General features: G+C 33.0%; 3 protein-coding genes across 7 annotated transcripts; all 3 read left to right on the forward strand.

Annotated features, from left to right (window-relative positions):
* Positions 1-14265: 14265 nt before the first annotated feature.
* On the forward strand, positions 14266-22475 carry LOC121239383 (serine/threonine-protein kinase GRIK1). 2 transcript variants are annotated; one of them, XM_041136636.1, is made up of 12 exons: positions 14266-14486; positions 14634-15024; positions 15517-15591; positions 15690-15734; positions 16291-16365; positions 16808-16895; positions 17053-17177; positions 17892-17987; positions 21343-21409; positions 21517-21632; positions 21733-21811; positions 21989-22475. In XM_041136636.1, exons 2-12 carry the CDS (start codon positions 14698-14700, stop codon positions 22150-22152), a joined length of 1257 nt encoding a protein of 418 aa, XP_040992570.1. In that variant the 5' UTR covers positions 14266-14486; positions 14634-14697; the 3' UTR covers positions 22153-22475. The 2 variants fall into 2 exon arrangements, with proteins under 2 accessions (XP_040992570.1, XP_040992571.1); XM_041136637.1 differs by having other exon boundaries at positions 14684-15024.
* A 5416-nt stretch (positions 22476-27891) lies between these two features.
* Positions 27892-37300, forward strand: LOC121239967 (proteasome subunit beta type-4). Of its 3 annotated transcripts, none has more exons than XM_041137382.1 (6): positions 27892-28089; positions 28282-28358; positions 29231-29360; positions 29542-29701; positions 29797-30015; positions 30054-30095. In XM_041137382.1, exons 1-6 carry the CDS (start codon positions 28025-28027, stop codon positions 30078-30080), a joined length of 678 nt encoding a protein of 225 aa, XP_040993316.1. In that variant the 5' UTR covers positions 27892-28024; the 3' UTR covers positions 30081-30095. The 3 variants fall into 3 exon arrangements, with proteins under 3 accessions (XP_040993316.1, XP_040993317.1, XP_040993315.1); XM_041137383.1 differs by lacking the exon at positions 30054-30095 and adding an exon at positions 36975-37150 and having other exon boundaries at positions 27894-28089; positions 29797-29982; XM_041137381.1 differs by lacking the exon at positions 30054-30095 and adding an exon at positions 36994-37300 and having other exon boundaries at positions 27898-28089; positions 29797-29982.
* A 6546-nt stretch (positions 37301-43846) lies between these two features.
* LOC121239969 (F-box/kelch-repeat protein At5g60570) lies at positions 43847-46197 on the forward strand. 2 transcript variants are annotated; one of them, XM_041137385.1, is made up of 3 exons: positions 43847-44039; positions 44314-44454; positions 44543-46197. In XM_041137385.1, exon 3 carries the CDS (start codon positions 44796-44798, stop codon positions 45888-45890), a length of 1095 nt encoding a protein of 364 aa, XP_040993319.1. In that variant the 5' UTR covers positions 43847-44039; positions 44314-44454; positions 44543-44795; the 3' UTR covers positions 45891-46197. The 2 variants fall into 2 exon arrangements, with proteins under 2 accessions (XP_040993319.1, XP_040993318.1); XM_041137384.1 differs by having other exon boundaries at positions 44314-46197.
* The last annotated feature ends 25892 nt before the right edge of the window (positions 46198-72089 follow it).

Raw genomic sequence — 72089 nt, forward strand, 5'->3', positions numbered from 1 at the left:
TACTTTTGTATCGATTATGTGATTAGATGATATTATTTGCTTATAACATTGTTTATGTATGGTACTACATTAAGGCATAAGATTATGGTTCTGTTTTGTTTACGAACCTCTGTTTTCTATTCCATTACTATATTGACATCATCTTTGCTCTATTTTTTAGTACACTCACTTTGGCGACAAAATAATTTTCTCTGTGGATTTTTCTAGAGTGCAAACTGATTAGCTTACCGAGCTTAAAATGGAAAGACTTCAATTTCTATATTTACTTGATTGTTTGTCGATATGTCTAACCCTATTAGAGGTAAACATGGCCTCTGCTTTTGTTTCTAATATTATTTCACTTATACTTATGCCAAAGGTAGGTTTGGTCTCTACTACTATTACTAAATGCCTATTTATTTATGCTTTATTGTTTTTAGACATCGTCTATTTCTACATTCTGTAAACAGCTCATATTATGCACATTATTATAGGTTCACTGTCTACTAAATTGATAAACTCACCTCTTCATCTTTTTTTTTTTTTCATATGATGTTGAGGATCTTGTTGATACCAGAAATAGATTGTATGAGGTGGGATTAAAAGAGAGTAGTGAGATAAGTGCCATGTGGTACCAATGGAATTGTCACAATTTAGAAAGAAGTTTATTAGAGATCAATTGATTTTTATTTGGAGAAACTTTTTAGGCATTGCTTACTGAGAATTTTTTATTTATATTCTTTGTATTTTATTGATCTTGGTTAAAAAGGTTCACCTTTGGGTACAATGGGTGACAAACATAGTAGCATGTTTTTCTTGGACAAGGCCCAATACAAATTTTTCTTGCATTCTTTTAATGTTTTTCTAGATGTATTTTTTTTTATTGAGTTTTGTACAAATACAAAATTTCATGTGAAAGTAAATAGGAAATTTTAAATAAAAAAATTATTTAAAATATATTTTATATTGATATTTGTGAAAGTTGATGGATAGAGTAGAAAAAATATGTTTGAATAAAAACATTTTAGGATATTTTTGTTTAGTTTTTGTATTTTCAGTTGCAGATGATTAGATGAAAAGTTAATATAGAAAACTTGTTTGAGATTGAAAGATGTTTTTCTATTGAAGTTGGAAAAATTTACTAAACCAAACGAAGCCTTATGATTTCTACTACATATTTTAGGTACTTTGCTTTTTCTATGAACTATTTTATATTCTACAAATTGTTGGCATTCCTCAATTTTAGAAATAAATCGAAATCTATAAATTTTCACTTCCTTGATTATTTGTGTTTTGCCTACCTAATTCCATTAAAGCAGTTTATATTTATAGAGTTTGATATTCTTGTATAAAGGAAATTGGATTTCTAAATATCATTCACAATTGATTATAAACACTTATCCTAAATTTGATTATGAACTATCTTATCTAGAGTATCTAAATAATCAGAGTTGGTTGAGGTATAATCGAAATAACTTAAACCTGTCCCTTTAAGCTTTAACTGCAAAGGAACAATATATATGTGGCTTCATGAGCACATGATAGGCCAATTGATTATAACTAGACTTGTATTTGAGTGTTGAGGTGATCTAAAATTATCTGAGTTGATATGTAAATAGTAATATTTTGTGGATCCTATTGATATGTGTTTGAATGTATGAAATATGTTGATATATGTGTTTGAATATATGAAGTAGGTTAAGATATGTTTAACTTTTTATGATAAGTCGAAAAAGTAAAAGATCCCATCAATAATTGGTTTAAGATAAGTTGAAATGGATTTGACATCCAAACATACCATTGGCCAAGGGATCCGAAATGAACTTTACCTTGAACAGAACCTATTTGACATGAGTGTTGTCATCCTAGAGTATTGGATGAGTAGAACCTGATATCTAGACTTCATGCATTAATAGAGATCACTCGATCCCCATTATTTTAGATGCAACATTTGCAAGTAAGCCAAAGTGAATGGTATGCTTAAGATAACACAAGGGTTGCTTAACAAATTATGCGGATAGAGATGTTTAGAATTATTGAATAAAATTTAGTGTTTAAAACAAGAGAAATAGACATATAAGTAAGGTCTCATGGCATTTATTAAACATTTAATATTATCCAACTAATTGGTTCGGATAGATAAAAATGATACAGTGTCTACTTTATGTGTCTATATCTTTCACATTTTAAACGTCAGAGTTTGAACAAAAACTCTAGAATATCCAAATAATTCATAATCTAATATAATAGCTTTATGCATAAACTAGGATAATTTGTTGCTATAAAATGCAATATATGGATACACGTTTTGCAAACAGTGTAAGTAGACATATGAGCATTTTTGTATTTGTATCTTTGCAGTTATCCAATTCTCTCCATCGCCTCTCCCAGAAAGGTTTTTCGTTCATCGGGAGGGAGGGTTGATGCTTCGGCTCCACCCACCTCCTCTCCTTGCCTTTATTTTCATTTATCTGTATTTTTTCTTTCTTTTTTTTGTTTAGTTTTCCAATATCACCATTTATCTTTGCCAATCTACTGCTTCCGGCGACCTAGGGTGGACACGCGCCCCTTCTTCAGCTTCTCCAGGTGCCGATGTTAATCTGGTGGAAGAAATCTGCCCATCTATACAGCGTGTTCGCCTCATGCGCGGCTTATAATGCCGTGATCCTCACCCGCCGCCGTACCTCAGAGAACACTCTGCCACCACGCATAGCAGTTTCGGGATCTATGGCTTCGGATCTTCCAGATCCGACTGTTCTCTTCACTCCAGTTGTGGCGCATGGCCTGCACGCGCCGCCATCGCCAGTAACTCCCCCTCGCAGGCGATTCGTCTTAGTTTTCAATTGCTACACTATGGTCCCGCTTTCCCTAACTAAGGATCGAGTGAAAGTGGATGTGACAGTTCCTTCCAGCTAATCCAGACCAACACGTTGCAGCACACTCCTTTGTACTGCGACTTCTAGCTGCAGTTTTATAGTCTGTTCATCAGACTATTTAAAAACCGTCATCAAGCGGTCTTCCCTTGTAGGAATTGGGTGGAAGTCAATCTTTTGGCTCCGATCACCCACTTTATTTTTTTATTTTGGTATTGTAATGTGTGTTGGCTTTGAGAAGGCTGTATGAGACTCCTACCCTACCAAACTTGTGTCTTGTATTCGTTAGTTTATTTATAAATGCTTACTTGTCGAGAAAAAAAAAGGACAGATGAGCGATAACAAACGTGATAAAAATTTATAAAATAAAATTATTAAATTTATTACTATTAAATGCTAAATAGAGACAAAACCAAAAATTAGTATCTCATTCAAACTTCAAAGAACCATTCTTGTATAAAAATTGTTAAAACTAAATAAATATGCTTCAAACTATAAACTGAGTATATTTTTCTATGTAGTTTAATAATTTCCTTGGTCGGCTATTCAACCCTTGTGCCAATGATTATTGACCTTCAACATGATTCTTACTTGTATCTATAAAATGAATTATAGCCTTACAAGTGGAAGCTAAGCCTCCTTAGTAAGCAAAATATTACAAGTCCGTTGAAAAAAAATAAAACAATGACATAGGCAAATTTTTTCATATGGATTCCAATTTTATTTTCCAAAAGACATGCACAATGTTTTCATATGTTAAGCCTATACATATAATTTTCTATATTAAAATAGGAAAATGATTGCGATAAAATGCATAATTCGTTTGTCCCATGCACTCACTTTGAAAAAATAATAAAAAAAAATCAATTTTTTAGCATTAGCCATTCAAATTGTTATAGTACGGAGACACAATATTTGAGTAAAAATTGCTTATCATGAGATTTTATTTCTTCCCAAAAATGATAATAAAAACCTATCATCTTCATTAAATTTTTGTCATGGAAAATAACAAGGGAGATGCAGTGTAGAATTGCCAAAAGAAGCCTGGTGCTTATTTAATGTTCAAAAAGATGATAAGAAAATTTAGATGAACCTAAACACAAGTTTGGTGTGCCACCAAAAAAATTCTAAGCAATCAAGATGGTTAAGGTAAAGGAATGGTAAATTTTCCTCCAAGAAACAAAGCAATTGAAAGACAAGAAAATCCGAAAATAAAATGCTTATTGTGAGGCCCAACCCAACACAATCCAAGGCTAAGCTAAAAACACCTATTACATTGTCAAATCAACGTTGTTTTTACACCCATCACAAAATCCTATTTTCTCTTCTCCTTTTTCCTCGCCCATTCCCCCCCCCCTCCCTCCCCCATTACTAACATATCTAACCCCATGCATACCTTGAAGCTAGGACGTTGGTTGAGCTCTAATCGCCACTGTCACCCTTGGCCACCGCCCATTTCCACCAATCAAGATTGATGCCTATTCCATCTGTGAAGAGCCTCCATGCTCCCGTTCTATAAATAGTGTGAAATTCATTCCCTCCACTACACTGCTTAAGTTGAGACGCCCTTCCCCGACTAAATCTTCCCAATCTCTCAGACTCCCTCTCGTTACTATTTGTATCACTCTCTCTGATCTCTCTCTCTCTCTCATCTCCCCCTGATTTTATGTTGTCGCGACCGTCTATCGTCTAAACGATGTTCAACCTAAGGTTGTTAGTAAGCTTTGGTAAATCCCCTCCCTCTCTCAATTTCGAAGCTCAAACTCATTTGTGTTTGAAAATTAAAGGTTTTAAAATTCGTTCTGTGTAGGCCAAAACAACATAAATTTAACAACATAAATTTTTCATGCCAAAACAGTAACCAGCATTGGTTGGTAGGTTATTATTCCATCCCGAGTCAAATTCTAGCCAGTTTCGATCCATTCCAACCATAATGGAAATTTTGATTTGAAATTTAGATGAATGATATTTTTGTATATAATTTGAAAATAAAGGGTCAAGATCGTAATTGTGTGCACCTTTCTCCCATTTTCTCCCCATTCCCTTGCAAAATCAAAGATTCTCATATCCCTAATTGAATTTTCTCTCTGCCTGTCTCCAATATCTTGTCACCAACCACACTTTGACGACCGACGCTCGCCACAATCAACACTATCGCAGCCCGAGCCTCGTGAAGCTATTGTAGATTCGCATCTCTTGTTGCTCCATCGAAGCTCTGTCCCTTGTGTTGCCCGATCCACTTCATTGCAAGTTGTGTTCCACTTCCTCCGCCATACATCAATGTCCACCTCCACACTCCACTGCCCACTCCACACCACAATTATTTAGCTCAAGCTGTTTTGTTAGAACTTTGAGGTTGTTAGAACTTAGGGTTGTTTCTGTAATCTAATTTGGACTAGAATCTAATTTGGCATGTTCTATACCTGCTCCGTTGTTAATTTTGTAATCTAATTTGGCATGTTCTGGTTTGAATATGCTTATTTGTACTATTTGAGTTGTTTGTTGGCTTTGAGATTTTACATATTTTTCCTACTTCGGATTCATATTGTTATTTGAAGTGTTATCTTGAAAATGCGTAGTTTAGTATTTATGTTGGATTTGAAAGATCTTCTATTATTCTATCTTCAAAATTTTGATTCTTTATTTACCAATACGACAATATCTTTTAAAGATATATTTAATTGTGTGATTAATTGTGGTTTACACACTGTAAAGTAAGTTCATGTGAAGGTTTAACTTGATATTTTCTCAAGTGCTGATGAATATTTTTTAATTATGAGGGCTTTGAGTGTGAACATTACCAATAAGTTGATTTAAGATTGATCAGGTTTAGACTAGTCTTGCAACCTCTTATCCTTTTTTGTCACATGCTAGGAGTCTAGAGGTTAGTTTGAACTTTAGTCTGTAAAAATTGATTAAAGTGGATAACCTTCTTTTATTGTTAACTACATGCTCCTTTTGTGAATTCTTTTCCCATACCTACTATCTTTAGAGCATGATTTATGTTATGATTAGGTGAATTTCAAGGATATCTTTCTCATGTATGTATTTTTAACTTTAAGATTTGTATTGATGTTATTTTAGAATATAGTTATATATATAATGTATCCATATAACATCTATCCCGAAACGGTACATTGAAATGTACTAGTACCAAAATATTCTGTTCCAACACCTCAATGGGAATGAAATTCAAGATTTTATTGAAAACCTTCATCTGGCCACTGTCACTGTCTATCTATTGCTCTTCGCTGGTTAGCTTCTCCCCTCTGCCCTTCTCAATTTTTGTCACTTCCGTCTGTCTCTGTCACTCCTTGTCTCTCTCTTTCCCTCTCTACCTCCATCACTCTCTCTCTCTCTCTCTCTCTCTCTCTCTAACTCTCCCTTCTCTCAAGCCGCCAACTACCATTTTCCCTTTCACTTTTTCTGTCCGAATCCCACCCCTACAATTTTTAGCCACCCACACCGAACCCATCTCCCACTCAACCACATTCCTTTTTTTCCCCTCTAAGCGCGAGACACCACCACCACCACTCAAGAGACCTTGCACCTCTAGCCAACGGGAACAATCATGGGAAGTAAACAACATGAAGCAGGATTGATGAGTATACGGAAGTGCATTCTAAATAACATATTATTGGACTAAAATGCTAAAATAGAAATAGAAATTATAGGATTTAATGTGTATTCTTGAATTGAGTTTTAATTTACTTTTAGATAATCCTAACCATATTTTTATGTTTAATTTCAGTGTTTATAAAAGAGCAACTCAAATCCTAATCAAATTCAAAGGACTTTCAAGTGGACAACACTTTGGAATAACTTAAGACCTTTCAATAAGTGTATGACTATTCAAATAAGAATAATGATGGGTTTTGAGAATAATTTGGATTAAGAGAAAAAGTCAAAGTCCAAACCGTGCTAGAAGACAGCCTGAACATATTTTAGTATTTTGATCATAACTTTTCACTCAAATATTAGCTTGATGAGATTCTTGATGCATTACAAATCTATCTTAAGGGCTTCAAATTTGAACTGCTAAAATGCATACGTGGCTGCCAAGATGAGTCCTAAAATTTAGGCAATTTTTGTATGCGGGAATCATGAAGACATTAGGGTTTCTTTTCTACCCTATATAAGCATATCATTAGCATGAAATTAGAGTTTTTAAAGATGATACGACTCAGTACGGAAGAGACAAAATTAATTTCCATGGCCGCCGTTTGCTGTATTTTTCTCTTAAGATTTTTTGTTGTCCATTATATTTATGGGTAACTAAATTCTCAAGTGAGGTTAGGGATAAACTTGCTATTAGATGATATTTTTAATTTATGTATTTGATTTTCAATTACTAAAAATATTTTATTTTATCATTCTCAATTCATTGTTAATGTTTTCTTCTCCGAATAATCATAGAATTTATTCTGTTTATGGATTCAATAATGCTTTTTCTATTGAACGGATTAGTTTTTTATTATTATATTTGAATCAATTAATTATTTATATCGATTTAATCTATGCTGCAATATCGCTCCCTGAGTATATTGTTGTCGTTGGATTTTCTCAATAGTGATAATAATTTATGTATTTTAAAAATGGTGAATGATTTTTCAAATGGTTATATTTGGTTTAATTTTGGCATATAAATCTATACATTCCAATTGAAAATTTTGGGAATTGAGTTCCCAATCGAGTTATTGAATGAATTAAGAATAATTAAAATACCGAATTTGTGCAAGGGATTCCCGACGCTTTATTGTTTATCAAATTTGAGTACTTTTTCCGTTAGTCACTTTGCTTAACTTTAATTCGTATTTAAAATTAATTTTTATTCTCCATTAATCATTTAATATTTTTCTTTCATTTCTTTTTTCCTTTTGCTATTCTTTTAATTTATCTCTTTTTGGAATCGACACTCCAAAGATGTGTTACAACTACCGCTTTATTCTTTGGGCGTAATCAAGGACACCAACGACCATCCAAAATTTTCTCACCTGCGCATGACGTAAGTGATGCTCGGTACTTAGCTCTGAAATTTCCGTTGTTTGGAACTGATAAATTATTGTTGTGTGCCTCAATGGTGGAAGTTATGGAATTGTTGTTGTATGATTCTTGTTGGTTGTATGCCTATGTGGTGGAAGTTATAGAATTATTGTTGTGCGGTAGTATTGGTTCTCTGTTGTGGTCATGTGCATATGTGATGGGAGTTGTGAATTTGTGGTATTGGGTCTCTTTTGTGGTCGTTTGCCTATGTGAAAGGGAGTTGGGAATTGTTGTGTTGGTTCTCTGTTGTTGCCATGTGATAGGAGTTGTGGACTATTGTGTTGATTCTCTATTTTGGCTTTACGCTTCTGTGGTTAGTTGCCATGGTTGGTTTTGAGATGGTTCTTGGATGTTTCATAAACCCCTTACTTGCTACCTATATGCTTATTATATTGCATAACGTTTTTTGTACATTTCTCATTTTAATTTTTGGTAATGCCGAGTTATGTGATTGAGATTTTCCCTCATTTACATTGTTTTTTAGTTGTAAAAGGTTGTTGGAATTTCTCACATTTACACTGGTTTACAACTTGTGAATGTTTGCTAGAAACTTCCTCCTTTGTACTGGTTTATAGCTTGTGAATGTTTGTTGGAAACTTCGTCCTTTGCATTATTTTTCATCATGTAATTGTTGTTGAATTTCTTATTATTGAGTTGTTCATAACATGTAAAGTAGTTGCTAAAATTTATCATTTGATTGTTTTACAAGTTTTATTGCTTGTTGAAAGTTTGCCTTCGAACTGTTGTGTAAACTGATTCTAAAATATCACTGGCCTTTTGGGTTAAATGGCTTTATGTGGGTGTGTGCGTATCACAACCCCAAGTCAAGATGAGTCATTATCTTGGTAGAGCTCCTCTGATCACTTAGAAGTGCATAACACTGCGTGACATCTCTTGAGTTAACAGGCTCTAGCGATATGGTAATGTTCTCAAGTCAAAGTCGTGACCTCTGTAATGGTGGAGGCTAGAGGACGTCGTGTCAAGGACGAGGTGCGAAGCCAGGAGTCACTTGTAATGAAGTCAAAAGCATGATCGTTACCGGTGGTATAGCTAATGGAACCTATAGATGGTCCATTTAAGGGAGACCGTTGCACACATTAATTAAAATGATGTTTTGAAAAATGAGATTTTCTTTTGGGTGAGGTTAGCTGTTACTCAATTATGTTTAATTCGGTTAAATGTCAAATGTCAATTATCATCTTTTCTTGTACCAATTACTTGCATAATTCTCACTTCCACTGGAATTCAATTTTGAGATGTAGTCTTAGTTTCCTCTTGTTGAGATTTTTCGAAATCTCACCCTAGTAGTTCCACTATTGTTTCACTCCTCGAAATCATAGATTTTGACGTAGATTGAGTTTGTGTTAGTTATGGACATGAAGATTCGGCATAGTCATATAATTGAGGATTGAGGCTTTTCCCTACTTAGTTAAGTTGCTTTGTTTGACTTTTATTGACAAACTGGATGATTGTAAATATTCTCTCTTATGGTTTGGAGACATATGGCTTATGAATATTATGATTGTGATGTATTTTAATTTTCTGGTACTGTAATTTAGACTTAATGACTACCCTTTTTAATTTATGCTCCGAATTATCTGCACACTTTTACTGAACATGTGAGCACACACTTCGTTATTATAGTATGCGAGGGGTGTATGACCCGAACGACCAACATCTCGACGTCACGACTTCTGCCAAATCACAATTGGGATGGAGTCATATAGTTATTCCTTAATACCCATCACAAAAACAACATAAGAAATACGGTAGCGGATGAAGTGCTATTACCATGACTTTTGATACACATCCAATTATTTTTACCATGACTTTACAACTTCATGCATTTTTGCAAAACAACTTATAAAAATACTCTTAATTTAAAATATGATTATATAAATAATTATAAAAAAAATTATACGTTTATCATTACATTAAAATAGATTATCTCTACTCAGCCCCAGTATCTTCTTACCTTGAAAAAAATGTGAACAATTGTCTAAGGTCTTATTTGTGTAATAAAGTATTCTTAGATATTTCATTCACAACTATCACTCAAATACAAAATATTTTTTAATTTTTAATTTTTAATTTTTTCATCTAATCATTACAATTTTTCTAAACCTAAAAAAAATACAAAAAATAATATAACTTTTTCAAAATTTAAAATAAAAATAAGATTCAAATAATTTTTTAATTTTATAATATTTTTATTCAGTCTTTTTAAACAGTCCTGCTACAGGCAACTGGGTGTGGAATCTCCGGGAAATTGGCTTGCCACGTATATTAAAAAAAAAGTGGGAAATCGACTTAAATATAAAAAATGAAGGGAAATTTCGTCTTAGTCTTCGTCTTTTTTCCCTTTTTCAAAACAGATTGGGTCATCCCCCTTACTGGAACTTGCTCCTCTACATTCATTGCAATTTTTGTTATGAGTATTCTTTTCAAAACAAATTGGGTCATCCCTCTTTTTCAAAACAAATTGCTTGTTCTTGTTCTTGTTCTTAACCTCGGTCACACACAAGAGAAAAGCCATTTCAATAATGCATAGTGCACGATAGAGAGATAATTCATTCGGCCACACACAAGCAGTTGTTTTGGAGCAAACCGAATGGGTCTTCCAACTTGCTGCAGATGGTGTACATAGCTAAATGCTATGGTGTACATGCAACCCCTCCGATTCCACAACGACGACCACGGCGACTCACGATGATGACGACGATGCTTCCCCTACCCACAATGCGACCACGACCACTCTTTGGTTTCGAAAAATACACACGAAGACATTCTTCCTCTGTTTCCAACAATGCAACTCAGAATCGCAATTTGGTACCTTAAGTCTGAAAACCATCTTTTACAATAAAACAATATCGAGCGGATCATACCGAATCCCATGATGTGCGAAGTATGGGTTTGTGAACCAAGAGATAGAGAGGAAGAGAAAATCTTGGTTTGCACAGATACGTGCAAATCCTTCACAAGTTTTGCAATAATCCGTTTAATACCTTGATTTTTTGCCCTGGGTTTCCGAGAAATGGAGGAAAAGAAAAGATAGGCTTGTGTTGCACAGATCTTGCGATGTACACGAATGCTAAACAATCAAATGCTTGCGATGTGCAGAGGAGAGAAATGTATAAGGAGAATGAGAGAAAGAAGATGGTAGAAAAAAATTGATAGAGAGAGATATAGGGAACGAAATGAAGATGAGAAAAATGTAGAAAGAAATAAATTTTTTTCATCAAAAGGAGTGTCGGGTTACGTGGGATTCCCCAACCTGGTTGCAAATAGAGTTTTTTTTTTTTTAAATCCAATAAAAATTTTTAACTCAAATTATTTTATTATTATTCACAAATAACCTAAGTACTATTTATAAATATCTTAGTACTAAAAGCATCTGCATCTAGAAGCGTATAACATCTCATTCCTTAAACTTTAGTAAAATTTTTGAACTTTTTGACAAAAATCTCTTTCCATCGCATTGCCTATTTTAGGAGAAAGTTTTGGGATTTAAACAGTGGCTCCCTAAATATGGGGAGTTACTGTTTATCCCTAAATCATTTTTTACAAATATTTTATTCTAATCAATAAAACGAATTCTTCTTCTAATAATTTACACTTTCTTTCATACTCATATTTGTTATAATTAAAATTTTAAAAAAAATGTCACCACTGAAATGATCCAATTTTGTTTTTTAAAAAAAGAATTTACCATTTGTAAAAATATGATTTTTTAAATATTAAATATTATTATTACTAAAGCATTGCTTTTAAAAATATTATCGTTTAGAGAGATAAGTAGTTTAGAAAAAATTGGTACAGATGAAAAATGAAAAATATCGGTACAAAAAATAATTAAATAATTATGAAAATGTGAAAAAGAAAAGTTAAAAAAATTTTATTCTTTTTCCCAAAAGACAAAAAAATGAGTAGTTAAAAATGTACAAATAAATGAGTAGAAAAAATAATAAAAAAAGAATAAAAAAATATTATTTTAATATAATAGAAAATGAATATTAAGTGAGATGTAAGAAATTTTGAAAAGATGGGTAAAATTTTTAAAATAATTTAAGAAAATATGATTTTTAGAGAGAAAAAATTGTTCATTCATAAATGAATGCTCTAACTTATCAAGTGCGTAACACTGCGCAGGTTATCTCTTTTCATGAGTACTCACAAGCGACAAAACTTTCATTCTAGACTCGGTTTGCTTTCCAGTAAAGAAATGTGTTAGAGATTAAAATTAAAATTTTAAATAAAATATTATTAAAAAATATTTTTTAATATTATTTTTATTTTATGATTTAAAAAAATTAAATTATTTATTTTATTTTGTGTAAAAATTTAAAAAAGTTGTAATTATAAGATGAGAGGTTTTCAAAATTTTGAATTTAGTTCATGAAAGCAAACGAGGTAAAATCTAAAACTTTAAAAATTTTAAAAATACCTTATTTCATCATTATAATTTTTTAAATTTATATACAAAATAAAATAAATAATTTAATTTTTTCAAATTTTAAAATAAAAATAATATTAAAAAATATATTCTAACAATATTTTACTTAAAATTTTAACTTTAATCTTAATTTTTTAATTTTAATCTTAATTTATCTTAACTCACTTTATTTTATTTCTGAAAACAAACCAATTATTAGTTTCCTAACCTTAAAGTTTGAAGGGTGCTGCATTTTAGGTTGTTTTGTATCATTTATACACAAATTTATTAAGTAATTTTTTCATACATTTAAAAAAAATAAATACATTGATAATAAACTCGAGGAGACAACTTAGCCTTATCTAATTTTAAGATCTCGTTTGTTTTCGAGATAAAAAGAGATAAGTTGAAATACAAATTAAAAATATTAAATAAAATATTATTAAAATATATTTTTTAAATATTATTTTTATTTTAAAATTTTAAAAAATTGAATTATTTATTTCAAATCATGAAGCCAAATAAATGGTATAAATTAAAAAACATAATAGACAATATTAGACATGTAACCTCTGGTTGTGGAATGAGTTCTCAAAAAGTTATGCTTTGTATAAGTTTAGTGTATGACACGTCACTTATTATTTATAAAAAAATCAAAACATTAATATGATTTTTAAAAGTTATATATATACAAATAAATCCTATAAAACTAAACTTAAAAATTGAGGTAAGTTTAATTTATATATTTTTATAAATAAATAATTTTTTTTTTTACATATTTGTGCTATAATAATAAAAAGATTCTATAAAAATAAATTTATAAATTTACATAAGTTTAATTTATATATATATAAAAATATATATGAACTTTTTATAAATAAATAATTTTTTTTATATATTTGTGCTATAATAATAAATAGATTTTATAAAATTAAATTTATAAACTGACATATTTTTACGTTAGATCTATTTTATAATAAAAATAATTTTATAATCTAACATCCTTCGTCAAATCATGCTATTTTGTAAATTTATTTTTATGATTAAAATATTTATTTTTTATATAAATTGATTTATCAGAATTTTATATAAACCGGCGTTTGAAAAAAATAAGGTCAGAAATAGATTTATTGGTCGTGAAATAGTTTGTAAAATTTCTATAAAAATCATACCCGTGAGCTAGCCTTTAGATGAACCTTCTTGACACAGGTGTTTTGCATCTAGTTTAATGCAAGTAGTTATATGGGACCGGACCGGCGGACCCACCGCGGTATCCTCGGACGCGACTCAAGAAGTTTTGCTATTCTTGTGCCCTACGAACTTGCCTTTGCAAATTTCCAGTTGCATTCCTAATTCTCCAATAACTCCCTTCGAAAATTTTAAATCTTCCCCCAAAACCTCCAATTCTTCCCGATCACCCGCCTCTGAATTCTAGCCGTATCTCACCTAGGATTTGGATCCCATTTTCCCTCCTAAATCTAGAGTTCCGTTGTTTACTTCCCCAAATTTTCCTTGCTCTCTGATCCAATCTAGTTTTTTTTTTTTTTTTTTAAATATCGTTCTTACTACTATCAGTTATATGGTCTATTGATTTATAGATTTGGGTTCAATCAAGGGTTTCGAATCCTGATCCCGAAAGTTGTAATTTTGGCTTAGACAAGTTTGGGGAGGATTTGCTTAACTGGAGTTTTGAATTTTGTTCCCAAAGTTCGTTCCTTTGGTAGAAAACTTGGCTTTGAAGGCTTTGCAGGTAGGATTTTGAATCTTGATAATGTTCCGTTACATTTATGTTGAATTGATTTATCATTGTGTGCAGTGCCTATTGGTTCTGAAAGTCCTATGCAAGTTTTGTCCCTTATTTTTTCGACTAGTATTTGGGTTGACGTGTTTTTATTATTATCTTTATTACTATTTTTAATTTGGTTTGGATTTCTTAATTCTATTTTCCTTTTCTAAATGGAAAAGGTCAACGTACTGTTGGTGGAGGAGGGTGTGGTTTGAGCCTGCATTTGTTGTTATAAATTGAAGATGCCGAGATGCTGGCTCTGAATCGTAACGGGTTCACCAATATGAGCCGTTTTTTTCATTTGGCTGAATGGCATCCGTTAGGATAGCAAAGCTGATTTGGGTTTGGAGCCCTCTCCTCCTCCTGTAAACAGGTTTGCAGTCTTTCTTCTAAGTGGCGCGATGTATATTTCTGCCGTGAAAACAGTTTAAAGATACTAAAAATCTAGCTGGAGGTTTTCTTGCAATTGAGTCCTGGAATATGAGATTTTGTTATTTTTTGGGTGTGCCTTTTTATACAGGTGTTGGGATAAATTCCTTCAGTTGCTGATAATTAAAATAACTACATCAGGGTTCGAGTTTCTCATGTTAAGTAAGAATAAGATTATTGCGAGAATGATAGGCTGCTGCGGTTGCTTTGGCTTTGGTTTTAGCAGAAGGCCTAAACGAGAACTGAGGCCAACTTCTGGCTTCAATAATCACCATTCCTTGGATTTGTTATTGGATGAAGATATTGAAGATGATGATGAGTGTTCATACAATGGTGATGTTACAGATACCGCTCGTGAAGATGATGCTGTGTTGCACAGTCGTGCCAATCGTTCTGAAGAGATTTTAAGGTTCAGGGAACAGAATGGAATGATTTGCAGGCAACATCCTGTCAAGGAAACTCAAAAGATTTTCCGCACAGAGGTATATATTTGAGTCTAATTTGCATGATGCAAGCCTTATCCTATTACTTCTAGCAACTATACAAGTGTTCTTTATATGGGCCCCATGCTGTCATTGAAGTGCTAGTTTCTAAAGAGCTGTATTTCATCAAGAAGGCCTCACCTATATTCTAACAGTTTCCCAGTAAGGTTTTAACAGCATACTGTCATTGAAGGGTTTTATGTTTTCATTGTCATGGCATTAATTGTGACTTTCATGTGTGCTAGAAACTCTCTCCATCACTCTTGTTTTATAATGGGGTTAAAGTGCGAGATTGAGATGCTAGTTTATTTTAATATTGGTTAGCTTATGGATATATGTTTTTTTGATAAGTTGGTTAGCTTATGGATATGTGCGTGGGCATATTCATGCTCGTGTTGTATTTGGTTTTACATGCAGAAATAGCTGTTCCTCACTTTGGCACTTTCCGCTTTTATCAAAATTTATTTTTAAAAGCTTTTAGTGCATTTTCAGGATGAAAATGGCAATAAGATGGTCAATGAGTATGTTCGTGAGTATAAAATTGGTGCTGGTAGCTATGGGAAAGTGGTGAGCATAATTTCGATTGCATTGTTTTACCTCTCTCAAGAAGTTTCTTCTTAGCATATCCTGTTGTTTCCTTAGCATTTTCCTGTCATGTGCAACAGGTTTTATATCGGAGCAGCGTGGATGGGAAGCATTATGCAATTAAGGTCTTTTTTTCTTGCTTGAATAAGTTTCTTCTCCAGTCTTCTTTTGTCTCAATTTAGTAATGTGCATCTTATTATTGTAAAAGGCAGCGTTCTGTGAATATTCTGGCTATTTGGATTTATTTGGGCTCATCCATCTGTCCTCGTATCTCTGTATTTATCCCCATTTGGAAAAGTATTTAAAACAGTTCGGAGTAATACCAGATGAGTGCTTTTTATAAAATTACTTTTCTTTGTTTAAAGTAATATGAGGTGTAATCCGTGTATACTTCCTTTGTACTTGGAGAAATGATATATACAAGCCCCAAATGCACAAGTCTCGCACAAACCCTTTATAAAAAAGTGGACCCCACTATGGAAAAGTGTGAAAAACTCAATTTTTCTTGATGGGACCCACATATTTACAAAAGGCTTGTACAAGGCTGTTACATTTGGGGCTTGTGTCTAGCATTACTCTTGTACTTGGGCTCTGCCTCTTTTCAATCAATAAAACTTTATTCTTGCTTATCAAAAAGAGGTTTCACTTTTAAATTTTGTTAGCATAATTTTGGAATGGCAGGCATTTCACAAGTCTCATTTATTAAAGCTACGAGTTGCACCCTCAGAGACTGCCATGACTGATGTGCTTCGCGAGGTATCTGCTGCTCACTTTCTTTGATTTTGTGATTTATCCTATTCTGGATTAGGAAATTTGCATAGTTTTGCTGTCATCTTGGTCAATTCTCTAGTTTCGTACCACTTTCACATCCATCTACTTGTTCATATCTTGAGGTTGTGCAGGATCATTATACTCATACCTATTATTAGATTTCTATACCTTAGACTGCTTAAGGTTCTTGATGCTATTTCTAGTTATAGCATATCTAGCGTTGTGAGTTATTTTTCTTGAACAAACAAATTTTAACAAGCCATGCTACAAGAGCATAATGCCCTGTTATATTTGGTTTTCTAAAAAAAGAATTTTTTTTTTTCGTCAGGTAAATGAGTGACTGATTACATAAATTGATCTGATTTTTTTTTTTTTTTGTAAGCGTTAGAATTATTAGAGAATACCCGACTTATATTTTTCCTTGCAGGTTCTTATCATGAAAATGTTGGATCATCCTAATATAGTCAATCTCATTGAGGTGATTGATGACCCAAGCACAGATCATTTTTATATGGGTATGCATTTGCCACTTGTTTTTTTCTTTCCTTAATTTCACTTGAAAAATGAATGTTCTCTATTTTGTGATATTTACTTTTCATGAAAATATGAACATTTGAAGAACTTGGTTAGCATTTTGCTTGACTGTAAGAGTTTTTTTTTTTTTTTGTTCAGTTCTTGAGTTTGTGGAAGGCAAATGGGTTTGCGAGGGTTCAGGTCCACCAGATGGCTTAGGAGAGATCACAGCAAGAAAGTACATGCGGGATGTAGTTTCAGGGCTCATGTACCTCCATGCTCATGTATGATCTTGAAAGTCTATTTTTTACCTTGATTTTGAGAGTTGGATGATATGTCTACTGTGCTAATTAGTTGGTTTGGTTTGATAATCTTATACACTTGGGCTTTGGTTCCCTCATCTCATCATATCATCCATTTAACAATGTCTTGTGCCTGAGTCAAGTGATTGCTTGGACTAATATTATTTATTTCCAAAATAAATGTCTGGCCGAATCTTCCAGTTTTCCTAAGATCTGATATTATTGTTTTATGACGATACATGATTATCTTTTGTAGTGGCCCAGAGCAAGTTGCTCCTATCATCCATTGTTATTTCTGTAGATTTTCCCATCTTAAAACTCGCCTCTGAAATTGTGAAAACATTATTTCTGCTTTTCTAAATCAGTATGGGAGTTCCTCAATTCTCTTTGGGTGATTAGTTTACATATTAACAAATGAATTTGGTAAAATCGCAGTTTACTTCAATATTTTGGCAAAAATGTACATCTTGACACTTTGATGATAGTTATGTGCATTGAATACATGACAATATTTGAACTGTGGAATACTTGAGCAAAAATGAGAAAGTGGGGAGCTTAAAGAAGAAAAAAGGAAAAGGGGAATTGGAGCATTCAAGACAAGTTATATGATTTTCTTACACAATTTTTCTTTCGTCAGTGAAATTGATTGGCTTTGGCGTCATGATTAATCTGATTATGTTCCCTTTTAAAATGCAGAATATTGTGCATGGCGATATTAAACCTGATAATTTGCTAGTTACTCGTGATGGTATAGTTAAGATAGGTGATTTCAGTGTCAGCCAGGTGTTTGAGGTAATGAAACTGCTTCACCTTTAGACTGATTCAGATTACTTAATGATTTGGCGTGAATTATCTTGTGATATTGATTTGTTGATGATTTGCATGATGGTAGAATACAAAAAAGTGATTCATCCCTCCCCAAACCTCACTTTAGCTCTTCTTCTGTGGTTGTACATCTTGTATGTGGGCATTTGTGAGAGAATGGACAAAAGTATTAGCCAAAGAATAGTTACTCCATTAGAAATCAGTGATGATTCTTTCCTCCATTACACACACATTTTTACTTCTTTACAATCAACACGTGGATGTAGTTTAGCTTTTGACATCTGCAATATTTCTAGAATTATCAAAGATTTCTTTCTATTACTGATGGATAAGGTCAATTTAGATGCCTTATATTTATTTTCCATGATACTATAGCAAATGTGATATTACTTATAAAAACAAGAAGACAATATAACAGATTACAAGTGAAGTGCATCCTGCCAAATGACACCTAGCTTTTTCTACATACCTTCCCAAATTGGCTTTGCCTCAAACGGAGCTCCCAAAAAATGCCTTGGCTTTATTATCTTTGACTACAACTGGGTGGTGAAGACAATGTGGTGGAGAATATTGAAGAGAGAGGTGTTTTAAGTGAACTCCCTTTCATTTTAATCCTTCAATACCACATGACAACATTTTATTTCCACGGAGGACCATTTGGAGGAGCAAGGCCCTAACAAGCGCCGCCTTCTTTAAATGAATGGCTGGCTGTGGAAGGTTTTTTGGAACTCCCCAAGGTAAGCCCAAGCCATGTTTGGGCTCGTACCCTAAAAGAACTAGTCAATCATTTTAAAGAGTTGAAACTTCTCCCTCCCAAACAATGTGGGAACTCAAACACCACCTATATTCATCACTCATATGGGGTATCACAATCTCCCTTCCTTAAATTCTCGATTTCCTTGTTGGGCCATTCCATTGTAGGGTGCATGCTTAAGTCTCACATTTTTGGTTGAAATTGGCTCTAATATCATTTGTAATTTCCCAAGGGATGTCTAAACAGCATTTGGGCCCCTACTCCAAAAGGATTAGTCAATAGTTCAATTGGAGTCCGATTGGAATCATTATAAAGAGCAAAAACTTTTCCATCCCATGTAATGTGGGATCCCATACACCGCTTAATACTCACCATTCAGTATGGGGTATCGCATCCTTACTTCAGATAACTTTAGAAAATGTCATGTCATGGTAGTAGAATGGTGTTGCATGTGTAAGAGGGATGGAGAATCAATGGATCATTTTCTACTGCACTGTGATGTAGCCAACACTCTTTGGTACGCTGTTCTTAGGTAGATCTTTTAGCATGTTGGAGTGGGTGGTTTGAAAGTCAGCATTGTGAGACCTTGTGGAAGATGATTCGGCTTCCTTGATGTAGTGTATCTGGAGGAAAGAAATGACCATAGTTTCGAAGACACCACAGCTTTCTTACTTATTATGCTTTACTATTGAGTGTCTGCTAACCTATGAACTGCTAGCTTTACTTCTTAGGATTTCCTTACTTCTTTTTTTTTTTCTTTTCTTGCACTGGGTTTATTTGTTGCATGCCCCCCCTTGTAGTTCAACCATGTCTTGTCTTCTTCCATTGATCATTAATAAAACTCATATTTTGTAACAAAAGAAAAGGTTCTGTTCACTCGCTAGTCTAAAATGAATTCCGAAAGCAAAATTTACTGTCATGGAAAGGAGATATTGATGTATCAATAAAATATAGAAAATTTTAGAGACTGGAGTGCTTGGGTTATTGGATAATAGAGTTAACTGAGGACTACAACTTGGGGAAGGAAACTTGTTGCAAGCAGGAGTCATGGGGCTGGATGTTCAAGCTGTGCTGGTTACTTGTAATTTGATCTCAGTTCAGTAAGAGGAATCAGCAGCCTGAACTTGTAGGCATGGTCTGTGGGTTAAAACCACAACTGGAAATATAAACCAATTCATTGGCGCCTATACTTCAGAATGTTACAAGGTCAAGCTTAAGCAGTCAACTTTCATCAAAATGAATTGCAAACAGAGAAGTGGGGGTGGCGGCAGCAAGAAGAGCTTATTTTTCTTTTAAAAGAAGAGAGGCTTAGCTGAGAGAGACAACTTCGATCAGTTGCTACAGTTCCAAATATGGTAATTGCTGCAGTAGAAATCAATTGAAGGTAATGGAATGTGATTGTCGCCACCAAGGACTGTGGGTTCTCAACTGCTGTGTGTCATGATTTTGCCAAACAAATATTTTGGGTGAAGTATCAATTACATGGAAGTAGCTTAGAGATGGATGTTTTGTCGGAGAAATGGTTTTTTTTTTTGGATTGGCACTGGATGTCCAGGAACAACGTCCCCCGACTAATCCCGGGGCTACACAGGCCCTTGGCAAGGATATTCTTGCAAGTGTACCTCGGGTAATTTAAGGAAAAATTCTCCCAGTTCAATGGCCCCTAGAGATTGTTTGCACCCAAGGGGATTTGAATCTTAGAACTGGGGGGAGCATACCTCCAAGCCCAAGGCCTTTATCACTTGAGCCAACCTCTAGGGGTTTATGCCGGAGAAATGGTTACATGAGCAAAGATAGGATGAGGAGTGAACATAAAATATGGGGAGTGACATCAATTAATATGGGAGTGACATTAATTGAGGGACATATGAGGGAAAGTTACTTGAGATGGTTTGCTTTCTGCTGTGAAGACTGTCTGCATTTATGTAAAAAAAGAGAGACTTGATCCAACTAAGGTGGAAAATATTAAGTTGAGACGAGAGAAGATTTGGATAGAATTCATAAGAATATAACTTGATTATTAAAGAAGAATCTCAGCTCAGTTGAGCCCAATTTGTTGGGATTTAAGCTTTGGTTGGATTGATTTGAGCCTAATTGTGTTCAATTTATTGAAAGTATTTGACAGTGCTTGCTTATGCTGTTCTTTTGGGTTGATGCTGAAGATGGCTTGTCCACGTCAAGATATAGTGTATAAAATGTTTGGCCTTTGCTAAAGTTGTCGCTTTCATATACTTCCTATGTACTTGACCTATTACTCATTATAAAATGGCTTCTAAAACTTGTGCTTAAAATGATGTTGTGGGAACAGTGTTGTTGTGCTGTATTTATAAATTTAGTCATAATCTTTCATATTTAGCTCCTTTTGGGAGCCAGAGTTGCTGTTATTGCTCTTTATTGAGTAGTAGTTTTACTTTGTGATCTCAAAAAAATTAGCATTTGACATGCTTTTAGCAACAGAAGCACCTGCATTATAGTCCAAACCACATCATTTCTGGTAGTATACTATGTTGGTTACATAAAGAACTAACAATATTTCTCACCTCCTTTTCGTGTTAATTTCATTTATAGGATGACAATGATGAGCTTCGTCGGTCCCCTGGGACTCCTGTTTTCACTGCCCCTGAGTGCTGTCTTGGTTAGGGTTCTCTCTCGTGCTAGAAATACACTTTTAAGTGGCACTGGAGTTAATGGACGGGATGTATTTACTATGTCTTTCGTTTTTTTATCCCCCCTGATTAACAGGTCTAACCTATCACGGCAAAGCTGCAGACACGTGGGCTGTGGGAGTAACTTTGTACTGTATGATTCTGGGACATTATCCATTTCTTGGGGAGACACTGCAGGATACTTATGAGAAGGTGCACAAATCCACATCTATATTTCTTGTTACTTACTCTGGTTTTCTGCTCCATAGGCCTTATGTTCGGTAGAATTGTCTATTGGTCTTTACTTCTGCAGATTGTTAATAGCCCCTTGGTTCTCCCTGATGACATGAACCCCCGGCTGAAGAACTTGCTGGAAGGACTTCTTTGCAAAGGTTAGTGTCCTCACCAACAATTTGTTTTTCTCCCAACCATGATGCCTTAATGGTTCCTGGATTTCATCATACGATTTCCTATATATTCGTTGTCTTCTCATGCGTTGGTGTCTATGTGCATGGTCTGGTGTGCTCTTGGGGCCTCTGCAATTGAGCTTAAGACATTTTATTTTGCAGAACCAAACATGAGATTGACATTGGAGGCTGTTGCGGAGCACACCTGGATTATTGGGGAAGATGGGCCAATTCCTCAGCATTTATGTTGGTGCAAGCGAAAGAGCCTGCAGAGGGAAGAATCTAATGGGAGCAATGATGATACTCAAATAATTCCTACCGACTAAATTGTTTTCTCACGTTATGTATAGTAGAAAAGTAAGTTTTTTCCCCTTTTTGTTTGTTTTTTTTTTTTTGATTCAGCAATCTGATTTGCAAGGAGGTAAATCAGGACACTGAGTTCCGGAAACCAACCTTTTTGAAGTGCATTGAAATATATGTCCAAGAAGTGAGTTGGTGATTAGGATTATTGAGTTGGAAATGATAGTCTGTAGAGATTCAGTACTTTGTGGAGTTGGGGATTTTATCATGATTTAAAAGAGAAGCATGTATTGTGTCAGTCCTGAATCTAAAACATTGTTTATCTGATTGAGAAACAGTAATTTGTTCCCTTTGTGCTTTGCCTTCCATCCCTTCCCATTGTTAAGTTTGGCTTACGTGCAAGTGCGATCACTTCCAAGCCACTCTTCTCATGATCCTGTTTTGGTAGGGTGAGCATTCAGGTAAGAAATCTTATTCATCATCATTTTTATCATCTTCTCAAGATGTGGGCATCAAATGATTTCATTTGCCCATAAGTGGAATATAACAAATAGTCTTCAATCTCTCAATTTCAATATCATGTGATCGGATGGTGGGAGGATGAAAAAAAGGGATGGTATCATCATTTCTCATTGGGTAATGACCTTCTGCCCAAATGTTGAATATTGGATAGCCTAGGGTTTGCTAATTGCATCCAGCATGGACTTTTGTTTACTCTTTTTGTTTTTTGGGTGGGAACTGGACTTGACCATCTTTTTAGGTTTTTATCAACAGTATCACCTAATTAAATCTAATATGTTTTAGTGAGATAATTGCAATTCCATACTAGTGTTCATGAAGGAGGATTATTCGTTTGGTTAATTTCTCTATAAATATCGTTTATTGCCTTATTGGTATATTGGGTTGTAGTGGTTGTTCATTTATTCATAATATTATTAAGAACCGATTTTAATTATTTTTTTTTATGAATCTTATGCATATTTTACAGAAAAACTTACATGTGTTGCATCCTTTATTATCAGAATAAAAAGGGTATGCCTTGATCATCGCAAATATTAATTCCCAATTCAAATCTACCCTTCCCAAGACTAATTTAATTTAGACCTTGATTGCAAATGACTATCAAATGCATCCCTTTATCTTGGACACCTCTTTTTTTTTTTTAAATGAACTTTAGTTATTGCCAAAGAAATATTACAAATAGCATAACGATCTTGTATTCTTAGTAGCCTTCAACTCCCTTTATTTTAAAAAAAAAAAAAAATGCTCAACACGTTTTTTATGAACGTTTCTTATTCTTGCATTTTAATTAGGGACATTCTTATAAAAACAATTCATATTTCATAGATTTTACGTAATAATTCTGAATATGAAGTGCAAATTCAAATTGTTGTCTAAATATTAGAATTTCCAATACTATTCGCTCAATCATGTCATATACTTAATATTAGTATTGTGATATCAATAGAGTGATGATACATCTACAACCCTTTCACATATTTTTTATATGGGCTTTTCTACACCTCATCCTACACCAAACACCACACATGTTTTAATTTTTTTTTTATTTCTACTAAACTAATTGAGTTCTTCTATTCATTATCCATATATTACACATTTGGTAAGGGAAAAAAGAATCATATGTGGTGTTTGGTGTAAGGATAGATGAGTAGAGTTTTTCTTTTCATATATGACAATTATGTATAATTGAAAAACTTGAATCTATAAAAAAATTAATGTTTTTTCACGAGGTATTTACTATCATATTGATTGATTGAAAAAGAGTTATAAAAAAATTATAGGTATATCCTTATTTATTGTGATTCCAATCAATACTATATATTCCTTTTATGCTATCACGTATTCATATTAGGACTGTTTTGGTCGACTTAAAAGAATCACATAAATTTCTCTTCACTAATGCTAAAATCTCAAGATTTCACTCTTTACGGATCCATTTAATTATGAAAGAAAAACGCTGAGTTCAGTCGAGTAAGGTAAGCGTTGCGTAAGCGGCTACTGATGTGGCAAACATGACCAAACGCATTGTTTTGAATTGTTTTTCATTCTTCCAAACTTTCCCTCATCCTCATTTCTCTGCGACTTTTCAACCAAATTTATTTCCCTCTCTGTGATTTTTCTTTCCAAACGAGAAGTTTTCATTTTCTCCATTAGCATTAAACGAAACCAATTACTGAAGAACACTATCCTAAGGCTGCTGAGAAAAAAACAAGTAAATATGACCATGAACTTCGCACAATGGTAATTATTACACTCATTGAAGTGAATGTTTTTTTTTTTTTTTTTAAATTTCCAAAGGGAACCCAATTGTTCATTTTCTTAAATTCTCAAGAACCAAGCAAGAAGTTCTTCCTTTTTACCTTTTCTAGGATTGTAAATAGGTGTCTTGGACTCCCGTGTTCTCTTGGAAAACTTTAGTGGTTTCGAAGAAGGTTTGTGACTCTCAGCTACAGGGAGACTCACACAGAGAGGGAGCAGGTGCGCCATTGTTGATCCAACTACCATGTCTAGTTGTCTCCAAGAGAAAGAAGACAAAGACCCATCGTGATTTCTTACCCGTTTGTTTAAAGACGACGACGTTGAAGACTAAATGCAGAAGAAGACGATGACGTTTACCCCATGCGAGTGAACTCAGCATTTTTTCCAGTTTTTTTTCCACTTTCTTTCAACAATCAAAGCAAGCACAATGTAAAAGTTTTTTCCACTCCAACCCAAAGCTCATAATATTTCAAAAGAAAAAAAAAAAACTTGAAGAAGAAGCTAAAATAGCATCTTTCCCACATTTCTTGTTCTTGATTTTTTTTTTTTAATTGACGTGGCAATTGCCACGTTGGGCCGATTGCCCACCGTTTGCAAGGGCCGTCTGCCCCTAGTAGAATTGAAATAGATATGTAAAGTTTGTCCAGATTAGGCTGAAAAAAAAAATCAAAAAATCAGTGAACTAGATTGAACCGGTTTTGTTTGGTACCGGTTCTTCTTTAGCAAAACCGGTTGAAAGCTGATCCAGTTCTGGATTTAATTTTTAGAATACTGGTCTGAACTAAATTGGACCGGTACATATATATTGTTTTTTTATTTTTTTGTATTATATAAAAATATTTTTATATTGTATATAATTTTTTATATTATATTATATTATATTATATATTATATGCTAAATTGCTAATTAATATAACATTTGATATAACATAAAATTAATCTTATAAATCTTAATATAACATATAAATTTTAATTTTATAACATAAAATTAATATACCATTAATATAACATAAAATGAGAGGTATGGGTAAATCACTAGCTAAAGTTTTGTTGAAGTATGAATTTGTTTATCCGTAAAATCGGAAAAACTGGACTGGACTTGACGGAAATCAAAAAAATTGAAAGTTTCGATTTCGGTAGTGAATTGGTCCGGTATCGGTTCTTAATTTTTCAAAACTGGTATATACCGATTCAGTTCTAAAATATATTCAAAACTGGACCAGCTACACTCATAATCTAGACGGTTAAAAACAAAGGATCAAATGGTGCAATGATGTAAATAGAAGAGGTAAACTTGAAGCGATGCTTCCCATATATTAGAGCACGTGCACCTGCCTCAGAGGATAGCACCTCACCAGAACCTTCCAGAATAAAATCCCAACAGAATGCAAGCATTCATTCTGACCAATAGGATTACTTTAGCATATTCTAGAGAATGTAGTGATATCCTATAAATACTTAATAGTACTCAGCCGTGCGTAAGAAATATGGTTGAAAAGTCTATAATTCATTCTCTGTGTACATTCTGTTTTGATGAATTCTAGTTAAAGAATTTTATCGAATATGTTGTGTGCACTGGCTTTTACTCTCTGTTTTAGTTTATTCAACACCATATAAACACCATTTCCGTCCATTTCTCGCACCGGCTGACCTTTTTTGCTTTTTCTTCCGCCCACACTCTCCCTTTCTCACATCGTCCTTGTCATTTCTTTTTCATATGAAAAAGCACACCATATCTATAAAAAATATTGTATATAATAGAATCTTCAACGACCTACCTAAAGGTATTTAATGTATATGTTTGTAATTTACTCTCAGTTATGTTTTTTTTTTTTTTTTTGTTATGATAACTTTATATATTTTATACTTGTATTGTATAATATTTTGCATTCTTTTCAACATATTTTAATTTAGATTTTCTCTAGGTATGATTGAGTGAGATGAATAAGGATTGCACACAATTGAATAAAATATCAACTGAACAGGAGTTATGGAGCATTGAATTTAGAGTAGTACAGATGTGGGATTCAATAAATATAACAAATGAGCATGAACTTTTTAACCTCGACTTGATACTAACATATATTAATGTAAGTTGTTTTTAATAATTTATTTTTTACATTTAGACCCTTCTTAATTTTAACTAATATATTTTTAAATTTCTATTTTAATTAAAACTCTAATCATACATAGTGTTGTACATAATTCGATTCGGACGGGCAAAATCGACCGGACCAGATCGGATTGAATTCTGGACCAATCAGTCTTGGTCCCAAAATATGTGGACCAATGAAATTCGTTCCGGTCGTGGGATTTATAAATTTTGGACCGGACCAAACCCTTATATATATTTTGAAATCATTTTTAATAATTTTATATAGTAATTATATAAGTTAATGATGTAATTTTCATCTAATTATTATTATTATTGATCATATAAAATATAAAATAATATATGTTATTAATTAATAATAAATCATAAATCATGTGATAATTTATGTAATTATATGTAAATAATTAATACATCATACATTCATACATACTTTACTATTTACACTTAATGAAGTAATTATTTTTTAAATACCTAAGTTGTAAGCAAGCATGAATAATCTATATACAATGAAATTATTTGATATTCATTAATCATATATAAAATATATGACATTATTAACAATTATGCATACTAAAGAATAAAGTCTAAGTCAATAAGTAGTAACTATCAACAGCATTAATTTAATCGCAGTTAAATATTTTTTTAATGAGTTAGTTACATAATCCACATTAATAATTCACTTAATTTTAAGTTTAGTAATTTAAATATATTTTCTATTAATTTATTTGCAAAAAAAAAAAAAAAAACAAAATAGCAAAATAATTAGGCTAGATCGATTGGACCGGACCGGACTGGCCACCAATCCGGTTCAATCCCTATGAGTGTTCAGCTCAATTCAGTCCAGGAAAATGATGGATCAAAAATTTCAGTCAATCACCCTCTCAAATCGGACCGGACTGATTTACACCCCTATGACTCATATAAGTATAAGAAGATTTTTGTTTTAGTGATTTCGACTTTTGTTGAATGAAGTGTCTATGTCACAATAGAAAATGTTGTTGTTGAAGGATGTAATTTTGTTGCAAATCACGAAACTATAGAGACACGTTACCATGCCACTACATACTTGACTGGTACTTTTTTGTTGAATGGAAGTCAAAACCTTAAAACCAGAACAACAAGTGGTATCTAATACGAAACTTGCATTGCATAATAGAAAAAAAAAATAAAAATCTGAAATTAAAGAAATTGAATGGATTACTAAGACATAGGGATTGATTTTGTATGGACTTAAATAGAGCCCACGCCAGCAATGAAGGCCGCGGGCTTCACTTTTAAGAGACCCAAAGCTGCTTTATTCTCATTAGGCCCCCCAGACCCCCGTATTTCTTGCCAAACAAGTCAGTCTCGGATCCCCAATTTTATATGTAAACTCGCTTACTCTCGTCTCTCTCACTGTATCTTCATCCGTCTCCCCCATTTTCCAACCCGAAAACTCTCAAACTTGGCTCAGAAGTTAGATCTCTCTCACTGAGTGCCCTTATTTGTTATTTACGCAGCTGACGATGGATTCAAACCAAGCCAAGCAGCATAACCTATTGGGCTCTGAATCCGCCTCGGAAAGAACTCTGTATGCCCTCTTTCTCTGTTTCATAGATGTATCTATTGGTTCATATGGATTTAAGGTTAGGATTGTTTTGGTTTTTTCAGTCTCTAGAAGTCTTGATTGCTTTGAATGGCTACTAGGTTAAAGTGTAAATCTACGTGCAAATATTACAATGCAGACCGAATTATTTATTTAATTATTTTTGGATTGGTTTAGGTACCCATATGTTACTGGCTCGTCCGTTGTTGCTATCAAATACAAAGATGGAATTCTTATGGCGGCTGATATGGGAGGTTGCTAAACTCATCGTCCTTAATTAGAATTTTAATTTAATTTCGTTAAAATTAATGTTGTCTTCATCATGAACCATCGAATTTGCTGCTTTTAAAACAATCGCTTATTAACTGACAATATGGGTTATTTCTAACATATGTATATGTATATGCATATGCATATATTTATGTGTATGTATGTGTATGTGCCCGCTCTCGTTCTCTGGTGGATATATGTAGCTATATATATATATGTGCGTGTGTGCGTGTGTGTAGATACGTCTTTAGATTTCTGAAAAACTTTACTGAGTCCAGTTACTTGTCTCCCTCTTGGAACTGTAAAACTGCGCTCGAGATATTTAAGATGATATTCAGTTATGCTAATACTAGTTTTTATTTTTTGGATTAGAGTAAGGTATCCAGAAGGGCATGATTATGAATACCGATTCAGTAGTAAAAGATTTTCCTCCTTTTTAGTTGCATATGATTTATGTTGTTGAATGCCGATTCATTATTATAAATTATACAAAACCATATTAACACGCTACATGCTCCCTTTACCTATAAAAACAAAATGCATGCTCCCGTCATCTTCCATGAAGCCTCTTATTATCGTCTTTTTAGCTCCACAACTAAGTTGAATCCCTTTTTTGGAACCACTTTGGAAGGAATTGTTTTGGTATGTCACTTACCACCTATATATCAAGGCTTACTACTACTCTTTTTTGTTAATATGTGATGGAAAACTTATTTATGAATATATTTTTTTCTTGGGGATATCTTGTATACTTTATGTGTACCAGGGTTTAACCCTCGTTAGTTATTAATAAAATCTTATCTTACTTATATAAAATAAAAAGAATACATTTGTTTCTTGGTGGATTAATTGGCAGGCTCCTATGGATCTACCCTGCGATACAAGAGTGTGGAGCGATTGAAGCCTATAGGAAAACATTCTATTCTTGGTGCAAGTGGGGAAATAAGTGATTTTCAGGAGATTTTACGTTCTCTCGATGAGCTTATGTAAGTGCTGGTTGTTTTGGGAGAGATGGAGGAGCTGGAACTTTGCACCTAATTTACATTTGTTTTTGTTTTTATGTTGATGTCATGGGGCAAGGAACTTGGTTTATGGGTCCCCTTGGAGGGGGTTTGTATTTCTTTCTCCTGGCTAAGGGATTGTGAATTTTGTGCGTGGTGTTTGCAGCCTGTATGACAACATGTGGGATGATGGTAATTCTCTGGGGCCTAAAGAGGTGCACAGCTATTTAACCCGTATGATGTATAATAGGAGGAACAAGTTTAATCCACTGTGGAACTCACTTATTCTTGGTGGAGTGAAAAATGGGCAGAAGTACCTTGGCATGGTAATCCTAATTTGCCATTTTGTTTGATGCTTTGTTGCTAACTATCTGCATCTACAAATATTTCTCTGCAATTATTACTGTAATTTTTGGTTCAGGTTAGCATGATAGGTGTAAATTTTGAGGATAATCATGTAGCAACTGGGTTTGGGAATCATCTTGCCCGGCCTATTCTTCGTGATGAGTGGCACGAGAACTTGAGTTTTGAAGATGGTGTCAAGTTACTGGAGAAATGTATGCGTGTACTGCTATATCGTGACCGGTCTGCTGTCAACAAGCTTCAGGTTTGTTGTTTCCTTACATCATTTATCATGATTTCCTTTTCACCTAGTGAGTATATGGATTTCGTGTCCAAGTTTCCAATAACTCTCATAATTTTTAAGACCCTCAGACAAATAAGTAAATGTTTTACAATTATATTAGTGGAAAACATTTAATTTTTGATCTAATTGTTGGACCAAATTCTGCAACTACTCTTGATGTTTGTATTCTCTAAATCTTATTTTGTATGCGTTTTCTTAAAAAAAAAAAATCCATCCTTATTAAAATGCTAAGCAAGAATTTGAATGTTACTTTTTTTTTTTCCTTCTTGTTAAAACTGCCTCTAAGATTGTCATTCTACCAAAATCCTTCTTGTATTTTTAATATCAATGAGGATTCAACGCTTAATAATATAACACCATTGTTTGGTTTTGTAGATTGTGAGATTGTTGTTTGAATTTTTGTACTCCATCTTTCCCAATTGAAATATCTTACTTCCCTTTTGAGATATCCTAAAACACGTCGACTTTTTAGAAGTGAGTTCTTTATTTTCTCAATTTTCTATATTACCTGTTTGCTTTTTTAAACCAATCAAAATTCTTATTAAAAGGTTGTACCACCTCTGATATAAAGCAAATGACATTTTGAAAAACGATTGTATTTTAATTTTGTTATTAATAGGCATTTTTTTTTTTTTTTGGTAGAGGGTTTATTTTTCATTCTTATACCGTATCTGATTTTCATGTATAATTTTGAAATGAGGTATTTTTAAAGTTCAGTTGAATTTTGTTTTGTGTTTTTAAAGAATTAGAGGAATTTGTGAAATTCTGCTTCAAATATATGAATGAACTCACCTCTCTCATTCTCCCTCTCCCTCTTTTTTGGTTTCTCCATCATAATAGTTCTAATTCTTTTTGAGAAGTCGTAACAGTTCTAATCTCACTGTCTTTTCTGTATGCATTCCCCGATTCAATTGCTAATGTGGGCATCAGCATTATAAACATGGTTTCTAAAGCACTGGTTAAGGCTTAGAAAAAAAAAGCACTTATGAACGAATTTTAGCAGGCTTGACTCACCATGGGTGTCCTTTAGAATTTTATCCTTGCAAATCTGATAATTAACAACAAACTTAAAAAGAATAGGTTTGCTTAGATGAATCTTTACTGACTGGCTTTTCCAACCAATGAGGAAAAGCCAATATTCTAGCAACATTATTTAAAAGTAAAAAGTTAGAAGATTACGAGATTTTGGGACTTCTAGTTTTAGGCCTCGTTTGCATTCAAAACCTACCTCAACTCATCTCATCTCATAATTACAACTTTCTCAACTTCCCATACAAAATATAATAAACAATTCAAAATTTTCAAATCTCAAAACAACTTTCCCAAATTTCCACACAAAATATAAGAAATAATTCAATTTTTATTCTACTATTCACAAATTATCTCAACTCATCTCTAAATCCAAACCACTCCTTATTCTTTATTTTTTTTCTCTCTCCTCTGTACTTGTTCGGGTTCCAAAAGTTTATAATAATTGGTCAAGATTCATTTTTCTTACTATCCAAGCTTGTGGAATATACTCACTTTCATCATCTTTTTTTTTTTAATCGGTAAACAAAATTTTATTAAGCATAAAATAGAAAAATGCACGAGTTTACGAGACATATACAAGAGTGTCGCCTATGCATGATAGTTTAACGATACAAGGAAGTCATGAAAAGACATGCCATTAAAATCAATTACAATTGACCAATGGAGTATTAAAAAATAAAATTCTAAGCTCATCCATTGACCACTCTCAATTTTCAAAGTTTCTTGCATTCCTCTGCTTCCAAATATACGACCATAGACAAATTGAGACCATCTTCCACACTGTTGCAATCTGAAAAGTTGCCCTGGATTGCCTGCCAAGAAGCTAGGAGGTCGATTACCATTTTCGGCATCACCCAAGCTAAGCCCATCGAAGCAAAGAAGTCATTCCACAAGGTTGTAGCAATCTCACAATGACTATGATGAGGCGTTTCCGTAGGTTGTCTATTATGGGGATCTTCCCTAGGTAAGTCGTCCGTAAAAAAAAGAAAATGCTTTTCGGGGGGGTGCTTTTGTCTTCCAAATACTCTTCCATGGGAATGGATTTGTATTATGCGTGGTCATGGCTAGATAGTAGGAGGAGATCATGAACTTCCCTTTCTTAGAAGGGCGTCAAAAGATCTTGTATTCAGCCCCCTTGTCATACGAGTAGAGTACACTAGATCATAAAACTCCAAAAAAGCAGCAACTTCCCAATCTTGTGCATTTATGAAGAATGTAATGTTCCATTGGGGGAGTACCATTAGATAGGATTAAGAGGTCCGCAATTAAGGCTTATTTCATTCTTGCCATGCCATAGATTCTGGATGAGCTTCCTTGAGTGCCCTATCACCACACCATACATCATGTGAAAATTTAATTTAATTTTAGGCCCATCACCCACCTCAAAATGGATATTTTGTGAATGTATCCCATCCTCTTATGTATTTCCAATGTCCAACCCCATATGACCCACTTACCTCATTCAAACACTATCCTCCCCATGGTTCACCATTCTTCGACTCTATGACGGCTCTCCATGATGCTCCCCGTTCATTGTGGTATATATCTACATAGCCATTTGCCAAGCAAAGTTTTGTTAAAAAATTGCAAGTTCCAAATACCCAATCCACCTTCCGAGGTAGGGTAACATAACGTGGCCCATTTAACCAAGTGGAATTTAAAGTCATCGTTTATTCTCACCCACCCCCCCCCCCCCCCCCCCCCCCCCACCCCCCCCCCAAAAAAAAAAAAAAAAAATCTTAGAAGTTTCTCCATGTGATAAGCCACCTTGGTGGGAAGCAGAAATAGTGATATAAAGTAGGTTGGCAAGTTGGAGAGTGCATTTTTTATGAAAGTGACCTTACCACTTCTAGAGAGATACATCTTCCAACTAGCCAATTTTCACTACATTTTTCCAAGTATATCATCCCAAATTGATTTCGATTTGAATGGGGCACCTAAAGGAAGGCCCAAATATTTCATCGGCAGCTAAGATATGCAAAATGTAAGTGATGCTCTCCACATTTGGAACATCCCCCATTGAGACTACTTTTGATTTAGCTAAGTTCACCTTCAACCCCGAAGTAGCTTCAAAGCATAAACGGAGTGCTCTCAAAGCTCAAATTTGATTATGGCTGGCCCCACCAAAGATTAGGGTATCACAGGCAAATAAAAGATAGATATGTGAGGTGAGCCATAATTTGCCTCCACCACTAAGAATCCGGATAAGAACCCGCCCTCCACGACACTTGAAATCATCTTGCTAAAAGCTTCCATTACAAAAACAAAGAGAAGCGGAGATAAATGATCACCTTGTCTCAAGCCTCGTGAGCTTTTATAAAAACCCTTTGGTGTGCTATTCACAAAGAGAGAAAAACAAACAGTAGAGATACACCGTTTGATCCAAGAGCACCATTTCGATTCAAAGCCACATCTCTCGAGCATGTAAAGCAAAATTCTCCAGTTGACTCGGTCATATAGGCCTTCTCCATATATAGCATATACAAGAGCTCTGACACTCCCTGCTTGAGTCTTACTACGTAAGCATTAGCAATAATCACCGAATCAAGAATTTGCCTACCTCGGACAAAGGCTTTTTGAGGCTTTAATGTTAACTTCTCAACCACTATATTCAATCTATTCGCCAAAACTTTCAAAAGGATTTTGTAAATTCTGCTCACCAAGCTAATGGGGCGATATTTTTTTACCTCTACAACGCCATTCTTTTTGGAATGAGAGCAATAAACGTTGCATTGAGACTCTTTGCAAACCTACCCTTTTCATGAAATTCATGAAAGACCCGCATTATGTCTTCATGTTCTTCTCTCAACAAGTTTGGAAAAAAGCCATTGAAAATCCATCTGGACCTGGAGCTTTGTCACCCGCCATGCTTCTTAACATTTTTCTGATTTTTATTTCTTCAAAAGGCCTCTCAAGTTGTCATACTTCTTGCGAGTCAAGAGCGTCAAAGTGAAGCCCATCTAGTCTTGGTCTGGAAGAAGCCGCTACATCAACCATCAACTTCTCTATGGCATTGTTCCTCCTCCTATGCGAATTAGCCAACTGGTGGAAAAACTTGGTGCATTTATCCCCTTCCTTCAACCAAAGTGCTCTCGACATTTGTCTCCAATATATTTATTCCAATAGAGAGACCCTTTCAAGGTCTGTAGTCGCTTGAATTTTTCGAGCCCTCTTCGTTTAAGATAATGCCGTCTCCTCCTCTACTCCCTCCAATCCTTTGAAGAGGGCTCGAAAAATTCAAGCGACTACAGACCTTGCTCATTCCGAGCCCTCTTTGGTTGTTACATCAACCAAACGCTTGCTCATTCCAAGCCTTCAAATCTTTCTTTAGAGACTTCAATTTACTTGACATGATGTAACTTGGAGTGCCATGAAATTGATAAGAAGACCACCATTGCTAGACTCTATCAAGGAACCCATCTAATTTCAACTACCTGTTTTCAAACTTGAAGTACCTTGGGTCACCGTGGATACCTCCACAATCAAGAAGGATGGGAAAGTGATTTGAGCACAACCTAGGAAGTCTCTTTTGAATAAGTTCCGGGTTGGTCTTGGAGGAGAATTTTGGACCAGACCGACTTTTTTGCTACACCAAAAGTACAGACCGGATCAGATCGCTTTGGTTCGGTCCAATTGATCTTATTGGGGTGTTTCGGTCTGGTTCCTTTTTTTATTTTTTCAAGTTTTTGACAAAAAAATTTATATAAAATGAAAAAAATAATAATTAAGTGAATGATTTAATCTAAGTTGTCCAACTAAGTATATACTTAACTAATTAAGTGTTTTACTTAAGTAAAATAAATTAATAATGTTAATAGTATGTGTATTATCAATAATTAATAGTTAATACCGTGTGTTAAAAATCATAACCTTTAATACTTTATATAATCTAAGCATAAATAATTAGGTTAGAAGAAAATTATCTAATTACTTATTTTCAATTTATATAACTACTTATCATAGAAAAAATTATTTAAAAATTTATATAACAAATTCAGTCAGTCCAGGGTGAAAAAACCTCACCCCGAGACCAGACCGAGAACCGAATTTCCCTACTTTCTTGGACCAAGACCGATCGACTTCTTAATTGGTTCCGTCCGGACCAACCAAAACCGGTCAGTTTTTTCGGCCTGGACCCAAATTCTTATACCCCACTTAGGCAGAAGTGCTTTTCTTGCATAGAGATCCAACGCATATGGTAGGTACTTGAATGTAATCGAGCATGGAGATGGTGGGAGAAAGAGCCGTATCATCATCCCTGAAAAAGTGGAAGGCAAAGGATGGAGGAAGATGATTATGGAACTGCATAGGCTATGTGGCAGTGCAGGCAAAAATGAAGCAAAGGAATATGCAGGGGCAGAAATGTTCAAACGAAAACTGAGCAAGGACAAAGTAGGGGAGTGAATTCTAAAATGTATGCAGAAGCTGTTTCATGCTCAGTGCCAGTCACTTGTGGCGATGCCAGAAAAATCGTGGAGAAACCAAGAAGGGATGGGATGCATAACCAGAGTGTGAAGGGCAGTATAGGTATTTTGCGTCTGGAAAAAGTTACTGTTTGCGAGACTTGCAGAAGGAGGCCTGAGGCGCTGTCAGCCACAAGAGCTTACGCTAGAAGGGATGGTGACTCTCTGATCAAGGGGCACGATGAAGAAAGGACTCTGTACAACCTTAAAGAAGAATTGATAGACCTGAGAGAGAAGGTCAGCGGTTTAATACGTTGGGTAAACCAGGAAATGGGCCAAGATATGGGCCTGGGCTTGAGTTAGGCAAAAAAATTGAAGGAAGCTGCTGGCAAGAAATGGTCCCCGGGCTTGATTGTGGGCTTTGGTGGTACACAAAGCTCGTGGGCAGAGAAAGGGAAGATACAAGCCCATAGCTCTAAGGGCCATCCGACCCAGAACTGGCAGGTTAAAACTGCGGGCCACTCGAGCTTTGAAGTTGGGTCTTCTTCTGGTGCTGCCAATAAGTCATTGGAGCCAACGTTACTCTGGCCAGGGACTACCCAGAAATCACTGACGGAAGAAGGGAAGCTGGTGGTGAGTGTCCTGGCCGACGAACTGGTGCCACTGGTGCTGGTGACAAAAACTTATGATGCCATATCTGTTTTTGTACCAGAAAATGTCGCCCGGGAGCTCCGAATGGAGGAGAATACCATGGTATCACCCCAGAATGCGTCTTCTCTGAAAATAGGAGATGTATTGAGCCCTGGAAAGGATCTAACAGAGGGTGGGGCTTCTGAAGTGGGTAATATGGAGGAAAGGGAAATACCAGACAAAGCCATGGTCATGTACGAGTTGGATGGGATGCTTCAGTCCCATCATCTATCCATGCATTGTACAAGGATGGCTGACAATATGTACAAATTGGATGCTTCAGTTCCCAGATTTGGTATTTGATATCTTTCTGCACCGTTGCACATTTCTACACTCCATCTAGAGTGGTTTTGGTGCTTAAGGTTAATGGTGTTTATTTAGGGGTTCTTATTAGGGAAAGACAGCCAATCTAATCTGCATCTTATGGCCAAGTGTTCAATGGAATTGATTATGGACACGATCTACCAACTACCTTTTTTTCACACGTTTTCTGGTAGGAAAATGATTAACTTACACTATTTTACAATTCTATATTAAATGGAGGGTAATCATGTTAAATTGAAATTCATTTTTAATGAAGTTCCACGGCTGCATTGGTTAATTGAAAATGGTTGTAAAAGAATTGCAGGTGTATCATTACCAAATTTTGGCCAATGAAACTTTAGCTCGAATGGCACTTGCACTTGATATGAATGTGGTTATGGCTTCTAGATCCAGTACATTTGTTTAACTTTCTTACCAATAAAAAAAAAAAAATTACAACAGAAAAAAAAAAAGATTTTTACATTGTAATTTAACTTGATGGCATTCTTTAATTATTACTAATAGACCTGAATTGGAATTGCAGATTGCGAAGATCACAGAAGAAGGTGTAACTATCTCTCAGCCATATGCATTGAAGACATTCTGGGGATTTGCTGCATTCGAGAACCCAACCGTCGGTGCAGAGGGATCTTGGTAGATGCTCCCTTGCCATGTAGAGAGCTGGTTGGCTTTCTCGTTTATCCAAACTTTGCTTGGGTTATTTGTAATTGCTGAACTTAAAGTTGAAGATCATAGCCTGGACTTTCTTGTCATTAGTAGACCATCGTTAAATTTGACAAATGCCTGGTTTTGATTATGTTTAGTCCCAGATTTTCACAAGAGTTTGAGCTGAGCTGGATGCCCCCTAATGTGTTCGTATCTTTGAATATTTTTATGCCTTATCGTCCTCACTTTACGGTACCATATTCGTGGTTCAAAACTGTTGATAGGCTTGTGCTTTTTTGATATTCTGAATTTTGAGGAAATGGCATCCTCCGCATCTCTCAAAAATATTATGGCAAAAATCAGGAAAAATTCTATTCATCTATCACGGTACACACTTTTTTTTTTTTTTTTACCTCTTCCTGTTACCAAATTTGTAGTCTATGAATGATTAGTAGAAAAATTCGATTAGTTTAAGAAGAATAAAACTAAAAAGAATTTTAAAAAACTAAAAAAAAATTAAAAAAAAATGTGTGCTATGTGGAGTGTGAAGATAATGAGTAACAAAGCTCTAAAATCAGAATTACATGTGCTTGTCAAGTCATGGTATGTGTTGCACCAAGGAATTGATAACTTTCAATATGTAATTTGTCATTTTTGTCATTTTATTTAAATACACATATTTACACATCAATATATATGTATTTAAATAGAATGATAAAAATGATAAATTACATATTGGTGTGGTGTAGGTGATGATAAGTAGAATTTTTTAGTTTCAACAGTTGTTTCACGTTTATTAGAATAGTGTTCGAGTTATTTAGGCTTGGTATGTTTTTATAAATTATCTCATCTAATCATTACAATTTTTTCAAACTTTTAAATAAAATATAAAAAAGTAATTCAACTCTTTCAAATTTTAAAATACAAATAATATTAAAAAAAATATTTTAATAATATGTTATTTAACTTTCATCTTATCTCATTTCTTCGGGATCCAAGTGGTGCCTTGTATTTTTCACTTCAAAGTTGTAACGCCATACCGTATGCTTCGTTGTCATCAATAGCATGATTGCTAAAACTAGCAAATGCCTGGCTGGATGTCCGTTGGGTTAAGTCCTACAGCTCAGTATCAGGGCGCATTATTTTGCTGCATTTTGGCGATCGAGTATATTAACGGGGAAAAAAAACAAGCAAATAAGCACTGGAATAAACCTATAAGATAAAATGCATCAAAATCCCACTTTAGGAAGACGCAAATCATGGATAAAATCCTGATCTGACCAACAAAAAAAAACTGATCAAGCATTGAATTAGTATCCTGATCCAAACACCACCTCCAGGCATATTCCATGATCTTTGAACCCATCCATCCATCCATCCGTCTATGAAAAATGAATTCAGATCAATCGCATGGTGATTGTCTGATTGAATCCCCTACGCTACCCTCCATTGCCAGCATCTGTTTTTTTCTCTTTTCTTTTTATTTATTAAAACTTTGTCCGTTCCCAACCAAAAAGGGTCGAAGAAGACAAAACAAATCTGTCAAAAATCTGCATTTTCTGGGGCAGAATTAGGTCAGAAGCCATTCGTTGTTGAAAGCAATATGAACCAGCTTATTCCTTTGCAACTTGTTTAAGAGGATAAAGCAACTACTGCCTACCGACATGGTAATTAGCATCATGTATCATTATCCTTAGCCGCCGCAGAATTGCATGCTTACTTTTAATCCTTTTACTTTCAGCCTCCATTTTGTTTGGCCATATTAACACGTCTCTCTCTCTCCCGGCAGTAGCGTAACGCAGGTGAATAAGTCCAAACTGCATGGAATAAAAAGCAACGCGCGCATTTTGGTTACAAAGATGATCATCATGAATTTCCGTATGCAGAATGACAAACTTTACATGATACTTTTAATGCATTACTCGCAGCCAGCCAGCCAGCCAGCCATGATCTTACTTACCCTGATCCTCCACCTACTGCTATAATTTGCAGCTAGGATCGCAAATATACGCTGATCAATCTGTCTTATTATTCATTTGAATTCATTATATATTCACGTGTGAACCCCATGCTGGCCCCCCTTAAATCATTTCCTTGTTCATATTTAGTCATTATTTCATCCCAAACTCTCTTTACTTTCGGTTTGAAATCCAATATTAATAAGGTCAACATCTTACCATATTCTTCTATGCTGCATGCATTGCAGTACAGTACTACTGTTGCTCTCATTTGATCTGTTCATGTTTGGAGGAGATGGAATTCAAAAGTTCAAACTTTTTCTGCGAAAATGATCGGAGCTCTTGCCAATGAGGAAATTTAATAATATGGTGTAGTTGTGGTACACAAGAAAAGGGACCACCTGGGCGGGCACTGGTTATATAGCAAGAGGCTGTTTGTTCTTGCCCTAGCTTTCTCTCTCTCTCTCTCTATCTGCAGCGCCCATGCTTCTTGTGTCAGATCCCTTGTGAATCCAACCCATCCCACTTGGATTTCCTGACAGTCTCACACCATCTGATCACTCTCCTCTTACCATTTAAAACTTTCAGTACAATTTCATTTATTTGGGTGTGATCATAATAATTATATATATATATATCGTTTCCTAATTTGTAAGAAATCACTCTCCCAAAATAGGACAGAATTGCTATATTTTCTTTTCTTTTGGGTCAAGAAAGAGAATGAGTATGAGGAAGATTATAATTTACAAAGAGAAATGATTTTGTAGTTATAAACTTATAGGATATGTAAATTTCGTATACTCTTTTTATAAAAATAGATAAATATGAAATGCACATGATTTTTTTAAATAATAATTTTTTTTTTTTTAAAATATATACAATTTTTAAATTGTATCAAACATTTATAAAAAGGTACGAGGCAGCTTGTTCAAGTTGAAAAGTGGCACATTGGAGGAGGCTGTTTAAATTGTTCTTCACATAGTCCTATACTACTGGCATGCATGGAATAAATAAAAGTATAAGATTCCTTCCCATCTTTTCATGTTAATGTTGCTATCTGATCCTTTCACTATGCATGAGAGCACAGAACATTGTGCCAAAAAGATTATTATTTTCTTTTGGGGAATTAGTGAAGTGAATTTAAGAATGAAATATTTAATCTTTATTTATTTATTTATTTATTTTTATCTATCTTAATCAATGAAATATTAATCTGTTTATATTTAGTGGCTGTCACTTTTTTACACTATAATATTGTTTCCAATTTATTATATGCAAATTAATGTACTTTTGGGGAATTATAAAAGTATGAGATGCACCCACAACTATGCAAAAACATCACCGCATTCAAAGTGGCGGATATTAATTATGTCATAAAGTCATGTCATGCATGTGAAGCTTTCAATGAAAAATAAATAAATTATAGATTGTAATAAATTATATTTTTCTGTCTTTTTTTGGTTTTTGAGGTACTTAGGCACCCCGTTAATAACATTTATTATGGACCTGTTAATCATATCTCCCAAACAAGCACGTGTTTGCTTAGCATTAACAGCTCCTTTGTTTTCAGAAATGAGATGAGATGAGATTAAAGTTAAAAAATTAAATAAAATATTATTAGAATATATTTTTTAATATTATTTTTGTTTTAAAATTTGAAAAAATTGAATTATTTATTTTATTTTGTGTGGGGATTTGGAAAAGTTGTAATGATGAAGTGAAATGAGATGAGATGAGATATTTTTTGAAAACAAACGAGGCCCAGTATAAAAATAGTTTCATCTCATTATTATAATTTTTTTCAAATTTTTATACAAAATATAATAAACAATTTAACTTTTTTAAATCCTAAAACAATAATAATAATACTAAATAATATTCTAATAATATTTTATTTAATTTTTAAATTTTATTTAAAATTATTTCATCTCATTTCACTATCCAAACAATACTGATGAGAACCCATTAATGAGTATTTATATAGAAAAGTTTTATTTTATCATTTCTGTACATTATACAGTACATTTATTTTTTATTTTTTTCTCTTATTAAATCATGTATGGTGTATCAAAGATGAGTAAAAAAATTTAATTAGTTTTAAAAAAATAAAACTAAACAAAATTTTTAAAACATAAAAATAATAAAAATAAATATGAAATGTGATATATGAAAATGATGAATAACAAAATTTATTTACATAATCGATTTAATTATTTTACCTTTCTTTTCAGTTTATAGCATTAGGACGCGTGGATCCTAATGTCCAATCCGAAGAGCCATAATTAGGAAAACTCTTAGTCATGTGGGTTTGATGACACTTTCCGACCATATAAAAGGTGGAATTAATATTTAATAATTAATGCTACTTTTTTTCATCACAATTATTATTATTATTTTCCTTTTTCTACTTTACTCCCAAGTGCTCTTACTCCTAAATGTTTTGGTTTGATATATAGGAACAGTTGTACATTTGTTTTGTGTATGAATGTACTATCAGTTATATGTATTATTAGATACAGTTTTAAGATAAGATAGGCAAATTCAATAAACTCACTATTTTAAAATAGAGTGAGATTTATTATTGAAAAAATAACTTTTTTATATGAATTATAAATTTATCTATTTTTTTTTTAAAAAATACCTAAATTTACACGCTTTATAATTGCAAATATCATTTATATATATATATATATATGGCCCACCTAATGATCTAGTCCACGTGGCTCTTCCACTAATAAGCTCTGTAATATTCGAAGAACAGTGAAGTTAAAGTTGAAATGCACATAATTATTGGTAGAAGCATATATGAGCCGGGGAATAAATTCTAGGCCTAGAAAGTTGTTGTGCTTTTGAGCTCATTTTTTACATATATACACTTCAAATGATGTGATTGCATTCAAATAATGCAATATTAAACCAAATGCAAAGATAACTTAATTAGTCTTATTAAATTCATAAAATTATTTTTTATTAATTTAATATTGTATATAAACACATGAGATTATTTAGAAAGACATATAAAATAGAGGAATAAATATTATTATTTAATATTGTAGAGACTCCGGAAATTAAGTGGATAATTAATATATTATAAATTAAATAGAGGAATAAATTATATATGGGAAAAGATCAACACTACTTAAGATTTGTTGGAGTTTTTTAAAAATATGTATACATGTTTGTTGGGCTTACAAATTATAAGAATATTTGTGTTTTGCATTAATATAAAAACTCTTAAAATTTACATATTATATATATATATATATATTCTTGCAATATTAAAAATTTATATTTTATATTATTTATTAAAATTTAACCATCAAGATTATGACAAATCAAAAAGCTATAAATTATACTCATTATTTAACTGTCAGAATAAGATGAGAACATGGAATATTATTTGTCAATTTCTTATATAATTAATAATTTATTCCATCGATTTGATCCAGTACTTAAGTGTCTTCTTCTATTACTTGACACATGGCTTATTTGTAAACCGATTGTTAGCTATAGCATAGCACATATACATACATACATACATACATACATACATATATATATATATATATATATATATATATATATATACTGAAAAATGATGTGTGTTTATATTTTTCATATATATATATTGATTAGAAATGTACACTTTAAAGGTTATAATTGATGGAATCTAAGGAATTAAAGACAAACGTTACTTAGAAGTGTTGATAAGTCACTGCTGATGTTCTCCTTCGATACATTTATAAAATAAAGCTTGTGTAGCTATTTTAAGTCGTGCCTTCATCCGAAATAGTAGGGGTGTACATGAACCGATAGGACTGACCATCACTGATGGGATCCGGCTGCCAGAGTCAGGAATAACCGAAACCGGTAAAGAACCTGTTAGTCAGCAGTAGAAAATAGAAGAAAGCAGGATCAGTCAGTTTGGATCTGGTCTGAACCAGTTTCAAATCGTTGAACTGACCAATATATATTTGAAATAAAACGACGCTATTTCATTTAAGTTTAAACCAAATGATGTCGTTTCACTTTTTCACGTCATCTTCAACCTCTCTTCCCCTTCTTCTCTAGAGGCTCTCTCTCTCTCTCTCTCTCTCTCTCTCATAGAACCAAGTTCATGCTCCGTTGCTGACTGAGAATCGATTGAGAAACTGTCGGGAACGGTTCGACCAATATTCCTCCTACCCATCGGCCGGTCCGGTCAGTCTTCCTCTCAAAAATTGCCATATCAATCGATTTTCACTCCTACAAAATAGTGATAGAGATTGTGGGTTTTAACCGTAGGAAAAATCCATTGTTCATAAAAATAAAATAGAGAGATTAAAGTTGAGAACTTAATTGCAATTGATAAAAAAAAATAATATTTATAATTTTAGGGTGTACAAGTCTCACACTCATTTTGAAAAAAGTGGATAAATTTGATACCTACAAAAAAAATTAACTTTTTAATAATAGATCTCATTTTTATAAAAAAAAATGTTTGAGATTTACATATTTTAAAACTATATTACACCCGATAAAATGGTGAGTTTTTAGAATCATTTATAAAACTTTTAAAAAATAAAGTGGTGTGCTAATCCAAAAGCTAGATATACTAAAACTAATAATAATAATAATAATAATAATAATAATAATAATAAGAAGAAGATGGAGGAGGGGGAGGATAAGGCATAGCATATGATATTATGACTTAAATTATGGATAGACACATAAATAGACACAAAAGTAGGGCCATTACCGCAAAAATCCCCAATATATTTCAGTTTTATAACCCACCCAACTTTTCAACAAACACCATCCCTCTCTCCCTCTCTCTCACTGTATTCCATTTCCAAGTTACCTCAGACCGCTCTCTCCTTTTTCTCTACTTTGCCAGGCTCCGCCGATATGTTTGGCGGAAATAAATTTCCCGTGAAATATAAGGGGAACCGAGTCCTGAGATCCGACCCGGATTCCACACTTTCCGGTATGGACATCCTTTGTTTAACGTTCGTTTATCTCTACTGAACATGTTATTTGGATCCGAACAGTCATGCAATTTGGATCCGAATCACGATATTATTTTTCAATCTGGATCCAACCGCACCTGTCTAATAGTAATGGAGTAACATATTTGCTCATTTCACTGTTCAACTTCAACCAAATGCTTTTGTTTTTTGTTATTTTTAGTTAGCAACTGAATGCTTTTGTTATGTTTTTGAATTAAATTGTGTTAATTTATACTTTTTCATGAATTTCAGGTAACTCCGTTTGGATTGCGGGAAATCAGCCAAGAATATATTCCTTAAAAGCAATATAACTCGGCGGTGTCACCAGAAGTCTGAATCTTATACAGACGATGCGTGTGTTTCCATAATCGATTCACTTGAGCTGAAATTGCGGTAAATGTGAAAATACTTTTCCATCAAAGTTGCATCAATGGAATTTTCTTTTTTCTGAGTATACTTTATTTGTTATATTGATGGAAAGAATAAACACATGGAGACCGATTGCGTGCAAAGCTCGGTTTTTGTTTTCGGAGTACTGGGACAAGATTTAGAAACTGCGGTATAGAAGAAGTTTTTGGGAACCGTTTGCCAAGATTTAATTTTGTTTGAGAAAGTTGCTTGCTTTTGTTGGGGGGTATAGTGGAGATTTGTTTATAATATAACAAACAAAGCTTGCTAGGATTATTTCTGTGGAGGAAGCGGAGGGGAGGAGGGAGGTGACTGCTATTTCGGACATGAGTTCATGGGGAGGAGTGAATGATGGTCGACCCCGATTTGGACCAAGTGATTTGCTTCTCCCGGGCCTTGTTGACGATGTCGCATTGAATTGCCTTGCTCTGGCAAGTAGATCGGACTACACATCCTTATCTTGTATTAATACAAAGTTTAATGGTATAATTAAAAGTGGGTGTTTATATGGGTTGAGAAAGCAGATGGGGATTGTGGAGCATTGGGTATATTTAGTTTGTGATCTAAGAGGGTGGGAAGTGTTTGATCCTGTGAGAAAGAAATGGATGACGTTGCCTAGAATGCCTTGCGATGAGTGTTTCAACCATGCCGATAAGGAGTCCTTGGCTGTGGGTAGTGAATTGTTGGTTTTTGGTCGTGAGTTCTTGGATTTTGCTATTTGGAAGTATAGTTTGATTTGTCACAGCTGGGTCAAGTGCCAAGGGATGAACCGCCCTCGCTGTTTGTTCGGGTCTAGTAGCCTTGGTTCAATTTCTGTTGTTGCAGGAGGGAGTGATAAACACGGCAATGTTTTGCAATCTGCTGAATTATATGACTGTTCATCTGGTACATGGGAAATGTTACCCAGTATGCACACACCACGTAGATTGTGCTCTGGTTTTTTTATGGATGGTAAATTCTACGTAATTGGTGGGATGTTAAATCCCGCTGTTCCATTGACCTGTGGGGAGGAGTATGATCTTCAGACAAAGAAATGGAGGAAAATCGAGGATATGTATCCATTTGCCAATGGGGCTACTCAGGCTCCTCCTCTTGTGGCAGTTGTGGATAACCAGTTGTATGCAATCGAGCATTTGACCAACATGGTGAAGAAGTACGACAAATTGAAGAAGACCTGGGATGTTTTGGGAAGGCTTCCGGTGAGGGCTGATTTAGCAAATGGCTGGGGCCTTGCTTTCAAGGCCTGTGGAGAGGAGCTTCTGGTTGTGGGCGGCCAAAGAGGCCCAGAGGGTGAAGGAATTGTGCTGAACTCTTGGTGTCCAAAATCAGGGGTCAATAATGGAACCTTGGACTGGAAGGTTCTGGGTGTGAAGGAGCATGTTGGTGTGTTTGTGTACAACTGTGCTGTTATGGGTTGTTGAAGATGTCTTGGATTGACTGAAAGGGAAGTACCATATCTGCGATTCAATCAGGCTTTTCAGGGTGCTTCTATGTGCATTTATCATATTGACTAGAATTAATTGTCATCAAGATAGGTTTAAAATTAGGTTTCTTTTCTTAACATGCCTGTATTCTGACAGGTTTCTGCTTTTACATTTCTGCATTTTATTTTCTTTTGGGAGGCACTAAGTAGAGTCACTTTGTGATCTTTGTTTGCTGTCCTAACTTTCAAAGTTCATCCACAGCCAACTTATTTATACCAATAAATTGAGAAGCCTTTTTACAGAATTATCTGATGTTCAATGTTTGGTGCTTGCTCTTGTATGCATCATGTTCTTTTCAATTTTACTGCAAGTTTTTTCACCAAGAGAATGAAAATGAGTATATCTTGCCTATGTTAGAAACATAATCATACTTCTGAACTTTGTTTCTAGCATTTATTAACTTTTGCTTCAATTGTTTTCTATTTTTGGTTGTCAGGTTGTCTAATTTGTTTATAATATTTTAAACTTTCATCTAAAACCAAAAATCTTTGCGAAGTTGTGGGGCATCGCTCTGAAAAATCTTTACCTTATATGTTGTAATTCAGAATTCTAGATATTTACCTTTTGTTCAGTACTTCAAGAATTCAACGGGTGTGGTGAATTTGGCTGAAATGTTGAAGTTTATAAATACCAGCTTATGGGGGTACAATTGCTTGAGTTTTCAGCTCAGTTGAGGTTTTCTCTAGTTTGATGTGTTCTACAATTGTGGACAGGATGTGTTTCCAATGAGGTGGTAGGATGTGAATATATTGCTTCCTTCTCATTTTACTTCAGGGCATGATTAGTGTAAAAAAAAAAAAGAGGCATTCTATACATCAGCCTACAGTTGCAGCACATCCACATAATGTTTTTTTTTTTTTTTTAGCCTCAACACACGGTGTGCTGCTGATGCTTATATTTTTACAAAAAAAAATTTGGGAAACGGGTGAACCGAATGAAGGTTCTCAACAGGTCTAGTCCGGACCGGTACATATATATTATTTTTAATTTTTTATATTATATTATAATATATATTATATGTTAAATTGTTAATTAATATAATATGAAATTTAAAATTCTATTATTCATGTATAACATAAATTAATTTTATAAATTTCAATATAATATTTTGATTATGATGTAACGTATAAATTTTAATTTTATACCATAAAATTAATATAACATAAAATGAGAGAGACGAGTCAATCAGTTATTAAAGTTTTAGAGAGTATAATTTTACTTATCTGTAAAACTGAATAAAATTAGATCGGATCGAAATTGAAAAAATCCATACCTTTTATAACTGGTATATGCTAAACCGAATCAGTGACACTCCCAATCCTGATTGGACTAATTTTGTGATTATGGTGCGAAAATTGTTCTGAATGATTTGTGGCCACAGGTTGTAGTTTCCACAAAATGACTAGAGCTGGAAATGACCAAACTAAAATGCTTAAAAATACCATCATCTTGTCTTGGGGCATGCTTTTCATGGTTTCTTTCCTTCCCATAGTCCCATTGTATTTTCTATTGCAACAGTTGAAATTGTTGGGAATTATTGGAGAAAGGAAATGATTTTCACACTGAGATACTCTTTTAGTATGATTTGACTGTTTTAGGTCGCTTTGAGTTGAGAATGATAGATGCATGAATATTTTCTTTAATTGTTTATTTATTTATTTTAATACTTAAAAGAGTACGTCGGAGCTGTGGATGGGAGACTTTACACTCCTTCGATTCGATTATGCTTTTTTTAATTAATTTTAATGGGCCCGTGAACTATTTATACACAGTGAAAGGTATAAAAGCATTACTATTCTGATAGTGTTGCAATAAAATCAATCGATGCGACCTTTTGTCTTACTTGTGCTCTCACTTATTGTGTGTCCACTCGGCCGGTTTTAACTGATCCGTCTGCCCGTACGATTAATCGGTGGATTTCCTTTCCTTTTTTTTTTTTAAATTTATTTATGTATATATAAATATATGTTGAATTAAATAATTTACATTTGTTGTCCTTTTCTCGCCGTAATTAGATTTCTCCCAAGTTCCTCTTGTCCTGTTTGATTTTACAGTCATCTCAATTCATGTAATCTTATTTTATCGTAATATTTAAATATTAATATTTTTTAAGTTTTAATTTTTAATTTTTTTTATCTAATCATTATTTAATTATTATAATTTTTTTAAATTTTTAAATAAAATATAAAAAATAATTTAATTTTTTTAAATCTCAAAATAAAAAAAATATTAAAAAATTATATTATAACAATATTTTAAATTTATAATATTTTTATTCAATTTTTCTCTTCTCTTTTTCAAAACCCATAAAATATCTTAACTCAAATTATTTCAATACTATTTATAAATTATTTCACTACCATTCTCATATTTTTCATCTCATCTTATTTGTGTAACTAAACAAGATTGTCAATCGCCCCATCTCTCTCTTTCTCTCTCTCGTAAAATATCAAGAGTTTCAGATCTGATTTTTGCCGAAAGAGAATGAGGCCTTGGCATCCTCCTCCTCCTCCCTCTCCTTCTCGCCTTCCTCTATTCACCCACATTGTCTATCAAGTTTTCTCTTTCTTAGTTTTATTTTACTTCCTTCAAGGTCGAAAAAGATAAATCTATAACTTTCCAACAACTACTGAGAGACATTCATGGTATAAGCAGATTCACAGGATGAGAATCGTTCGGAGGAAAATGATGGTTTTGCGAAAATCATTGTGCGTGGTTCTCATGCACCGCCCACATCTATGCGGGGTCCTCATGTGCCATTCATTCTGACCACTCTTCTTGACATATCAGTCAAATCATCGGATTCGCCACCACCAGATCTTTCAGATTTGACCTTTGTAGATAAAAAGAGACAAGTGTGTTGCCTTCACGAGCCTTCACAAATTTCAAAATCTACCAGAGTTGATCCAAACTGTAATCCATCATTTTTCGTATATATTTTACTGATTTCCTTTTTGGTTTCCTTATGATTAATTAAAATAAAAAAGAGTTCGTATCTCGGACGTTTGTTTGTAGAGATTGAGTCTTATCTTTCTATGAAATGTGAGGTTAAATTTCTGTTTAGGTAGAGAATGTTGTCTCTTAGATGTTTGTCTATAGAGAGTATCAATAATAGTGAAGACTAAACCAATCACAAAATAAAATAGTGTATTGATAGAGTTCTAAACACATTATTTTGGTTTATGATGTTATGTTTGATATGGAGACATTTCAGAATATATCCTTTTATATATGTAAATTTTTCTGGCGAATGAATGATAACAACGTTCTTTAAAAAAAAAAAAAAAAGAGAGAGAGAGAGATTGTCAATTTACACTTCCTCACGTCACTTTCCCTCTAGGAAATAGATTCCCCTTCTTTCATTTCTTCAAATGAAGAATTCGGTTTCCAATCTTAAATTTTGAATTATTTAGTCCTAATCGAAATGCATGTCTCTTTTGCTCTCTAAGTTGTTTGCTTTGATGTTGACATTGATACATACATGTTTTATCAAACGATTTAAACAGATGACAATTATTGAAAAAAAAAAAAAAACAATATTAGAGTCACTAAAAGTCTTAGGCTTACAAATTGTTACGTCTCCAATAAAAATCTCACTTCCAAGGGTAAATGAAACTAGTGATTATTGCATTGAAGTAATTGACCTCGTTTATTTTTATAAATGAAATGAGATGAATTGAAATTAAAATTAAAAATTAAATAAAATATTGTTAAAATATATTTTTTTAATATTATTTTTATTTTTAGATTTGAAAAAGTTGAATTATTTATTTTATTTTATATGAAAATTTGAGAGAATTGTAATAATTAGATGAGATGAGTTGAGAAGTTTCATGAAATCAAACGAGAAATTTGTAATATTTTCATAGTAAAACTTATAGAAAGTTTACAATTTTCTAAAAAGAAATCGTCTACTAGGGGGCAAATACGGCCAATCTTTACCCCTTGATGTAGAAACCATTCGCGAAACAGACTTGAAAATGGTATAGAGCAAAAATCTACACCGTTCTAGTCTTATTCATAGCTTTATTTATTGGAGAAGTTTTCCTATAATTGAGTTCCAATTTATAAACATGGAAAATGTTTATAAGCATGTGACAATCACTTGTCCTTTCAAAAGCTTAATTTTTTTTTAATGCCTTCTCCAACTCAATTAAGAGAAATACTCTGTCCTTATTTTTTGATAGTGTGTTTAGATAATAAGATTATGATGATAGAGCTGCAAAATCATCTATGCAATTTTGAGAAGTTGCAATTTGCACGGTAAAGTTTTGTTGCATAGCCAAATATATTGTTTAGATAACATAAGATCCTTGAATCTTCTTCCACAATTCTCCATGAATTTCGCACATTCTATCAGCCATTTACGTTTGATTTGTATCCATATTTACTTTCATCAAAGCCGCTTCTAAGCAGTCCGGCCGTTTATCAGAGATAATCAGCCCTCCTATCATCATCAACCACGTCAGAAATCACACAAAAAAGGATATAGGTGCAGCCACACACGATCAAAAAGCTAGGTCACACAGCCCCTACCGTTTGAATCACACTGACATGCCTTTCGAAACTCATCTCATCGAGACCTTGCCGTCTCTTTCGTCGGAATAAAAAATCATTGTTTGTTGCGAAGGGTTGGTCATCTCTTTCGTCCGTCTACACCACCGCCTAAGAGCTTTGGAAGTTCAACCGCCACCATTTTAGTCCAACAGATTTCAATCCATTCAAGTCGAAAAATCACTACACGTAAAAAGCATAACAAGATCTTTCTTCAATCAAAAGATCTAACTCTCCCTTACCCATATAGCCAATTGGCTTAATAAAATTTTGCAACTTAAAGAAATTGATAGGATGGCTTTCAATCTCCTTCTTGATCCATCTCTTTATCATGGACTCGAAATGAAAGAAAGCGCTGTAAAGATCAAAGGCTTTTGAACGAAAATCTTGGGAAATAGATCTCTCCATTTCTGATGGATCCGTACGTTCCTAAACTTCCTATATGCTTCGAACTTTGAAGAGGGCAATCTCTACTTTGCATTGAAATTTTCTTCGTTTATATAATTTTTCAAAACTGCTGACATATTTGCAATTGATTTTATTTTGATTATTCTAATAGGTAGGGAGAGTATTTTGAAGAGAAAGGCAATTGCCTAATCGAAGAAACTGGAAAATGTTCTAGCCTGAAGTAGAAGAAGAAGAGAAAATCAAAGAAGAAGAATTATCAGAAATAAGAAAAATGGAACCATTCTTGGTGAATCAGTCGCTAGGGTTTAAGAAAAATGCAAACATTCGGTGAAACTATCCGTCTCCATGCCATGGTCGGGAGAGGAGTCCTTGGCGATAAGTTGGGGGTCACACCATCGCAAAAGGGAACCTAGAAATTCAAATGCTAGACACAGATGTTCAAATAATCAGGTGAAATGCGGTCATACCATCACTAACTTTAGAAGCATACGTGACAAAACACTATTGGCAGATTGTTTTTAGTGGGTTATAAGCCCAACCGATCATAAGGTTTTCTCTTACTTTCATTATTGGAGATGGTAAGCTCTTATTAAAAGTTGTGATGTCATATGGCTATAGATATCACTAAGAATCAAAATTGTCAAGATCTTTTGAATCAGATGACATAAGACATCTTTTAATAAGAGAATCAAGTTTGAACCCCCACCCCTATATAAAAATAAAAAATCAAAATAAAAAAATCAAAATTAAGGGTCAATTAGAGCATTGGCATTGGACTAGCCAAAGGCCAATGTATCTTTATATTTTGGCTAGGTATGAGAAAAATCATCTACATTGAACTAGCCAAACTACTAAAGCTCAAGATATGAGCTACAGTAAATTAAGGGGGCTAGTAATATTTGGAGAGTTACTGTTCACAGACCAAACAATTATTTTAATGTTTTTCACCAACCATCCCTCTCTCTTTCCCTCACTCTTCTCTCCCTCGCAGGAAATGTTTTCCACTTCTGTGCATTCCGTGCATTCTTCTTCTATTTTCTTTTTGGATATTTTCATTTTCTCTTTATTTCTTTATTTATATATTTTCCAGTAGGTTTGAGAATTGGAGTCATTTTATTTATTTATATTTTAAGTTGAAGAAAGTTTGGTTTGTATGTGTTTGTTGGATAATTAGGTTGAGAAAGAAAATAGTTGGGAAATAATAATTTTAAGTAAAAATTCAATTATTAATTAACATATAAAGTGTATTTATAAAAAAAAAAATTATAAAAAATTATTAAAATATATAATATTATATTATTATTTTGACTTTAAGATGACTAATCTAATGTGGATTCACCTAGCTAAAAGTAATGTTATAGCTAAAACTTGAAATTCTAGCCAAAATTTGAACTTGACAATGGTTAATCCATTGCCAATGCTCTTAGGCCATCGATTGGAAAATTTCAAAATATTAATTTGGGCACGACTATATAACATTGATGTTACAGTAGATGTTACGAATAACAAGAGTTGTATATATCACTGTTAAATAAGGTTAGTTTGAATTACTTCAAGTGGGGTGAAATTCTCATAAGCTCGGATCTTTGCTTGTTTTATAGCCCACATCACTTTGTTGTGATTGCACCTCTGCGTCACTTAGGAGGTTACTAGAGTCTCCTAAAATAATTCCACAATTCAAAATCAAAAGCTGATCAAGATGATTGCTTTAGAAAAATGTAGAGAGAGAGGAAAGCCTTTTTTGTACGTTCACTTTTTCACTCTCTTATAATTAATGTACATAAAACCTTCATTTATAGAATTTCTTAATGAGTGATTAATTAACTTCCATGAAGTTAAGTGCTAGGAGGGGGGGTTTATTAACTCTTAGTGGTAGGGAGTTAATTAACTACTTGTATCTTCCCCACCCATGTGGACACAACATGAGTCATGGGGTACACATTACTAACATCTTCCACTTTTCCACAATGGGTGTTATGCCCATTAATAATCTCCCATTGACCCTAAATCAATTATCCCTCATACAAAAAATGAAGCATGCAACCTAACGAGAAGGCAGAAGGTAGGAATACTATGTTAAGTCATCGTCTTACTAATACAGTACATCACTTATAACATCTCGTCTATGCCCCAGATTATTTGGTCTCACTAGGTCAAGGATCCTTAATCCTTCACAAGTTTATAACTAGGGATGAACAAAAAAAAAGCTTACCTGACCAGTTTGATTTATTTATTTTTTTGACCCAACCTAGCATGAAAACCTGACCCATTTACGCTCAGGTTCGGTAACGGGATTGACTGACTCGTTTAACCTTTTTTTTTTATCGGGTATGAAATTACCCAAATACTCTTGTATTGTTACGTAGCGGAAATATCTGCCAATTCACTCAACAAATTAGTTAGTCGTTAATCATGCAATTATTTAATAATTAAGCAATAACATAAAATAAATTACATAACACCAAGATTGGTATCAAAGGAAAACCCTTTAAAGAACTCTTTAAAGGCAAAACCGTACGGGCAGCCAAACCCAAAAAAGTCAATTTTATTATTTGAAAATCAATTACAAGTAAAGCTCAATTACAAAACTTTTTTCAATTGACACTCTTACTTGATTAGACAAATGACTCATTTGTCTTCTATCGCAGTAGTAGTTAGAATCTTTAATGATCTTCAAATATTGACTTTTTTCCTGGAATTCCAGTGGCTGAAACTAGGGCTGAGCACCGACCTTTTCGGAGTCGGAGGGCCCATCCTTCGACTCCAACTCTGATTGTGTCGGAGGTCGAATCCGACCTCCGACTCCAACTCCGAAGTGTGTCGAATCAGCTCCGACTCCGACTCCGACTTGTCGGAGCGGAGTCGGATTTTTGGACTTTTTTTTTTTTTGTCTTTTCTAACTTCATATTTGACCCACTTTTTAAAAAAAAAAAATTGTGGGCTTTCAAATTTCAATTTTCTCAAAATTACAATCTAAACTTATTAAACTTTTGATTATAACAAAAAATACAACTAAATAAAACAAGTAATATATATTAATACTATATATTATACTAATAGTGATACTAATACTATATATAGTTATAGTGATTAGTATAACTATATTAGTATTAGTTCTAGTGATTTAGTATAACTATATTAGTATAAATTACAGTGATTTAGTATAACTATATAAATTTAATATAATATATTAGTATAAGTTATAGTGATTTAGTATAGGTATAATACTATAAGTTATAACTATAGTCTATATTAGTATTAGTATTAGTTATAGTGATTAGCATAACTATATATTAGTATTTGCTATAGTGATTTTAATTTAGTATAACTATATAATAGTATTAGTATAAATATTATACTAACTATATCACTGATAGTATTAGTATACTAGTAGTCTAATACTAGTATATCACTGATTCATTATAGTTAATAGTATCATAGTAATATAGTATTAGTAATTAATACTATAGTGATTTATATAGTAATTTATATATAAACTTAAAGTGGATTACTAATAGTATTAGTATTAGGCCATAAATCTAATTATTATACTAATGTATAGTGTGTATTAGTATTACTAATATAGTATTACTAATATATTTATCAAAATGAATATATTGAGAATTTATTAGGTCAAAAAATATAATTAATACAAGATATTGTTATATAAAATTTATATGAATAATACTTTAGTTATTATAGTTTATGCATTAATATTAAATGTTATTATAAATTTATAGATTAGTGTTTATCCATTAGTATTACAAGTTGATGTTATCATGCATCTTAGTGTTTATAGTATATTATATATACATTAGTATTACATGCTATTATATTTATACATTAGTAATTTAGTGTTACATGGTAGTAAATTTGTAATATTGTAAATTTGTAATAGTATGATATTTACATATAATCATATATTAAACTTTTATTAGTCAATTTAGTCTATATATTATAGTATAAATATATTATTTAACTAGTATATTATTGAGTTTAACTAACTATATAAGATATAGTTGTATAAAGTTTAAATGATTAATATATAGAAAAACACATTTTTTTTTTATAAAATATGTATAAAATTGGAGGCGGAGGCGGAGTCGGAGGGCCAAGTCGGAGGCGGAGGGTCGGAGTCGGATCGAAGTAGAGTCGGAGTCGGTTCATCATTGACTCCGACTCCGACTCCGACTTCCAAGAGGAAAAAAACTCCGACTCCGACTAATCGGAGTCGGAGCGGAGCCGGTGCAGAGCCGGAGCGGAGTCGGATTCGGATTGTCGGATTTTTGCTCAGCCCTAGCTGAAACTCAACCAATCAATTCTCCAACATGGAGCACAATCACATTCTTTGAAAGAAACAATATGAAAATTTTCTAAGGAATTTTCTCACTAAAATATGCACTGAAAAGTGCTCTAAAAAATATGTAGATCTGAATCTCTACAGATCCTAACAAATAGGATCCCTTAAATAAACAATCTGAAAATCAATTTCAATTGCAGTAGAATTCTGCTGACGAAACAAATTTGATAAGAGTTTGATCTGTAGTAGGATTCTGCTAACGGGCTCAGTATGTTAGGACTTTCAGGTGTAGTAGGAATCTATTGACAGGAGAACTTTATTGGGAAATGATTCTGCTGACACCTAGTGTTGAGTCTTCTTATCAGATATATATATTTCAATCAACTGGATAATTTCAGACTCATTGAAACTCGATTTTCCTACTTATAATTTGGTGGGTAATTCATAAAACCAATCTATCACAAAGACGTCTCTTGACGGACTACTGACACTCGCTATAACTCTTTACTGCAGTAACAGATTTCAGATGAACATCTTCTCTAGATAAGTGCAGATTCCTTGAGACTCGATTTTCTCACTTTTGACTTATCTAAACAACTTCTAATACATTTTAGATAAACTTAATATTGTTATAGATAAATTCAATAAATAATTTACATTCATCTAAAATTACCAACTTAATGATCGAATAAACTCTATCATTTTAGTCACATAATCCTATACAAACTTATCAATTTAGTTACCTAGTCATAGCCAAACTTTTACATCTACAATCTCCCCCTTTGACAGATTGGTGACAAAACCAATTTGATGAATGTATAGTGTGCTTGAGACAAACACAACCAGCAGATCAAGATCTCGTGAAGAAAATCTTAATATAGTAATGAGAAGAAATGACATAGAACATTCTTTGAAATTAGTCTCAACAAAATCGAAGGTTAGACATAATCTAAACCTATTAAAATAGTGTTCTAAACATCATCAATAACCATGTTCAGTACTTAGTTCTCCCCCTCAGTATTTTGTTGTTCCCCCTCAAGTATATAGTTCTCCCCCTCAATATTCTGCTGCGACCCCTCAATCTCTCCCTTTATTTTTCAGCAATACACTTACTTTACTTACTCATTCAACTTTCCCTCAGCTCGTTCAACTCCCCCTCAACAACACATTTAAATATTTCCATTTTTGTCACTAATTTGACAAGACTCATAAGATAATAAATATCATTTATGTGAGCCAAGATAAAAACACTAAGAAAGACATGATGAACAACTCTCATGTGTCTTAACTTTTTATGGATTAAAAGCACCTGGTGTATGAGCATGAATGCAAGTAAAATCATAGCAAAATAAATGAAGTAGCTTGGTTGAGACATAAAACAAACACTTGGTGGGCATTAGTTTAAAACTAACATGAATAATCCAATAACCCACCAAAAATCATCCTTAATACATGCATAATATAGATTCATGTAATCATATGTGTAAATGTCTACTCAACCCAACCAAAATCTAAGACCTAACTTCACATAACTAAAATCAACAACATAATCTCCATAAATAAGCACCGAACCCTAGACTTTGAGAAGGAGAAGGATTTGATTGATATATAAACCTTACCGTGATGAAGAAATATAGATTATAAGTATTTGTTCTGTATCTTAATCACGAGAAACACGAAATCAATAAGTGTGAAGTGGAATATGGCTAGGCCTGAAGAATAGAGAGTGCCGTGTATCTGGGTGAGTTCCTGCAAGTGAAAAAGAAATAATATCCGGGATAAGTCCTGTGCATGTACTTCATGTGGGGTTAAAACACTTAAGTCACTTAAGTGACTATTGTCGTGCATGGGTTACTCGATAGAGTCCCCTTGGGACTTAGAACCAAAACAAAGACCCATCACTGGGACTTATGCAACAAATGTAAAAAGAGCTCACAACACTGACCTATACCTCAATATATTTTATATTTTCAAATTTATTTTATATAAACAAAAATAAATAAATAATAAACAAAATTTTTATTCTTATATATATAAGCAATGGAGCAAGTAGCATGCCTAGATATACTTTAGTTCAAACATAATGTCACTCACAAAATAAATTCAATAGAGTACACCCTCTTATTTGCAACAATCACCATTGATGTTCACACCTCATAAGATCATCAATGTCAAAGTTTATGTGAGTGTGTGAGTGAGCAAACTTATATAGAAAAGTAACTCTTTATTTTTTTTTTCTTTTCAATATATTTTTTATAATATTATTTATGAGTATTTTCTTCTTATAGATACTCCCAAGAGTTCGTCACTTACCTCAAAAGTCAAACTTTATGGTAGGGCCTAGATACATTAGTATCTCCTCCAAATACTAGTTTGCACAACTCCTTTCATGTCCATTTTTGTTGCTCATCTTTTTTCACAATGATTTGAGCCATGATTGTTTCAATAAGGACTTAAGGGATAGATCCGAATATGGTCTTTGTCTTTTTTCGCAATGATATAATATCGACTTTTTCTATAAGGATCAACTATTTGTATTTGGCAAGGGAAGATCTCTTTATTATTATACTAGGTTCAACTAGTATTAGTCAATTCAAGACATAAACTCCCTCTATGGTGAGCATCTCAATAATAAATATAGAACTTAATTATAAGGTGCATACATATAAGTTCCTCACAGTACTTTGTAAATGAACTTTCTCAAGATGACCCATAGGGTTAGTATGCACAAAGTGAATTGCTTAAAGTAGAGCAATGCATAAGTTCAAAAATTTATTTTGTGAGAACACATGTTCAAAATTTTGACATATCAAGCATGCACTTCCAAAAACAAATTAGAAACAAACCAGAAATTTTTTTATATTATTTTTCTTATTTAAAAAACTGACAACAGAAACAATTAAAAACAGAAAAATAAAATGCATGTCCTAGACTAATAAAATAAAATGCAACGAATGCAAGAATATACAAGTGATCCTATCAATTAATGTGACACAACATCTTTTTTGACCACCCACTTATATTTTGGCATATTCTTTTCATCAACACCACTTTGTATAATTTTTTCTTTGTTGTGAAGATAAAATTCTGCTAGTTTACCAAGCTTTAGACTTATAAATGTAATTTGTTGACTCATCTCATTAACTTGATTTTCTAGAGTCTTTCCCTTCCTTTTTAACTTTTTTTCATCTCTATTTTTCTTCACTTTATTCAAGTTAAAGCAATATGGTCTTATATGGCCAAGAATACCACAATGATGACAAGTAGGAATAAACTTGCCTTTTGACTTACCTGAAGAAGTCATTATTGCCTTACCTTTATTCACAGGTTTCTTTGAGATATTTTCTACATTACTTCTTTTTACAAAAGAAATAACTTTGCATGTAGAGGTAGCGGATGCTTTATGATGTGAATCTTTGGAAGTATTGTATCCCAACCCTGTGCGATCGGAACTATCTCTTTGAACTTTTAGTAGTTCATTGAGTTTTTGAGTGTGAGTCTTTTCTTTGACTTCCTTACAATCTGTTAACTTCTTTTCAAGCATCCATTTATGTGCGCGTAACTTTGTTACTTCTAATTCCGTCACTTTTAGTGCTTCCACCAAATTATTTTTCTCACTCTCTATGGTGGTTAGATTTTTGTACAGCTTCTTATTTACCTTTTGGATTTTCACAAACTCTTCACATAAATCCTCATATGCTTCATGCACACTTAAACCATGATCAACAACTTCTGTGGCAACATCAAAGTCAGTATCACAAACAACTACACTGTCGTCAACATATAGTTTGCTTGTGTCATCATAATCAATAACAGAAGCAGAAAAAGCAATAAAGGTAGTTTCATTATCAGATGATGTATCTGAACTTTCAGAATCAGAATAATCTCTTGGAGTAGTATTCAAAGATTTTGCTTTTCTTTTAAAATTTGGACCCTTAATTTTTATTTGACCAAAACCAAAGCATTCATGACATTGGACTCTATCTTTAAACTCGGTTTTGTCTTTATTCCATTTTTCAGATTGGTTCTTTTTAGTGAAAGTCTTACCCTTTTTCCATTTACCAGAATTCTTTTTATTAAATATAAATTTTTTTAATTTTCTGGCCACAAGCGCTAGGTTATCATTACACAGGTCTTCATCATCAAACTGATTTTCTTCCTTAGTAGTTTTGAGTGCAATGGACTTACATTTCTTCTGTTGTGGAAGAGTAGATTCATAAGTTTGTAAAGAACCTACCAGTTCTTCTACCTGAATTGTGTCTAAATCCTTGCTTTCTTCTATGGTTGTCATCTTTGGTCGAAACCTTTTAGGTTGGGATCTCAGAATTTTCCTCACAACTTGTGTCTCCTCTACTTTCTCTCCGAGATTGTACCTGGAATTAACAATGTCATTTAATTTAGCATAAAACTCATTGAAAGTCTCATCTTCCAGCATCTTTATTTCCCTCAAACTTTGAGATCAATATTTGTAATTTTAAAATTTTCACCGTTTTGGTCCCTTCATGTATGGTTTCCAAAATATTCCAAGCATCCTTAGATGTTTCACACATGAAAATTCTCTTGAATTTATCAGGAGATACTGTCATGAAAATTGTATTTAGACCTTTATTATTCCAATTACAACTGCTTGATTGTTCTTTGGTCTATTCTTCTACAAGTATTGTGGGTCTTGTCCATTCTAACTCAACGGTTAGCCAGAATTTCTCATCAAACAATTTTAGAATACTCTTATTCTTACCTTCCAGTAGGCATAGTTATCACCATCAAAATTTGGTGGCGATGATAGTGACGCCGTGATTTTCTAGGGGAACGGATCTCACTTAGATTGAGTGAACCATGCTCTGATGCTAATTGAAATTACTCAAGTACTCCTGTATTGTAACACAACGAAAATATCTACCAATTCATCCAACAAATTGGTTAGTTGTTAATCATGTAATTATTTAATAATTAAGCAATAACATAAAATAAATTGCATAACATAAAGATTGGTATCGAACGGAAATCCTTTAAAGAACTCTTTAAAGGTAAAACCCTACGGGGCAGCCAAACCTAGAAAAATCAGTTTTATTATTTGAAAATCAATTACAAGTAAAGCTCAATTACAAAACTTTTGTCAATTGACACTCTTACTTGACCAAACATATAACTCATTTGTCTTCTATCGCAGTAGCAGCCAGAACCTCTGATGATCTTCAAACATTGGCTTTTCTCCTGGAACTCCAGTGGCTGAAACTCAACCAATCAATTTTCTAATATTGGGCACAATCATACTCTTTGAGAGAAACAATATGAAAATTCTCTAAGGAATTTTCTCACTAAAATATGCTCTGAAAAGTGCCTTAGAAAATATGTAGATTTAAATTTCTACAGATCCTAATCAATATGATCCCTTAAATAAACAATCTGAAAAATCAATTTCTGTTACAGTAGGATTTTGCTGGCGGAACAAATCTGATAGGAGTTTGATCTGTAGTAGGATTCTGTTAATGGGCTCAGTCTGTTAGGACTTTGGTGTAGTAGGAATCTGCTGACAGGAGAACTCTGCTGGGAAACGATTCTGTTGACACTCGGCGCTGAGTCTTCTTATCAAATATATATTTCATTCAACTGGATAATTTCAAACTCATTGAAACTCGATTTTCCTACTTATAATTTGGTGGGTAATTCATAAAACCAATATGTCGCGAAGACGTCTCTTGACGGACACTTGCGATAAATCTTCACTGCAGTAACATATTTCAGATTAGCCTCTTCTCTGGATAAGTGCAGATTCCTTAAGACTCGATTTTCTCACTTATGACTTATCTAAACAACCTATAATACTTCTTAGATAAACTTATATTGTTATAGATAAAGTTAATAAATAATTTTTATTGATAAAAAATTACCAACTTAATGATAGGATAAATTCTATCATCTTAGTTACCTAATTTTATACAAATTTATCAACTTATTGTGTTTGGCAAGTGAGAGTATTTCAAGTACTCTCACTACTATTCTTTATTTTATTATTACTTTTCACCTACTTTTTTACTATTCATTACTTTTTATCTATTTTTTTTATTACCATTCAATATTTTATTACCATTCAATATTTTGTTATTACTTTTTCATTACTTTTTCACTATTATTCATAAACATTCTCAACACTTCTCAGGTATTATCACTATCCAAACCAAGCCGTCGGTAGCCAAACAGATATTATCCGTTACCTGATTTGAAGTTAGAATGGCGTCATTTTCTCCCCCACTCACATGATACTCCTTTCTCCTTTCCTCCCTTTCGTTCGACGATTACACTTTCTCCTACCTCTCAACTTTCAGAATTCAGAAGCTTTCTCACTATCTCTTGCAGCTCTCTCTCTCTCTCTTCGCAGCTCTCACTCTCACTCGTAGCTCTTGCTCTCTCTCGCAAGTCGTAGCTCTCACTCTACAAGCACCGAAAAACACTGGTCAAAGGTAAGGAACACTGGTAGTTGTATTTTTTATTTTTGTGGGTGTTTGTGTTTTGATATGGGATTTTTGGTTTATGAAGGGTTAGGATTTGATTGTTGTGATTTTTGGTTTATGATTTTTGTTTCTGTTTGTTGTGAGTAATATCCATCACACAAACTCGATCGACACACTTACTCGGTGGCTCTGTTTGTTTGTTCCCTATCCCTTGACTGCACCCGCCCCTGTTAGTAAAAATTTTAGGTTAGATCATAAATTACTTATTCGAAATAGTAAATTCATGTTCTCATTCTAATGACAAGAAAGTCTTCATAGTCTACTGTATCAAGACTAGTGTAGAAAAGGCTTTTTTAGAATGAAATTCAGGAGCTATAGTTTCCATTCATGTTGAGTTAATCGACTTTTTTGAAATCACTGTTGTCTCTGTTTCAGACCAGAGAAAATCTTTTAGTTCTCCTTTCCAGTTTTTTGAAGATTCCACTGGCCTATGGATTTTGGATTTTAGCTTGTGCTCTAATCTAGGTTGGTGCATATTGTACTCTGTCATCCTGAAGTTGATGGAAATTTTCTTCAATAGCGTGTATATAGAATGATTTATTTTTGGGATATAACAAATTACAATTTGTCATTACCAAAATGATGTAGGAAACTGCCAATTATATTTTCTGCCGAAAGAGTAAAAGTTCAGTGTAAAAATCTCTTTAAACTGCCGTAATTATTGATAAAAGTTCAATTTTTTCTATTGACTCAAACATGTACTCTATCTACATCTTACATTATCGAGCAAGAAAAAACCTTTCCATCATAAACATTTGGCTCAAATGTGCACAATGCATTGAGCATTGGGAGGATATTGGAAAATATATTCCCCTTGCATGCCCTGTTGGTTGTCACCCTTGACTTGCTCTTGTTCTACTTCTTGCTTCACAATCTCTACATGCTTCCCTAGTCACAAAATATACAGAAAAATAACCTTTTTCTCAAGTGTTTCGAATTCGATTCATATTCTAGGTTTCTTTTCATAATTAATTGGGTTTTTCAATCAGTTTTTGGGCATGATACACAGTTTGGGAAGAGATAATTAGCTAGCCAGGAAAAAGAGAATCAATTAAGTGTAGAATAGTTTTCTTTGCTTTCTATTGTTTGCTCTAATAATGAGTACTCTTGCTGTACAATTTGTTGTTTTGTACAAGTCTGCCAATGTGAATCCCAGTAGTACCCCTTAATGGTGGTATCATGCATGTGATATTGTGTTAGGTAGGCATCCAATGGGCCCTTTGTTTAGAGTTCACACTTATTTTGTTTTTTTTGTTTTTTGTCTTCTAATGGATACATGGGTTTTATTTTTTCAGATTTAGCTACCCGATTTGTATTCGCAATCCATCTCAACTTATCTTAATTCATCTCAACTCATCTCACTACTATTCATCAACTTTAACTCACAAATCTCACTACTATTCACAATCCATCTCACAACTATTCATAACTCATCTCAACTTATCTTCGAATCCAAACGACCAACATCATATCACAGTGACTATATATACCTTTTGGAGGACGTTCCCAGTGTTGTATGTTTGCTAAAGTTTTTTGATGTTTAGCTTCCCACTTGGAGTTGTGCTCTCTTTGAAGTTTGAAGTCTGTTAATTGTATTGCTAACCCATTGGAACATCATTTTTGTTTTACAGAAACCACATTTTTTTACTAATATAAATCTTTTGTTTTAAATGATGTACAGTGAAAGTGTTATGGTTTATTGCCCTCATAAAGTATTTTTTACTAATATTAAGCAAATTTCTAAAATAAGGCAAGGTCAAGGGTGGGTCAAGGCTGATTTTCCATCTTTTATATCTGAACTGAATATCTCATCTTCCCAAAAACGATGAACAAAATAGGAATATTAAATTTAAAAGCAATTTATACTATAACTATTGTCTTTCCGTAAATAAAAATTTATTGTACATCATTAACATCTATTTTGTAAAAAAGGGCCAAAAGTCGTGTAATTGACAAGAAAATCAGAGGCTAACAACAAGAAGAAATACAGAACCATCTAGTTTGAAAATACAACGAACTGTAGGACATTCGTTACAATGTAAATTTCAATTGCATTGAAATTCAAAAATAAACAGATTCTACAAATTAGTGCAGGCCACAACATCTTGTAAAAAGTCACAAAAGAGAATTGGAACAGACTAATCAAATTTTTCTAGTATATATATATAATTTATATTAAAACAATTTAAAAAAAATGTTTAAAAATGGATCGGGTCAGAACACTCGATCTTCCGAAAGTATTTTCGGGTCGGCTAATCGGGTAATGGCTAAACGGAATGGCCCTTGTTTGGGTCGAGTCGAAATGGTATTTCAGGTTGGGTCAGGTCAGGTGAACATTCCTATTTACAACTTACAGCAATGCTTGACCACACATTATATAATATGCTCATGATTATATCGAGTCAAAACGGCATGATTGTCCAGGCTATGATACATAAAATAACAAGAATCTAAATGATCTTCTCTAGACACTCATGTCAATTCAACTAAACTTGACTGCTTTCCTAGACACGCTTCGTGAGACCATATCATTTGTGGCCCCAAAAGAACATGCTAAAGCCTAAAGTAGTAACATCAAGTCTTCATCCCATGATGTAGTTCCAGGTTCAAGGACATAGGAATATATCATTTATTGATCTATTAAGGCTCACATAGTGATGGAGTAGGAGCTCATCCAATCACTCCCTAATATGGTCATATATAGCATATATAATATGAATGTATGTTATGGCAGAACTTCTACTCAGTTGGACTTGTCACATTCAAATGACATAGGAATCTTAGTTTAGTCGCCACAAAGTGGCTTTAACTTGAATTTCTTAACACAATCAATCATCTAACGCTTTTCTAAGATCTCACATTTCATGTTAACCAAGCTTTATGAAGTTGTGCAAATAGTTTATAAACAACTCTTGAAAGTCTCATCTTAGCCAAGCTAAAAACTGTTTTTTAAATTTATCTTGAATGCTCCCAAAGCATTAAGATGTTTACTTTCTCGCTTTTCAAGCGCCAAAATAATTAGTTTATACCATCTTGCTCGCTATTCAAGTGCTAAGGTGATAATCCATATGAGTGGACTAATATTTTCCTTGTGACATCTTTATAAGGTGTGTTTTTTACTTAGTATCAATTAACTTATAATATAAGATAAACACAATAATCTCACCGATATAATATATACTAATAATGTCAAATGTACAATAAATTCTAAATTATACTTAATACAACATATATAAAATCCTATGAAGCTCAAACTCCTAATACGAGTTTAGAAAACATTTCTACTAGTAGCTGTAAGAGGATCAATTTTCATAGTAGAGATATGTTGTAGGATTACTATAGTTTGCGCAACAACATATCGAATGTAGTAAAAATGTATATATATATATATATTGTGTGTGTGTGTGTTTGTTCTGCCATGGAATAGGATCTTTGGCATATGCCAAAGCTGTTATACTATCATTGTATATCTTAATGACTTCATTTGTAAAAGTCTTAACCTTTAGGCGCTAAAGAAATCTCCTCAACCAAACAGTCTCTTCTATAGCTGCTAAACAAGCAACGTATTTTGACTCTATCATGGACAAAACAATGAATGATTATTTTTCACTATGCCAAGAAACAACTCCCTACTAAGCATAAATGAGTAATTTGTTGTGGCTTTACACTCATCTTTATCACTAGCCCAATCAGCATCGTTAAAAAATTTCATTCTTATATCTTCACCCTGATAGCAAAGAACAAGGTTTGCTGTTCCACAAAGGTATCGAAAAATCCTCTTAACTACTTGCCAATGAATACGTCTTGGGTTAATCTGAAAATGACTAACAAATCTAACTGCAAAACAAATATCAAGTCATTTACATAAGATAGCGTACATCAAAATTTCAATTGCACTTACATAAGGAAATTTGATCATCTCTTTCTTTTCCTCGTCATTCTTAGGACAATAATCTAGGCTCAATGTATAACTCTTCTTAATTCGAATATCTATGGGTTTGGAGTTAAGCATACAGAATCGTTCCAGAGTTTTCTTAATGTAAGTTTCTTGAAACAAACTAAGAAGCTTTCTAGATCGATCTCTTGAATTTTAACTCTCAGTACATAATTTTCTTTACTCATGTCCTTCATCTAAAAGTAGGGGACAATTATATTCATATCATTTGCAACTAAGAAAATTTCATTCACGTATGAGATAAAATTAGAAAACTCTTTCCTATACATTTGACATACACACAATGGTATTCTTCTAGCATCTCAAAGCTAATTGAAGTAATGGCCTCATGAAATCTGAAGTATCATTGTCTAAACGATTGTTTAAGGTCATAAATGAAACGTTTCAATTGGCATACTTTATGCTCTTATCCTTCAACCTCAAAACCAACAGGTTGGTCTATATATATCTCATCATCTAATTCTCCATTGAAAAATACGATTTTCACATCCGTATAGAAAAGTTTCAAATCTAAATATGCAAATATAGTTAGAATAAGGAAAATGGAAGCAAATCTCACCATAGGGGAGAATATTTTTTCGTAATATATACCTTCTATTTGGGCATAGCACTTCGCCACGAGTCAGGCCTTATACTTGTCAATTGATCCATCTGTCTGACACTTAATTTTTAAAACTCATTTGTTTCCAATAGATTTGCGCCCAGTTAGAAGATCAACTAACTCCAAATTTGGTTATTTCCATAGAACTCATCTCATTTCTTATAGCAGCCATTCATTTATTTGAAATATATGAACGTAGTGCTTCCTTATAATATGCAAGCTCATCAAAGTCACACGAAGGACACATGAAAGATTCTCACTCACATTAGTGGTACACTCCCACTAGGAGGCAAGTCATTCCCACTATTTTTTATAATTATAGGATGTGATAATTTTCCACCCTTGTTAAAAGATAGTGTGACTCCTTCAAGTTCTTGCAACTTAAAAGGCTCAATACTTTTCTTTGCTTTACTAGTATTGGAAAAATCATTCTCAATAAATGTGACATCATGTGACTATATTTTCTTCATTCGTCCATTAGGATGTTTACCATACATTACATAGCCCTTTGAACTCTCCGAATATCTTATGAAGATATGCTTATTTGTTCTAGGATCAAGTTTCTCATATTTATGGGAAGTAGTGTAAACATAACCCGTAGAACCCCAAAGCCGCCAATGTTCCAAATTTAATTTTGCGTCATTCTATAATTCATATGGGGTTGAAGGAACAGACTTAGAAGGCACACAATTTAAAATATAGGCAGAAGCTAGAAGAACATCCCTCAAAATGATATTGGCAGGTTAGCTTGTACCATCATCAATCAAACCATTTTCAATAAGGTACGATTTCTTATTTTTGCAACACCATTTTGTTGTAGTGTACCATGAACCTTTAATTGCCTACATATCCCATTTTCCTCACATAATCCCTCAAATTCTTTAGATAAGTACTTACGACTCCGATCAATTAATAGAATTTCTAAATTTATTTATTTCTGATTCTCCACTTCAGCCACAAAACGCTTGAAGCAGTGTAATACTTTAAAGCGATAGGAGATCAGATAGACATAACTAAAACGTGAGTGTCATCTATAAATGTGAAAAAATAAGAGGCACCATGGTGTGCTTTCACATTCATCGGTCCACAAATATCATAATGGAGTAGATCTAAATGATAAGATGCCCTATGAGCCTTTCCAAAGGCTTTCTACATGCCTTCCTAGCTAAACGAGACTCACACACATGTAGGTTTATATTAGCTAGAGACCTTAATAGGTCTTATCTAGCTAGTCGAGTCATTTTATCTTTTTCTATATGACCTAGTCTAGCATGTCATTCAATGAATTAGAAAAAAACATCATCATCATTTGAAGCCTTAAAAGAAAATGATGAATTATCTAAATCTAATATAAAGAAACCATTCGAAAGAAAACCATGTCCATACAAAATCCTATTCAAATAAAAGTCCAGCTGAGGGTCATTAAGTGAAAAGTAAAACCAAATTTCAATATAGATATAACTAAAAATAGATTATATTGAATACCATGTGCATAAAACACATCATGAAGAAGTAACAGGTGCCCCAAATGCATCTTGAGTTAGTAGGTGCCAATATAACATACTATCTGCCAGGTGGTATTCTTCTATAATCTATGGATCTAACTTGATCTCAAACTACATGTTTGGTTGCTCATGTGTCTACAATAAATTTAGGGATTGATTAAGCAATAAAAATATGTGAAAAAACATAAGTAATGAGAGAGTTGTGTTTAGTGGATAAATTCTTCACCTCTACACTCAAGATTAAAAGTGTCCCACTTTTTTACAATTATTTTAATTTGGACTTGTCATTGCCAGCACTCTTGCCTTTACGATGTTTTGCTACCTTTCCATCTCTTGACCCAAGACTATTTGCCGCTCCGATATATCTCCCATGTTGATTGCGCTTAAGCCTGAATGACTTGCGCTTTCCAGCTTGGAAAATAAGAAGAGTGCTACGGTGCGCATCTATGTGTTCCACCAAATGTCAAGATATATCAACAAAAATCTTAATATTCTATGTGTTAAAAAGAGCTTCATTTGCCCTTATGTTGACTTGGGCAAAGATCGTATTACAATGATAACTTTCTATTAATCAGTGCGATTATGCAAGCAACCTTTAGATCCCAAATCAAGGTAGACATCAACCTTAAATGTTCAATCATGGTATGTTTAGGATCCATAACATTCTGCTCAAACATCAAATGAGAACACTGAACCTAGTAGTTGATGCTCCCCGATAGGCAATTTCCAGCTAGTTCCACATATCTTGAATAGTTTGGCAATTTTCAAACTCTCCAATAAGATCATTATGCATTCTATTACGCATGGTAAAACGTGCGTACCGATCTTTCTTTGTCCAAGCCTGATAGGCTTTCATATCGCGATGATGTTGGAAACTATTCCCTTCTTCAAGTGGTATCATAAGGTGAGACAAATTTTCTAAGATCTCTTGTTTATTAAGCAAATATTGAATTTTCTTATACCACATGTCATAGTTGGTCCCATCTAGTTTCTCTACTTTAGTAAGGTCAGTAACTATGTTATTGGTGGTCATTATCAGTATATTCATTGCGTGAGATTAAAACTAGTATACATTTAATTTTATTCCAAAATCTAACTAGACCATTGAATTCCTTACTAAATAGTGAGATCGAAAATTTCTCTAAGATCTTGTTTGGATACAGAAACAATTTTATCTCATCTCATATCATCTCATCATTATAACTTTTTTAAATTTTCACACAAAATATACTAAATAATTTAACTTTTTCAAATTTCAAAACAATAATAATATTAAAAATTAATATTCTAATAATATTTTATTAAACTTTCATCTAAAACCGTCTCATCTGATCTCATTGTCCAAACGGAGCCTAAAAGTTAGTAATCATCTCCCACCATATGTGTCAAAATACTATATCTAATTAATTTTGAATAAAATTTATAGAATAGTCCTAAAAAAGCTCAAGACTCACACACATATAATTCATTCATCAAATATGAAAAATTTATAATTATTGCGCTAAACATATTGCACATAGGCTCCATTCGAAACCTCATTGGTAATTTGGTGTATCATATTAAGGTGACTTTAAAGTATATCGATAGACGTGAAACACATCCCTTTACATGGTCTCAATAATAAAATTACATTTCCAATATTACATTTTTGAAAAAAATCCTCTACAAATCTTCTAGAAAAATAATAAATAAATAGAGATGTCATGTCACTGATATACTTATAAGCTAGATTTATCCATTCACATAAAAATAAATACATTCATTACATATGAGATAACAAATTACCAATGTTAATTCTATCTATTTAATCATAGTGATATGTATGCTGGTTCAATGGATAGAGAATCCATATTCTCAACTAATGAAAGCGTTTAATAGATCATCAAATTTAAGGACATATATTCTCAATATGGACCAGGGCCGATTCAACATAAAATGGGGCTTTAGACGAAAGTTCGAAATGTGACCTTTTAAGATAATTAGATGATTTATATACAAAAAATAATTTATTTAAAAAACATTCTTCTATCCTTTTGAGATGCAAAACTACTTAACAAATTTTTATATTCAATATTTGTTAATATGTTATTTTCGATAGATAAAATGGTCAATCTGTTTAGGTTGTGTTTGGGTAATAGGGTAATATCAAATATTTTATGAATAGTAGTAAAAAATTAATAATAAAATATTGAATAGTAATGAATAATTATAAAAAGTAATGAAAAGTAGATAAAAAATAATGATAAAATAATGAATAGTAATGTAGTATTATCAGAAGAGTTTTACTATCTACAGTTACTTTTACGTATTTTTTATGCACTCCATTGATATGATTGACTAAAATAATTATTTTATATTTAAAAAATGACTAAACTAATTACATTAATATAGTACGCAAAGATACACAAAAGTAACTGCACATAAAATTTTTGTTTTAGTTTTGAAAAATTTCTTTACTTCGATGCAACGGTCATAGGTATTGTCAATACTATTCTATGAGAAATGCATGCATTTGAAAAAGAATCTAACTTTTTAATATAATCTAATGTTTCTATGGGAGCACTAGTATCTATTTGCAAAACTTCTTTTAATACTTTTAACCTAAAATTTGGCTAATATTAATAACAAATTTTTCAGGGGCTACTTCTTCTTTTTTTTTTTTAAGCTTTTCATATCTAGATTTATACTTTCTATTAGACATATTTAAAAACCACACAAATAAAATAAATAAACTTACGATAAATAACTATAAACAATATTATTTTAATATCAATGAACAAATGAATAACAAAGAAAAATATAAAGTTTAGAATCATAGAACTTGGTACCGTGACAATAATATCAAATGAGATCAATAAGGTTGAATAGCAGAGTACAAATGTGCAATCAGCATTTTGAGAATGAAGAACGTGAGAGAAAAAGTCGATTGCTCATGTTATCTTTTAAACTAAAATCTTCTGACCGTTTATTTTTATTGACTAAATAAAAGTTTTATGTGTTGGAAACAATGTTTTGAATACTATACCAGACAATATACCGGTCAAAGCACTAGAACGAAATATTTCAGTATAGGTACCGTTTTGGGATAGCGTTTCGGGATAACGTTTCGGGATAGTCGATCTATAAATAAATTATATATATAAATATATATAAAATTATATTCTAAAATAATAGTCTATATATAAATAAATTATATACAAATACATATATATAAATTATAAATAGTCTAGTCTGAATTGAGGGTTAAAAAATAAGTTTGTAGTTTGAAAAAAAAAAAATACAGGCTGAAATATAGGCCGGTACAGGCCGAAATTGAGGCCGATATGACCGGTACCAGTCTGTATAGCCAGTATTTTAGCCGGTATAGAATAGGTATAGTACCTATACCGACCAGACAGCCGAAACAAAAATTTCAACCGTACTAATAAGTAGGATACGAAATTTAAAACTTTGGTCGGAAACCATACAATAAACATTATCTTCTCCATAAATAAATTGACAGAAGTCTTCTGTTACATGTTGTACCAAAGAAAGTTACTTTTTTTTTTAAATTTTTTTTAAATTTTTAATGAATTAATCATATCAAGTCAACTTTTCTTTATTCCAATGCAATAAAAGCTTTCACTATTCCTACTGGCAACGTACATGGTAGATTTCAAATCATTCAATTTTTTTAAAATTATTTAATATTTCTGAGGCCTTGGAAGTTGCCTACCCTTTAACCTATCTTGATGTGGACATGCATTTAATAATAACAATTTAATATATACATTTCTGGTTTTTCTCAACCTGATTTTTCTCGATTTAGACCGTCCTTTTTTAATCAATCATAACTTATTTGTATTAAGTTGAAATTAAATATATAATATGTCAAGCTAAAACTTATAAACCCAAATTTCTAACCATATAAAATTCATTTCTAAAAAATAACAATTGGTTTGTTAAAATTTGGCTCAAACTAACTGTCCAAACATTAACTTTAGAATTAGCGTTTTGGATTTCTCCCTTTACATGCAACAAAATTTTATCAAATTTAAGAGATATATTTCTGACATTATAAAAAATGTTTTCATATAGATAATTTGACTTTAAGTATGTCATAGAATAGCCTCTAATAAAAAATTTAAAATTTTAACAATCATGACAGATCATCAATCACATGCTTATAAACTCATTCTAAAGAGTCAAAACAACATGTAATCATATTCATATGAGTGACAACAAACAACATAGGCTCTGATACCGATGTTAAATGAAAAATGATTTACACATAATATTTTTTACAACACTTTACACAATTA

This window comes from Juglans microcarpa x Juglans regia, chromosome 7D (genome assembly GCF_004785595.1).
Source record: "Juglans microcarpa x Juglans regia isolate MS1-56 chromosome 7D, Jm3101_v1.0, whole genome shotgun sequence".
Taxonomy (NCBI): domain Eukaryota; kingdom Viridiplantae; phylum Streptophyta; class Magnoliopsida; order Fagales; family Juglandaceae; genus Juglans; species Juglans microcarpa x Juglans regia.

What these genes read in the sequence shown, in the direction of transcription:
- LOC121239383 (XM_041136636.1), top strand. Translation starts at nt 14,698, where the DNA reads ATGTTAAGTAAGAATAAGATTATTGCGAGAATGATAGGCTGCTGCGGT. An exon ending in TGCCCCTGAGTGCTGTCTTG is followed by an intron (nt 21,410 to 21,516) that starts GTTAGGGTTCTC and finishes CCTGATTAACAG; the next exon opens with GTCTAACCTATCACGGCAAA. An exon ending in TGCAGGATACTTATGAGAAG is followed by an intron (nt 21,633 to 21,732) that starts GTGCACAAATCC and finishes TTACTTCTGCAG; the next exon opens with ATTGTTAATAGCCCCTTGGT.
- LOC121239967 (XM_041137381.1), top strand. Translation starts at nt 28,025, where the DNA reads ATGGATTCAAACCAAGCCAAGCAGCATAACCTATTGGGCTCTGAATCC. An exon ending in TCCGCCTCGGAAAGAACTCT is followed by an intron (nt 28,090 to 28,281) that starts GTATGCCCTCTT and finishes GGATTGGTTTAG; the next exon opens with GTACCCATATGTTACTGGCT. An exon ending in CGTTCTCTCGATGAGCTTAT is followed by an intron (nt 29,361 to 29,541) that starts GTAAGTGCTGGT and finishes TGGTGTTTGCAG; the next exon opens with CCTGTATGACAACATGTGGG.
- LOC121239969 (XM_041137384.1), top strand. Translation starts at nt 44,796, where the DNA reads ATGAGTTCATGGGGAGGAGTGAATGATGGTCGACCCCGATTTGGACCA.